Source organism: Alligator mississippiensis, chromosome 8 (genome assembly GCF_030867095.1).
Source record: "Alligator mississippiensis isolate rAllMis1 chromosome 8, rAllMis1, whole genome shotgun sequence".
Classification (NCBI taxonomy): Eukaryota; Metazoa; Chordata; order Crocodylia; family Alligatoridae; genus Alligator; species Alligator mississippiensis.
In genome coordinates this window covers 64,954,512-65,026,131 of record NC_081831.1, presented here as the reverse complement: position 1 = coordinate 65,026,131, position 71,620 = coordinate 64,954,512, and the positions used below count along the sequence as shown (strand labels likewise).

At 46.7% G+C, this 71,620-nt stretch overlaps 1 protein-coding gene across 1 annotated transcript; it reads left to right on the top strand.

Annotated features, from left to right (window-relative positions):
• Positions 1-35,995: 35,995 nt before the first annotated feature.
• LOC102568457 (actin-binding protein WASF3) lies at positions 35,996-60,694 on the top strand. Its single transcript, XM_014607168.3, has 8 exons — positions 35,996-36,150; positions 41,393-41,527; positions 46,209-46,362; positions 48,062-48,179; positions 49,619-49,794; positions 50,690-50,953; positions 53,967-54,358; positions 55,150-60,694. The coding sequence occupies exons 1-8, from the start codon at positions 36,018-36,020 to the stop codon at positions 55,305-55,307; spliced, it is 1,530 nt and encodes a 509-aa protein (XP_014462654.2). The 5' UTR covers positions 35,996-36,017; the 3' UTR covers positions 55,308-60,694.
• The last annotated feature ends 10,926 nt before the right edge of the window (positions 60,695-71,620 follow it).

Sequence of the window (71,620 nt, the reverse complement as noted above, 5' to 3'; positions counted from 1 at the left end):
TCTCAGACGTGTGGGCACTGAGGGCTTTTTGTTCACACCTTCAGGGGTAAAGACTACTTGAAGTAAACAGATCTACAGACTTTCTCAAGAGGTTATCAAACTAATCACCCTTTGCTCTTGCTAGCACAAGAAACCTACAGACCTAGACAAAGCAATGAGAGCATTTGCATCCATTTCCAAGGCATAGCTACCTTATCACTCTTTAGCATTTCTGGGCTTCAGTAATAATCCTCAAAGAATTAAAGCCACTCCCTCTGGAAATCAAAATCCTTTTACCCTCCTACCCAAATACCTTCTAACACAGCTGGGGAGATCCCTAATTTAACACTGTGCCAGATGACTCCTGAGCAGCCTTACCTATTTGGTTGCTTGGTAACCAAGGTGCTTGGTAGGATCAGCTTTTCTGGTTTGGCCATTTCCTTTAGCATAGCCATTGCCTTGCCCATAGATGTATTCAAATCATGGTCCACTCATGGCTACAGGACACACATAATTGTCCATTGATGGCCTGGTCTTCACAAGCAACCAGTGCCTCTGGAAAGAAGTTAACCCCTTGAGCTAAGGTAAGAAGTAGCACAAGATAAACAGAATCATACATAATGCTTCATAAAAATAATCTAGAAAACTCCCCTGTTCACCTTACCAGCATTTAGAGCAATACCCTGCTCCCCTGAATCTCCCAGCATGGCAGGACATAGGATTTATTTAACATTTTGTAAGAGTTACTTGCATGTGTGGGTAAATGATTTGAATAAAATGAAAATAACTCTGCAATCCCTGACCCCATCTGCCAAGAGAAGATTTAAAATAATTTCCTGCATCTGCCGTTGGCCTTCATTTTGCAGTTTGGATTCAGAAGGCATAAGTGCCCACAAACCATTAGGTTTCAGTAAACTCATCTATAGTATATTATACCTATAAATTGTATATGATCAATTGTGTGCTATTTGCATTGTGCAGAAGACTATAATTATCAAGGAATTACATTACTGAGGTCTAATCCCACAAAGCCTATGCCAGCACATATTGCCACAGCTACCATCAGAAGGTTCTTGTGTGAAAGTAAGTGATGGTCTTCATCTTCAAAAGGATTTGCTCACCCATCTGGGCTGCCACGTATGCCTATTTGGAATTTAAGTCAATGGATCACCATAGGAACAGAGGAATTTGTGTGTGGATTATTTTGCAAGAGAAAGGCATAGATGACTAGGCTAAACTCTTGTCAGGCTCTGGATCCTAGATTGTGAGCATCTTCAGGGAGTACCATGTTGTCTTCTGTGTCTTATACAGCTCTGAAAACATGATCAGTGTTAAAATACAACTTCAAATACAAGTCAGAGGTAATAATAATTTAATTCCTATGTATTAGCAACAAAATGAAGTGTCTGGTTCCTCCAACAGGAACTTTGGCAACTTCCTGTAATGTTAATGGGAATTAAGTGTACACACAAGACAAAAGAACACAATTTTAATGCAGGGCAGCTGATTCTAGCTTCCCTAAATCTTAATCTTGCTACATTTACAGCTCACAGAAAATTCCCGAGGAAAAAAATAGAAGCAGGATAAGGTGTGCACACTGTGAAAATAACACCACAATTAGAATAGTAAAGACCTTTCTCTGAGTACTTTTCATGACTAGGTTCCTCTGTTCAATTAGCTAGGATGGTGCTTATCTCCCCTCTTTTGTTTTCTTCCTATTTTGTCAAGGTTTGGGTCTGGCAATAAGCAGATATTAAAAAGGTGGCAGCACGGTGAACCACGTGAACAGATGCATCTGTGTAGAAAACTTCTTCACATGGGACAAAGACAACTCTAAGTAGATCATAATAAGAATAAGATTGGTGCAAGTGGCTCTGGGTGATTTGCAGGCTATGTGGAGACAGAGGAACCACTCTAGTCACAAAGACTGGGATGCCCCAGATGTGCATGTTTTTGATGTGCTCTGTGTGATGAAGATCTGGATCTTTTAGCAGGATGCCACATAAAGAGTCCTGGCCTTTGAAATTAAAAACTCCAGGTGGTCACTCAACCTGCTTGTGATCAGCTGGCTAGAACATATAATCAGAAAAGGACTGGGCTAAAAGAGCCAGTTGTCCATGTGGTAAATAGGAAGAGATTCCAGCTGTTTGACACATCTGCCAGATGAAGGACAACCACAGCATAAAGACCGTGCTCTCCAGCCTGGCAAAGGGCAGTGAGTGAATCAAGAGGCATGTTACGCAAAAAATAGATAAAAATCTAAAGATGTGATGTGCTGAATTGCAAGACAGACCATGATGGAGAGTTAAGAATACAAAGCCTGTCTGACACCTTAGGGTCATTAGACTGCAGGACATAGGGAGGAAGGAAGGGACAGCAATGAGTTATGCTAGTGTGAGAGATCCAGCTATTAGCTTTGTATGATGCCTTGAGACAGCCAGGGGATGAGTCTGATACCATCCAGGGAAAAAGCTCACAGAAGTACATCAATGGTGGGTTACCATCAGCTGGACAGAACAGAATAGATTCCATCAATAGGAGCAGATAATGATGAGCTGATATTTTCATTGGTGTCATTTAAGCCGTAAGGCTGTTACTTCATGCTTTGGTGGCTTAGGGGGAATGACACCATAGTGAACATAGTTTCCTGCTGCTGGAAACTGCACATTCAGTTCATAAACATGGGATCAATATTTTTTTCCTAAAGCCTTTGCTTTATTGACCTCATCATTTCTCTACACAGATGCAGAAATGGAAAAAAAATGCCTGTTGAGAGCTACATTTAGGACTGCTTGAACTGTGATGGGAACACAGATTAACACAATGAATGGATGGATTTGATGCCAAAGGTGGGGCCGAGAGAAGCAGTAGTGATTCTGCTGATAAAGTCTCACTACTTGAGCCTTCGTTACATTGTTAAATGGTACCATCAAGCAGTGGGCTGTGTGATTATCTTGTGTAAGGGCAAGTCTATACTACAAAAGCGTTTATCGCGTAGCATTGATAAATCCCTGGAGTGGAAACACAGCTTGTACCTGCAAAAGGAATTCTTCTGCTGCTCTAGTTAAAATCACCTCCTTAAATGCTGTAACAGCAAAAGGACTGTCTGAACAATAGGGCAGTGGAAAAAGCTGCCCAGGGAAGCTGTAGAAACCCCTTCACTGGAGGTTTCAAGAAAAGGCTGCACATGCATTTCTGTGGAGTGGTATAAAAACAGTGCATCCTGAACCTGTTTGGGAGGTTGGACTAGGTTACTCTTGAGGTACTTTCCAACCTTGAGCCTGTGACTCTACAAAGGTATTGGATATAATATTTTCTATCCTCCTAACCTGCATAGCACTGTGAGGTATGGAGCTGGCCAAGGTAGCATTTTCCTATTGCCCATGAATGGAGCTGTCTGTCTGTCCATCCGGTTTTTCCATGGACACATCTAGGAGCCTGAAAAAAGGGTGTAGAGAGTATGATGTATCATCCATGATAACACAATATATGCATTTTTCCAGGTGAAAAGAAACCTGAAGCTGTACTAATCCTAATATGCTAGGGGCCTAGGGTTTAAGACTGAAGCAACATCAAATATCATTTTAGTGGAGTGATTTAAAAACAGTCAGCAAGACTGTGAAATAGGAGCTGGGTGATCAGGAGCAGAGCACAGAATCGCAGAAGAAAGGCTAGCTCGATGGGTGGAACATCGGACCATTAAATAGGAGAGAGGGTGGGTAACGCCTGTGGCATGAAGAGTGTAGAAGGGGTCTGGTAGATTTTAAGGAGCCACGAGCCCCTGGCTTTAAACTTCGGGCGGAGCAGGAATCAAAGTGGGGCAAGTGCCCCATTCCCTCCTCCAGCCCAGGGCACCTGTGCACTTCACAAACTCCTCTGAAGTGTCACCCCCTGGGCAGCCAGGACCGTGGCCGTACAGAGGGTCCCCGGTGGGCAAGGTCTGTGGTGGAGAGGGCAGAAAGGCCCAGGCAAAACCGGGTCTGCGAGGGGCACCGGGCGCGGTAGGGGCCCGCACAGCAGTGCAAGGAGGAGGGCTGGCTCTTGCACGAGGCAGGTGGGAGGGAGGCTCGCCCTTGCCCTGCTGCCCCAGCGCCCGGGGGCTGCGGCGGGCAGAGGGAGCGGCGGCCGGAGGCGGCAGCCCCGCAGGACTCGGCCGGGAGAAGGGGGCGGGCGCGGGCACATGCGCCGTGCGAGCACTGCGGAGCAGAGGCGAGGCGAAGCTCCCAGGCAAAGGCGCAGCGGCAGCGGCCGCCTCTGCAGCCCGCGCCCGCGCCGCAGCCGGCATGAGCGCTCCGGGCGGCGGCAGCGGCAGCGGCAGCGGCGGGAGCCGCGTCCCTGCAGCCGGCCGGCTCTGAAGGCAGCAGTAAGGCGGCGCGGGGGTGGGTGTCGCGTCGGGCTGTCCCCGGCATGTGCGGGTGCCCGTGCACGGGGGCAGGGAGCCGGGGCTTTGCAAGGACAGGGGCCGGGCGGGCGATCGGGGGCTTGGGCAGCCCCGCCGGTCCCTCCCCGGCCCCAGCGCTGCAGGGCGGGGAGCCCCGAGCTAGTGACCGTAACTTTGCAAGGGGGGGAGGTCGGGCTGGCACCAGGCATCCGCATCCAGCGCCGCAGGGGCAGCTGCGCCCCGAGCTCCCGCAGGCCCGGGGTCTCCCACTTGTAGGAGCTGCCCCTGCCCTGCCCGGCCCCTCCCCTCGGGCCGGGAGGTGCCCGGGGCCTGGCCAGCTGCCAGCGCTCCTAGGCCGGGGATGAAAGACTCCTTTGCTTCCCTGAGGGCATCTCGCTTGGCCCTGCGGCTCTCCCTGGGGGTTGCCAACGTGCCCGTGGAGCAGTGCCGCTTGCCCCCGAGAGCACCTGGGTGTCCACGCGCCAGGATTCGGCCGCTTCCGCTTGGAGGGGATTTCTCTTCTTCCGTGGGGATCGTGGGAGAGTCTTCCCCCCTTGTCATCCCCGCTTCCCGGCAGCTTCTGTAATTTCAGAGATTGTCAGTCAAATTCCTAGCTGCCTTGCACCTAGTTGGCTTGTCTGGGGTGGCTTTGTATCCCTGGTCAGATACAGTCCAATGGGGACAGCTAAGAACCTCATTAGAGCTATAAATAGAACTGCAACTGTGGAATTAATTCATCTCCTAAACCAGATTTGTGCTGTTCGAATGCCTAGCGTGTTGATTACTTGCTGGCTCAGGCTACCTATGCTCCATGTGTTGCATGGGGGATGTTAGTCTCCCTCAGCCACAACACCCGTGTGTTTCCTTTCTCTCTGAAGATCTGTCTACATATATTGCTTTATCAGAGAAGTATTCCCCTGCAGACAACAGTAGCACAGAAAAGTCCTGTAGAAACGCCAGTCCAAGATGACATCTCTGTAAGGAAGGTCGGTTGGTACCATGGATTTCTGCTATCTGAGACGTAGTGAGAGCACTAACAGGAGAGTTTGGTCCTTGGTTGCTTGCCCCTTGACTAAAGAGGTGGAGCCTGCAGAGAGAGTGCAGCATGTGAGCTCAGCTCCAGGTGAAGCGTCTTTTTCTTGGAGCCACGGGCTGCAGATCTGCACTGAAGATGGTGGTCACCAGCCACAGCTCCAGTTTAGGATAGCATTAAAATTGCCTAGATCTCAGGATGCTCAGGTCAATTGAAAAAATGGTCACAGCTGGACAAAGTGTGCATGCCTCTTCAATTGAACAACCATGTATTTGCTTTCCATAGACGGCTTTGGACCCAAGCCTTGAGAAGACCTAGTCCTGGGTGCCCTCCATTCCTTTAGACCAGTGGTTCCCAACCTTTTTTGTACTAGGACCCATTTGTAAACATCGACGGCCAGGCTCGACCCAGTGCCCCTTGCTCCCGACCCGCTGCCCTCAGGCCCCAGCCCCTCAGTGTGCGAGGCGGGGGGTGTGTGGGGCAGGGAGGAAGGGGTGTCGGGCATGGGGAGCCCCAAGCAGCCCCTCACAGGCTGGAACGCTGACAGCCTGCAAGGGAAAAGCCCCAGTTTCCCACGCTTTTCTCCTTTAAAGGAGAATCCATTTTTGAAGTTTGTTTGCAATCCTTTCATATATTCTTGCAGCCCACTTTTGGGTCACGACTGATCAGTTGAGAAATGCTGCTTTAGTTAATGGGAGGTGGGTGTCCTAGGGTATGTCTCTTAACAGGAATCATTTTATCCAAAGAAATGTAACAGTCCCTACTGTTCAATACTTCAGGGGAACATGATGATGTTTCCCTTTGGGAGGCTAACAGCAAGGAAGTTTTTAGAGCATCTAGTGTCACAGAAGAGCATGGTACCCACACTGGCAAATATTTTACCTGGTCAGAAAAAAACGCTACTGTTCAAACATTGCTCCTGGGGTTATCAAAGTACTTTCATATTGTGGAAGAACAGACTAGGTACAGTGACTACATCTGACTGACACATGACTTTATAGAAGGAAAAAAAATCTTATTTTTAAATCAGGAAAATGGGGAAAAACCATCACTATGGTGCTATTCTAGCCAAAAGAAAAGCTTGAAAGGTTTATTAAAAATAACAAATTGGAGTATAATTGGTCTCCAAGACTTGCCTGTTTGTTATTAAGCATTTCTTCAGAACCATCTACATGTCTGCTGCAAGAGGGGTCTGTGAAAAGGTCACAAGATGTTGTTTTTTTTCTACACTTTTTGATTCCATGCTGTAGTCAATATTAAAATGTCAGTGTATTCTGCTCCTAGGGGAAGGTTGTAAAATCACATCAGGAGTGAGGTGGGAAGGAAACAAAAACGGCATGTGATTTAAGGGGTCTGAAGGAAGAGAATGATACGGGTTGGAACTGGAAGGAGATTCTGGATAGTGTGGGTAGCACGGGGAATATCCAGTGTAGGAGGAGTCAAGGAAAGTAGTGGCTGGCAGGAGGCAAAATGTAGAAAGAGGGAAAACTGTCTGGATTAGGTAGCTTTACGTGCTGTGAGCACGACTAAATATCCTGTTTCTAATCATCTCTCTGTTTCCTGGCACTCCCTCAATTTGTTTGTTTCATCCATCGCTTTATCTGTCATTTAACATTTGGATTATAAGCGTGTTGAAGGAGGGCACCATCTTGTGGCAGTGTGTTTACACCTTGCCTGGCTCAGCGGGCCCCGAGCCATGAGCTGAGCCCCCGGCTCTGGCACAATGCAGATGAAGATGATAGTGCTGAGCAGCTGAACTGTGGTTTTAGTAGCACTGTTGCATCATGAAGATTAGATTTTTTTTTTAAAATCAAACGTAGGAAAAAGAATGCCACAATTTTGAAAGCACAAAGAAAATAACAGTGAAATTCAGTCATTGATTATGAAGTAAGCTCTGATACTTTTTATCAGTAAAAGAGCATTTAATGTTGTACTTTATAACAGAAGAATCCTTGGGAGTTTGATTTACAGGAGAGCTGGGCTTTTACAATGACTGAGAGGCTAAAAAGCATTTGCATTTGACATCCCTTTAAGAAATAGACTTTGAGCTAATAGTTTCTATGGCAGATCCTAGTTTTCAAACAAATTTGTGATTTAAAGGCAATTTAGTCAACTGCTTTTCCTAGATCTAGAGCATTTTAGAGTGCAAGAATGAGAGGCATAATGTGATGTGGATTATTAATCAAGCCTTTCAGTAGAGTAACAGGAATATTTTTAGCTGTGATTAAATGTTGCATTGCATTTCACAGGAATATTTTAATTTGGTGAAACCCTCAACTGTTATTGGAATTCAGGATTTTGAGATTTTGTGTAATACATAAATGCAGTACTAGTAGAAGGTTTTAGATGGATCATTCTTGGGGCTGCTGGCTAACTTCCCCAGCTCAAGGTAGGTAAAACATCTGGTAAAACCCAGATCTCTTTCAGGATCTTCTCTCAAGAACAGTGTGTTAATTCAGGTACAAACTCCCAGAGTAACACACCTCTCTGCTTTAGGGATAGCCACAGGAGTCCATCTCCCTCCTGTCACTCCAACAATGCAGCGCTCTCAGCCTTTTTTATAGCCTAACCCCTTTCCAGTTAGCTCTGATAATTGAATGGGCTGGCTGGCTGCAGGCCCTTAAAGTGGCAGATTAGCCTGTTCCAGTTCCCCTGAGACAGAAGTCTTTTCTCTTTCAATAGGCTACAGCCACATAGACCATGGCAATATAAACTTCCTTCACACTTGCCCTGCAGTGGACCTCGTACACGCTCTTAGAGACCCAAACCACAGCTCAGGCTCTGGCTCATTCAGCTCTTGACCTCTCTGCCGGCAGCATTTCAGTGAGGCTCCTGTAGAGCCTTGTGAATGAGACCTATCGAGTCCTTTCATATAGGCCACCATGCAGCTAGTTCATGGCTGTGACTTTTGGTCTCCTTGGATCCAGTAAAGTAAAAGGCTCTGCTTTGTGTTCCTAATTACCTTTGCTTCCAGCCCCACTTCCTTTCACACTTGTGTTTGCCTGAGAAATGTTGACATTTATTTTACAGCCTCAATACACCCGCATTACACGGCATGTAGTGCAGCCTTTTATTGTCTGACACCTGTTCATGAAATGTGCTAATTTTTGTGAGGTCCTTATGGCCTCTCTTGGCTTTTTCTGAAGTGAAGCTAACAGTGATTGTTTCCAAGTATGGAGCCCTTTTAGAGCTGAGGCTGAGGCAAACCCTAAGCTGACAAATTATCACAACTCCATGCAGGGCTGCAAAGCTAGGATGATTCCTGACTATTGAGAATCCATCTTTGTCTTCCTTTAAATAGTGGTGACTCTTGAAGATCAGTAGTGTTTTTGGAAATGGATTTAACTTCTGACCATTGTCATTTCTGTTGTGATAGAAGTTTTACGTGAAGACAGCATTTTTTTGCATGAATGATCATTGTTATGTATATCATCCATGTATTTCAATCATAAATGAAAACCAGTCATTGTAAATGTGGCTCAACAGTCAGACTTGAGTGTTTGGCTTTCCCTTCCTGTGTAAACAGCCCTCGTTTCAGGCCAAGGATGTACTGTACATGACATGAGCTGGTGAACCTCAGTCTAGTTCTTGCAGGGCAGGTATCTCCACTTCACACATAGCTGCCACCACCACTTATGCCAGCTGGTATCCTTAGATGAGAGACCAAAGACTAACCAGGGCATGGGAGCAGAAGCCCTTTCACTTCTTGTCTAGCCAAGATAGAGATATGGCCCCAGAATGTGAGCATCTCACAAACATTAATGTATGTACAGCTTCCCTCAAGACTGCTCTTTGTCCTGTAGCCCCAATCTCGTTCTGCTACGTACTCACAACACTCCCACGAGGCAGGAAAATCCTGTCATCCTTTTATGTTAAAGATAGATCAGCAAAAGAGACTTGCCCAAGACCACGAAGGAAGTTTGTGGTGGAACAAGGGTTGGAACATGAGTCTGGGCTAATCATCTAACCAATGATCCCACCCCTTCCTCCAGCTTCACTGGTGAATGGTGATGGGTCCATTTAGAGCAGAGCTGGAGCACAGAGAAGCTGCCTGCATTGGATGGGTCATTTTGTCAGGACTTAGGGGGGGAAATGACATCTTACGTTGACAGATTAAAAAAAAAAGTACTTCAGTCTTCATTGCTGTAGTCCTGGTGGCATCAGGCTAAAAAAAAGTGGCATCTCAGCTTAATGAGGGCATTTATGTTCTTATTCATACAAGTGAAGCATGTGGTTTATTATGCAAACTGGTTTTAACATTCTCTGACCAACTAATGCATTTAGAGCAATGATTCTCAACCAGGATGCCACAGCACTCTGGGTGCCTTGGTATCTTTACAAGGGTGCCACGCAATATTAGCATTGTTAGGTGCAAACATGATTCACAACATAAACCCATGGATTTCAAATAGGATCCATAGTTGTGGTCTTTCTGAGTTCTTTGCAAAAGAAAACTTATTTTTCTGTAGGTAAACAAAGAGTGAAAACTAAGAGCTGGCATTTTCTAAGGGGTGCCTTGACTCTAAAAAAATTGAGAACCACTGGTTTAGACATAATTCATCCACAGGGCTTTCTACTTGAGCCCAATTCTGAGAGAATTAGCAGACAAAAGTAAATTAGTAACTTAGTTGGATGATGATCAAAAGCAATAATGAGACAGAGAGAGACAGATGGGTCTAACCCAATGTCTGCCTGCATTGTTTCCTGAGTGTTCACTCCTGCAGTTTTTATGCTCTTTATCCCCCCACTGATTGAGTGGACACCATCACTCATAGATTTCATAGACATTAGGGCTGGAAGGGACCTCGGAAGATCATCGAGTCCAGCCCCCTGCCCAAAGGGGAGGAAGTCAGCTGGGGTCATAGGATCCCAGCAAGATAAGCATCATATCAAGTCATCATGGCTAGATTATCCCTTTTTTTGCAGCCTGATCAATGACTAAAACCTAAGATAGGATGCTGAATCTGGAGCTTGAACCATCTGCTCCTTTGAGGAAGGAACTTTGGTGAGGAAAACTCACATTGCCTGATCCTGCCATAACCATATTCCTTGGAGGACTTATGCCTAGGGTATTTTGACCCATCACCATTCACCAGTGAAGCTGTAAATCATGGGTGTGCATTTTAAAATGAAAAATCTTTTGGGTGCATCACATATTGGTTGAAAAGAAGGATGTACTTGGTTTCCTGACAGGACTGATTCAGTGAGCTAGAATTCTCAACAGTTAGTAGTTGGTTAAAATTGCATGAGGTGCTTGCTGGATAGTCCCCTTACTGGTTTTGTCTGCTCTCTTCTACCACTTGTGAAATAGCAGTTCATAGTGTCACCGGGTACCCCCAATTTTTTTTTTTTTGAGATTGCCCGCAGATTAGGGTGTCTTCCCAGCTCTTTCCTGCCATGCCATGACATTAATTGTTATACAGAGTGCAGGAGGCTGCCCTGGTCTTATTATAATGACCACCCAGATTGTGGTCCTGGCCTTATGGGCCAATTGCATGGCTCCATACCGACCCTACACCATGCTCCATGCCTCCCACATGGCATCCGTACAGATATTTTACCATTATTTTACCATCCATACAGATATTTTACCACTTGTAGATGCAGCCCTTCTGTCGGCTGACGGATTGGAAGGCCCTTCCCAACCCCTGGCCTTAGACCTCTCTGTACAGCCCCTTCCTGGGCTACCAGACCCCTTGGTCTTCCTGTGGTTGCCAGACCCCTCGGTCTCTCCTCCAGCTCCTCTGGGCCCTCAGACCTCTCGGTCTTGCACAACTATTCCCTGGGCTATCAGGCCCCCGGTCTCCCTCCTGGCCCCTCTCCAGGCTGCCAGCCCCTTCTGGTCCCTTGTCCTGGACCCTTTTAGTTCTCCACCTTCCCAGCCACTCTCCAGATCCTTGGATCCATCTGGTCTTGCACTCTGTTCCCTGCCCCTTGCTGGGCTGCTGGACCCTTCCAGTCCCACTACAGACCTCAGACCCTTGGACCTGTCTGGTCCTGCACTCTATTCCCCAGTTGCTCACTGGGCTGCTGGAGCCATGTGGTCCTGGCCCCTTGCTGGGCTGCTGGAGCCAGGAAAGGGCCAGGGAAGACCAGGGCACAAGTGTTTTTCTGTCAGGGTGTGCTCCCCTAGCCTTCCCCTACCATGGGGTAACCCACAAGGCAGTGGCAGCTGAGGCTTTCCAGCACTCTATCCTCACCTTTCCCTGCAGTGGCCCATGCGTGGCATTTCATGGAGGCTGCCTTGCCACAGGTAGGCCCACCATGCTAGCCAGCCCTAGTTGGGTGCAGTTCCAGATCTTACCCAGAACTGGTCTTTAGGCCTACCTCATGTTGCTTGTCCCTCTCTGGCCTCCCCCTAGATGTCTTATGTTCCTCCTGGGCTGCTAACCACTGGGCCCCCTGGCCCTGGATTCAATCTCTGGCTCCCAGGTCAAGTCTTGGACCCCTTTCCTTGATCCCTCATTATCAGATGGCCTAGCACCAGCCATCATCATGCAAGGCTATATGCCCCTTGATCCATTTCTCTCATTTATGGCCACACAAGGACCATTGGCCTCTCCTAGGCCCCGGCCCTGCCTCAGGCCAGTTGAGAACTCCAGGCTCTCCTGGCTCTGGCAGTCTCTCCTGTGGTCTTTCACCCTTCAGTCCCAGTTGAGATTCTCAGGGTCAGTCCTCTGGCTGTCAGCCCTCTCAAGCCCCTCCATAGGTCTTTCTTGCAGCCCCTTCCTTCTCTGGGGCTCAGGCCCCCACACTGTGGCCCACTCTTTGGATTCACCCAGACCCTTCTGGGGTTCATATGGCCTCTAAATAGGTCCCTGTGCTCACTCTCTCTCTCTGCCTGGGTTTATACCCTGTGTAAACCCAGCCCTCCTCCAATCAGGTGACTCCCTTGCTCAGGCCTAGCCTCACCTGCTGGCCTCTTGAGCCAGCTGACTCTGCAATTAGCTCTGACCCCCACCTGCTGGTGGCTCAGCAGGCTGCCTTACCTCTTCAAGTGGCATGTCCTGCCACACACAGGTCTTGTCTTCTTTCCAGCAGTCTCTTCCTCAGCTCTGTACAGCACAGTTTAGGGTCTCAAGAAAGGCTGGACAGGTTAACGGTAGCTCTTTTATTAAAAATGGTGGTGGGATAGTCCTGGATGGAAAGAGTGGCTGTATTGCTGTATATTCAGTGCTAAACCAGACAGCCAGTGCGGGGCAATGAGGGAAGAGACTAAGGGGGGGAATTAAAAGATTTTGTTTGTTTTAAACAGTGACAAAATAGAGGCAGCTTTGGGTTCTTAAAATCATAGTGTTGAAAAAGACCTCCAGGGTCATGTAGTCCAACCCCCACCCTAAAATCAGGACATGCTATTCACAAGCAACTGATGGGGGGTGGGGGGGTGGCACATGCTGCCCCCCCCCCTGCCCCGAGATTGGCTCCCGACTCAGCACTGCTCAGGACAGGGCAGGTTTTTGCAGTGCGGGCTGGCAGCATGTTGGGGGGGCACTAAGCCATGGCACAGAAGTATAGGAGTAGATATGGAGCTTTTGGCCCCCTCAGACTCAGGAGGCACCAGTCACCCCGATGCTATTAATTCCTAAACCACCTCAGACAAATGCTTTATCCTGCATTTGCACCCAGTACTTCTGTGGATGCAGCCCAACTTTTTCTTTTTTTCACTGCACCACACTGCTGACTCATTCTGAATCTGGGATCTACCAACGCCCCAGATCCTTTTCAACAATACTGAAGTCCAGCCAGTTATCTCCCACTGTCAGTGCATTTGGGGTTTCTTCCCCACATGTAGCACCTTACATTTATCTTTGTTGAATTCCTTTCTGTTGTCCAGGGCCCAGTTCCCCAATCTGTCTAGATCCTTCTGTATTCTACCCCTAGTTTCTGCCAGTGCTTGCAGCCCCTCTCAGCTTTGTGTCATCGGCAAGCTTGTGCAGGAAGCTCTCTATTCCTGCATCCAAATCATTCGTAGCAATGTTAAACATCACTGGGCCCAGAACAGATCCCTGTGAAACCCTGCTTGAAACCTTCTGCCTGACATCAATCCATATGTGGTTACTCTTTGCATCAGGTATTTTAAGTAGTGTCTCATCTCTCCTTAATGCAGAGGGGTCATTTATCCGGGTCCAGCAGTCTGTACCTGGGTTTAGTTTCTCAGCTGCTCCTCCTGTCACAGCAAAATCTTTAATGTTTTACTTGCCCTGGAGATCCTTTTGTATCCCACTCTCTAGCACATCTCCTTCCCTTGTGAATGCCTGGAGACTCACCCCCTTCCAGCTTGTAGAATTCCCCTTTGATTCTCATCTCCATCTCTCGTCCTCTTCCTGACTCCTGCTTCTGCCTTTATGCTCCTTTAAATATTTAAAGCCTTTCTTGTGTTTTGCTTTCATGTACAGCTTAAGAGCCTAATCCTATAACCCTTTCTCACCCCAGTACTCCTTTTGACATCAGGGGAAAGCACATATAAAGGGGGCTGCTTCTTTGAATATGGGCTGTAAAACCAGGCCCTCAGCCCCCTTTTTTGTTTTTTAACCCTTTTTTGCAAATCCTTCCATCCTTCTCCTTCCCTGGATTATAGATATTCAATACCCTGCTTTAATTTTCTTGAACTGCTCTGGCTTCTGGCAGGAGTCCAGGACTCTTCCTTTTAGCAGTACTCTCATACTCTCATTCCTGGCAGCATGTCTGATATCCTGGGTTTGGAAGTACTTTGATGGTCTAGCTTCTGGTAGCATCTCTGAAACTCTAAGTGGCTAATTATCCAGGGCTGCTACAATAATAGCTAAGTGTGGGCAAATTGATGGGAATAAAATGAGGGCTGACCTCAAGCCTTGGCACAAACCTTGTATGCCTCTCCTTGCTATGTGCGCAGCCCCGTGTTGCATAGGTTTGGGTAAGATAGCTTTGGGGGGTTGTCATAAACTTCTGAATCTTTCTGAGGTTTCCTGCCAGGGCTGTTGTGATTGATGCCTGGTCACTAGATTTGTCCCAAAGTAGAGCACCTGTGCTTATATTCCATGTATGGCCTTACCCCAAGTTTAGCATTTCCCTTTCTAGCTTGATGCTTTTACTGAATTAGAAAGCAACTGTGTAGCAGGTCCACACTTACCCTGCCCATCTGGTTTGCTCTGTTTAATTAACTCCATTAACATTTTCCTTTACTTGCACTTTGGCTGCCTCTTAAGCTGGGTTTATAAATGCAGTCATTTAGACTCCCACACTTGGCTGCTGTAGTGCATTAGCACATTAGTAATTTTCTTCTGGAGACCTGGGTTCAAACTCAGCATAGGATACAGCTCAGATTTTTTCTGAGCATTTCACTACCATTATGCAGTTCAGCAGCACGTGTTGCATGTGTCCACCTGCTTAAGTCCATGTGAATTCAGTAGGAGGTTCTGATGGTCAGGACTGAGGGGTATTATGGACTAAGAAATTTTACATTAGCTCATGCTATATACATTATCTAGTGCTTCTGTTGGATAGTAGATTCTTTCTCATTTCCTTTGGAGGTAGAGGTACATTTTACTAACTGCCTTCCCAAAACATCTCCACACAAGTCCATAGTGGTTAACTCCACAGCCAGCACTTCTCTTCAAGGGCAGATGAGTCAGTCATAATAAATACAGCCAGACTATCACAGAGAGGCATAAATCTTTGTTCAATTTGATGGCCTCAGTGCTAACTTGCCAGCAGCCTCTGGGCTGCACCTAAGTAAAATGGCTTGAGTTACTATGGCCTGTCTTGAATGGGGATGTTGGATGAGAATGCAGGTGTGGAGCCCTTGTAGGATGCAATTCCTGGGATGCAATGCTTTTATGTAGTTTTTGTGTTAAAGGTAGAGCACAGCCCATAGGGACCTCCACAGCAGTCCCAGGAGAGTGTCCCACTCTGCATCCTTGGCTACCCCTGCTTTAGGTGAACATGATTTCCACTTTGATATTTGTGGGAAGACTCTAACAAAGCTCTGACATGGCAGCACAGGAACAGAGGTGAGACGGTAGGGGATCAAAATTTAGCACAGGGAGCAGATCATTAGCTGGTATAAACTGTCATCACTCCACTGAAGTCAGTGGAGAAGACTTAATCCCATGGGTGACAAAGATGTAGCTGGGCAGGGGGAAGGAGCATGTAGCTACAGTGAAAATGGGCTGATCATGGCAGGCTAAGGTGAAAGGACACACATGCAGGCTGGTATCTGAAAAGGAGCAGGTTCTTTATCTGCCATTAATCAGAAATATCTCCTGTTGGCCTTCAAGCAGAGGTGCCCGTGGCTCCAGTTTTCACAAGTGGCCTCCGATTTTGGATGCCTCAGTTTCTTGGTACTCAATATAAGACATCTTGGACTTAAGCAGTCCTGACCGCCCACAACTGCCATGGAAGTCTAAGGGCCTTTTGGATAATTTGGCACCTCTGAAAGCCAAAGCCTAAAATGTCTCGTCTTTCACCAGGATCATAGAGGTGGACTGAATCATGGGTTCCTGTTAGCCTTAGCTTCCATTGCATACTTCCTACATAGTTGCCCTGGGCTGTTTTCATTGTTCCTTTGAACTTACATGAATAAGGACTTGCGAAATCACTTCTCAAAAGTTTTAGGATTGAAAAAAAAGTCCAGTTAACTTTCCCTCCCTCGTATTCAATATGTTTGCTTTTTTTTTTTTTTTTTTTCCCCTCTGGTCAAGCTTTGAAACATAGGTGCAGAAATGCAGACTGGCCTCCCTCGAGGTACCTCTGTCTTGACCTTCACAAGAAAGCCTGTACCCCCGAGATCCCCAGGCCAATTTGGGAATCTTGAAATGGCTCAGATGAGCTTTGGATGCCTGCATTTGTTAGCTGAACTTCTCCCTCTGAGGCTCTTAGTCTTGGGGACTTCAAACAAGGGGTTGTCACAGAGTAGGGCCCAGTACCAGTGTAAGCCCAGATACAGATCTCTCTGGTGGGGAATGTGACAGGAGCTGAGACTGTGACAGTGGAAAAGTGGAGGAGCTACCGCGAGCTGGTCCAGCCGAGGTGCTGTGCTGAGTCAGCCTCTGCCTGCAGGCCTCTGAGTGACCTCCCTGAGAGCTGCTGGCGCAGGGTGAAGTCATTTAGTGCACACCCCTCCACCGCAGCTTCAGGGGCTCAGGCCCAGGGCACAGGTGTGCTCTATCACCGGCAGCCACGTGCCTGCAGGGTAGAGGCGGTAGGCAGCAGCAACCATCATTCCAGGCCAAAACCACCTGCAAGGAATTAGCTTTCCTTTTAAACACTGCCATGTTCAGGGGGAGACGGAGAGCAGCTTTCAGAAGCCCTGAATGAGGGGGCTGGTGCGTCTGTGTACATGAACAGATATTTCAGAGAATAATTAACTGTGATGGCTGAACACAAAGCTCTTTTTATCAGTCCTCTCCAAATGTACCAAGAAGCAACCTTTAAAAAGGCCATCTGCATATGTCCCTGGGTGCAGCATGTATGAGGTAAAATGGAGGCAGTTTGAGAGCAGATGCAGCGGTCCTTTGTAAATTAGTAAGTGCAGGGCTCCATCCAAGTCGTGTGTGTGAGCAATTCCTTCCTGTAACATCTATCCTATACCCCTGCGTGCTTGAGCCTCTGCCTGCCTCTCTGTGACCCCTCCTGCTCTTTAGTTTGAGAGGCTCCTGGACCCCCCAGGCACCGGCGACAGTGAGTTCGAAACAGTTGTCCAGGAGCAGGAAAATGGGGCAAATAGGCTTTGTGCCACAGCCCAGTCAGATGGCGGTGTGGCTAGCATGATGCTCTGGTAGGGTCTGGGCTTCTGCTCCAGGGCTCAGTGGGATTCCTTATGCTTAAGGCTGCCAGAAATGAATAAGGTCAAGGAATGGCACTCAGCATTTCAGTGGCCCTTCACAACCATCCTGAATGGAAGAGACCCTAAGGGAGTCTCTTTGATGAACTTTGTGAGCCAGTGTCCCAGAAGCAGCCATGCTACTCACACTCACTCTGTTCCCAAGTTGAATCTAGCCCACAGTGGTAGCCAGGACAGTGATCCCTCTTTCAGTGTTGTACTAGGGTGAGGTGACCAGGTCAGTTGTTCTGGGTGCCAACTTGGGGGTGGGCAGAAAAAATGGCTGCAGCTGCATGATTATACCAGCAACAGCGGCAATACCTGGAAATCAATGCTCCCCCCAGTTACCTGGCCACACTGCTAAGCCCTCTTCTGTCGTGTTGCTGCACATACTTGTTTTCTAAACCCTGCAACTTGCTCTGCACAGTTTTAACAGGCAGGAGGAGAGAAGGTGGTTGTTGGTCCTCCAGCAGCCTACACCCACTGCATGCCAGTGTCATGTAGCTACCATGATCCTTCCCGAGGGAGGAGTAGCTAGTGTCCTCTAAGGTGATCATCTCCAGGGTAGCGTGAAGTTCATGCTCTTTACTACCTCACTCCTTTGCATATAAAATCTGAATCATGGTGACCATCACTCTGGCTCCGTAGAAGTGGATGCGAGTCTCACTTGAGTTCCTCTGGGCGGCTCAGAACGCTGGCTGGTTGGGAAGGCTTGGTAGGGTCTTCCGAGTGAGGCATGAGGTGCTCTTTCCTCTTCACCATTGACCTGAGGCTGAATCTGAGCTCATCCAGACCTTACCAGTACACAGCACTTCTCAGGATTTTGCAGCCCAGGAAAACATTGAAGTTCATGTAACCCTGGGCAGCTACATGAGAAAGCATGGCTGAAATATAGTGCACTCTCCTATGCAAATGCCAAGCCCTCTGTTAGATTTAGCAAGCACAGTGAATTGGACTGAGCAAACCAATTCATCTCCCGGAACAGAAACAGCTTGGGGATGTCAGTGCAGCTGACACAGCTGAGATGCCAAGGATGCTTGACCACTGTGTTAGGGAAGCTGAAATGGGCTACCGGCAAAAGCAGCTATGCGCTGCTGTGAAGCAGATGGTTTCCAGTCAGCATCAAGACCAAAGACTTTCTTGGTGCTGTGATGGCTCAGTGAGGGCTGTCAAGGTTGTATTTATTCAAAGATTTTCCCACCATAGTCAGTTTTCAGAGTTATTGATTAATTCAAATGATCGGAAAGGACAGAGACAGCTGGTGAGGTACAGTGTTGGGCGCTGCGCTTGTGTGAAAAGGGGCTGGAGGGGCAAAATCCTGACCTAGTAATTCAGTATTCACTCAGACAAACATCCACTGAATTCAGAAGACGTAATTCTCTTTGCACACTCATTCTATACCAGGGCTGTTCCACTAGTTTCCTTGGCGTTATTCCTGATCTGTTCTGGTGTGAGTGAGAGGAACAGTAGAACTTAAAAGCCAGTGGCTTTTAACCTATGTAAATGAAATCAGAAACTGGCACACCATGTCCCTCAGAGACTGACAAAGGGCTCATCTCCATCATTTCCAGCCCATGGGCACTGACATGACACGTGCCACCTACTCACTTCTGCTCCAGATACACAGAATCCCAGGACTGAGGTAGTGTAGCTACCTGAAAATGGCTCTGCCTGTCTGTTAATGACAATGTCAGAGACCGAGAGCCTATGAGCCGTGCATGAGCAGGTCCTGGAGAATGCTCTGAGGCAGCTAATTTCCTCATTTTCAGAATTTAACGCACGCTGCAGGATCAAGTTGGGGAGGCCTGCTTACCCATGGTCGTCCCCAGTGCAGAACAGAGACAGCGTAGACAGGCCCATGAGCAGAATTAGTTTCGAAGTTACCCCCTGTCATTTTAGCTCCAGGTACTGGGAAGCTTAGGGCACTGGTAATGGGATAAAGAGGCTTTGACCTCTAGCTCATTATCTAAACCCAGTCCCAAAATCAGCAGCAACTAAATGTTGTACTCATCTGTTTTCTACTTATTGACTTATGTGAAAGGAGTAAATGGGTTACTAACAGTTCCTAGCAGAAAGAAGTCCAAATCACAAAAAACCATGATAGTAATTCCCTCTAGCTGGCCCCCTTGTTGACAATGCCCTTATATAAAGAGGAAGGACTGAATGGACCACAGAGACCTTTTAGACCCAAAGTGAGGTCAACTTAGGGATGTGCTTCCAAGGCTGCCAGTGAAAGCATGGTGGAGGCAAGTATTAGAAGTGAGGTAAACAAAGTATGATTCTGGTGATGCCCACTGTCCAAAGGAAATTCAACAGACTCAGATAAAAACTATCCCATGAGCCAAGCATCCTAAAGTTTGAACATGTCAGTGTAGATAAACAGGTCAGTAGGGGGAAGCCCAGGTAAAAACTCATTAATAACTTAATAGGCTTATAGAGACGAAATTTCTTCTTGGGATGGAACGCTTTATAAAGAACACTGTCTTACAGTACCAGGCAGCCCGAGGTCAGAAGTGCTATGCATGATCTGCAGCCTCCATCTGTGAATGCAGAGGTGCAAAATCAGAGCTTGAGATGTACTGTTCTACCCAGGCACAAAATCCTGCCATCCAAGGTACTCTTCTTATGTGAAATGTGCAGCACATAAAGGCAGCAAAACATAAGAGAGTCACTGAGGACACATGATGGTCTGGACCCAAGACTGGGGCAAGTAAATTTGAAGTGGGCAGGGAAGCCAGAACCTCTGATCTCTGGGAAGTTGCCACCCCTATCTTTTTAAATACTGATCTGTTGATACATTGAGTCTTTGCTACAGTATTTGTTCTTCAACTTTTCTACCACTGGTGCCACTACTGAAACTAGTAGTATTTGATGCATGATATTGTCTTGATCCTGGCCAGAGTAGGGTTAGATAGTGGCAGAAGGGTTATAGTCTCGTCTGTGCTAACTCCCACTGATGCTAATTCTGGTGGAGCTGCAGTGATGGATAATATAAAGAAAAATAATTTAATAGGTTCTGAGAATGAATGAATGAATGAATTCCCTTCTCAACTTGTATTCCTACCATTATTTTCTCATAGGTGTGGACCTGTGTTCAGGACACGTTTCATAGTTTCATAGTAGCTAGGGTCAGGAGAGACCTGAACAGATCATCTAGCCTGACCCCCTGCCACAGGCAGGAATGAATGCTGGGTTCACAAGACCCCAGACACGTGATCATCCAACCTCCTCTTGAATTTGGCCAAGGTAGAGGCAAGGACCACTTCCCTGGGAAGTTGGTTCCAGATTTTGGCCACCCTAACTGTAAAATATTGCCTTCTGATCTCTAACCTAAACCTGTTCTCCAGCAGCTTATTACCATTGTTCCTTGTCACCCCAGGTGGTGCTGGGGAGAAAAGGGCTCTACCTATTTGCTGCTGATCTCCCCTGATGAGTTTGTAGGCAGCCACCAGGTCCCCCCTCAACCTCCTCTTGCTGAGGCTCAACAGGTTCAGGTCCCTCAGTCTCTCCTCGTAGGGCCTGTCCTGCTGCCCTCTCACCAGGTGGGTGGCCCTCCTCTGAACCCTCTCCAGGCTGGCCACATCCCTTTTGAAGTGCGGCACCCAGTACTGGATGCAGTACTCCAACTGCGGCCTGACCAAAGTCATACAGAGGGGGAGTATCACCTCTCTGGACTGGCTTGTTATGCATCTTTGGATGCATGACAAGGTATGGCTGGCCTTGCTGGCTGTGATCTGGCATTGGCGGCCCATGTTCATATTGGAGTTAATAATGACTGTGTAGGCATCAATGCCACAATCACTTAATTTATTGGGAAGGATGGGGTGAGAGACAGTGTCAAAGGCCTTCTTAAAGTCTAGAAAGACTACATCCACGGCGACACCATCATCCAAGTGTTGAGTTGCAACCCTTAGAAATGCATGCTTTCCACACTGGCAGTCAGTCCAATGCTTCAGAGGAGGCACATACAGAATTGCAGCATCCAGAGAAGTCACTGAGTATCCCTGAGAAATTGGCGGGTGGGTTTACTGCAGTGCTGGGCTCTAACGGGAAAATGGGGAGCTGCCTGCGATAACTGGATTCTGGAGGCAACTTGCTACAGTTGCCTGCATCTCCTAATGTGCTCTCAGATGAAGCAGAAATAAAGCCCTAGACCCTCGAGTGCTGGCATGTTTCCTAATCTTAAATCACAAATTAGTCTGAAAGGAGCCCGAAGGGAGGACTGTGCCATCCTTTTCTCCCTTCCGATGGAGTGGGAAGCTAAATGGTTGTGACTGGTAATATACTGCTGCCTGCTACTGGGGAGAGGTTATCAGGGGCTGCTTTTCTCACTGCATCTCTTTCTCCTTTCAAAGGGAAAATGTATGTCAGCTGAGCAGCCTTCCCATCTGCTGCTGCCTGAATCTCTGCAGCAGGACACGCATTTTAAAAGGGTGGATCTTGTAGCACCAAACAGTCAGTTGTGGATCAACAGTGGATCCCACTGAAGGTCTGATATTCATCCTGTTCGATTAGTCCCTGTCTTACGCAGCAACAAGTCATTGCTTAGAATACTGCGGGTGGCCCCCAGCACAGAAGGTGCAAACAAAACAGGGGCTCAGGATGCCGTGCTGGATCTGGTAAATTAGGACAGCCCTGGTGGCTGCTCTAAATTACCTTCACCTCATATAGTAACCCAGGATGCCCTGCAGACCAGAATAACCAGAGTGCAAAGTACTCTGATTACAACCCCTTTCACCCAACCCTCCTTCTGACATGCCCTATTCTGGCTGTTTTAGGATGAACCTGGAATAAGGAGTACTCTGAGACATTGCCTTAAATGCCCGAATTTAGTGCAGCAGCTTCTGGTGTTGACTAATTGCTCTTGCACAATGTGTAATACAATTGCAGACCTGCTAATGAGATTCTGAAGGTAAACAGGCCATTAGGTTAATTTGCAGGGGAAAAAAAGTGTACAGGAACAGGCAGTTGCTGGAAAGGCAGGTGTGAGCTCACTCCGCAGAGCTGGAATCCACCCTGCAGCCACCTCTGGCTGACAGCCATACAGAGATCTCTGGCAGAGGTCGAGACCCATGGAGCAGTTGTGTACTGGGGCAGATCCTCTGCAGAGGCAGAGAGATGCAGCTCTGCTGACTGACAGAATTGCATTGATTGGCATCAGGAGAGGGTTTGCATCTGGCTGGCCCAGGTGTAAATGAAGTGGGGTGTTTGGGGGAGTGGGGCAGGTAAGGATTTGGTTTACAGAAATGAGGTTAGATGGTTTTCTCAGTTTCAGCCTCCACGCAGTGTTATCCAGGCTTGGGGCCTGAGGAACATTTGCTCAGTGCTGAGGCGAGCGTGTTCAGTCCTGGAGGCAGTTGCGCTTCGTTTCTCCCTTTGCTATCTCACATGTCAGTTCCTCTACTCACTATTGCCTTTCCAACCTCCCCTTTCCCCCATCCCTACCTCCGTCCACTCCACATGGCCCCCTGTTCCCCTTCCTCAGTCAGCCACCCAGGCAGTGGTCCCCATTCTGCTTCAGATAAAGCAGGGCAGTGGTGAGGTGAATGAGGACTTGCCCAACAGAACAAGGGCTGTTCCCTGGCTGGTGTTCAACTATTTGTTCCTGCCATGCCAGGACTTGGACAGATGGGAAGAGCAGGTCAACAGGGTCTCCTCCGGTTGTGAGAAGCAGAGGGAGAGATATATGCTCCCATTAGCTGGGAGACTTGGCATAGGCCTGCACGGGCCTCCACATATTGAGCAAAGGGAGACCTGTTCTGGTGTCTATAGTGCCCACACCAGGGCTAAGGTCAGTGGTGCTTGTATCTTGTGATATTTTAAAGAGAGAGTGATTCCAGCTGGTTATAACATCAGGGGATTAAACACAGATTTTTTTTTCAGTAGTGTCTCACATAAGTTGCTCTATGCACTTTGTATCAATTAACTGGTCATGAAATGGGTCTTATTTCATTCATTTACAGATATACAAACTGAGGTACAGAAGGGTTGCTGGCTAGCTCCAGGCTGCGTGGTGGTCTGGAGCAGTGAAGTTGGTGAGCGAACCCAGAAGTCCTTTTCACAGTGCCTTGGGACATGTTTTCCTCTATATCTAACTTCTCAAACTTGATGAGACCTGATGATTTCAAAACAGCCTTCAACTGGACTCTCCCTGTTCTCTGATCAGTGTTATGTTCCCAGAGGATGGCCCTGGAGCAGTGCTACTGGCCCAGTACCAGTACCAATCCCCATCAGCTTCACATGGTACCAGTAGCAGGCTTCCTATCACTTGATCTTCATTTGATAGATTTAAAAACATAGGGGGAAAAAACCCACCTACTGTTGAAAAGTTGAGGCTCTGAGATTGGTTCCTGGGGGAGTTTCCCCTCTAATTAGAGTGCACTTCTGATAGGGATTCTTGTGTATGAAAAATGCTTGCTAAAGGGGAAGGGCCTTATCAGAAGGCAGACTGCCAAAAAACAAGTGATTTGTAAGGATGGTTAGAGATGATCAATAGCAGGAAGGCATTATACATATATTCCAACAACCAGCCTAGACCGGCCTAGCAGGTTGTTAGGAATTAATGAAATTACATCATGCACAAAGACAGAGCTGATGTCTGAGGCCAATTTAGTGTGTTTCTGAAGAGGGACTGCATGAAATAGGACTGCCTTACTCAGTGGTGGATCCAGAGGCGGTGCAGTGGCATGACCGCATCCTTTTTTGGATTTCATCATGGGAGCCTTGGGGTATATTTTTAAGTCCCTAAAGCTGGTGAACATGCCCTGCCCCTACCCCTCCATGCTCATGTCCCTTCTTTTCCCCCTCCCCTCCCCGCCCCAGCTGGCTGCTGCTGTTTTCCCCGCTGTCCTGGGGGTGGGAGAAGCTCCAGAGTTGCTTCTGTCCACCCCAGCCAGGCTGCATGGGGGCTGAGCTCAGCTGGGGATAGAGAAAACAGCAATAGGTGTGGGTATAATTTCCCCCTCCCCCAGGAGCAAGAAAGCAGGAGTAGCAGGTTAGGGGAGAGGAAGGGGAAGAGAAGGGATATGCCTCTCAGCATGAAGGGGAAAGGAAAAGCATTTTCACCCTCTTTAAAAAGTCCCCAGAGACTCCCACAGTACTGGCACTGGTTGTGGGGAGAGTAGGCTTGGAGTAGTGGGGTGCAGGTGGGAAATCTTGGATCCACCCCTGGCCTTACTGAATGGGTGTGCTGTTAGGTCTGCTCTCAGACCCAGAGAAATCTATTAAAAACTATGGGACTGGTGTTTATAAGGAAGAATTCTACCTGCAAAATCCTTACAGCTGCTGCTAAGTTGTGGATAAACTTGCAGTAATGGCATGCACAAATGTGAGGTGCATCTGTGTAATCATGTGTAATCTACCCCTACTCAATTTAGCCCTCTGTCCTGTTTTACTGGCTGGGTCACATCACTCCTATAGTCCCTTAACTAGTGAAAGTGGGTCTTCTAGCACACACAGACAGTAGACACTAAAGGCTTTGGATTCAGAAATTCCAGGGTTTGATCTCTGCTGCCAGTTATGTATGCAGGGCTGTTGTGTTACCAATGCATTTATGTTCATTAGTATGGTATGACATGCAAGGGATATTAATGCTGCATATAAGATAGACCTGATTTGATGGGGATTAGAAAGTGACTTCCCTTTGGGGATTAGTTCATGATTTGTATATTATGGGAATTTTTGACCTTTTGTGGTATTGTGTGAAGCATCTGGTACTGGTCACTATTGGAGAAGGGTTACTAGAGCAGATGATCCATCACTTTAGCAGTTGTCTACTCCTGGTACCTGAGTGCATGCTTATGGAAATCTACTCCAGTCCTTACGGATAGTGTCCAGCTTACTTTTCAATGTGAGGAAAAGCACACCGGCCAAACTCTTATTTTTAAATGAGCAGAAGCATATCTAACTTTGTGAGGTTCCTATAAAATGGATACACAGAACCTTCCTGGAGAAAGGGTTTCTACTGTGTAGCTGCTTTTCTACTAGAGACTCCACTGCTTCCAGCAATGGGCATAAGGAACACACTGCTGGAGGGAGACTGGTAGATTTGAATACAGAAGTGAGCCCTGCATTAGTGGCTGGCCACTGCTTATCCCTGCATCTCAAACAATCCCGAGCTGTTGCAAGCTGAAAGTCAGCCTTTGTATAGCTTGCAAAGAAAAAGCGGTTCCCTGAGACAATAGATTCGTAGTTTCAGAGAGAAATGTGTATGATCGGCCATAGATTTTACACAGTCGCCCCTGTACTGAGCCAAATAATTCATATTTGATTAAAACATATCTTCCATAAAAATGTCTGGTATTCACTGGAAGACACCAAGAGATAGGAGGAACCACCTGTGTAGGTAGCTTGTTCCAGTGGTTATTTAGCTTCACTGTTTGTGCCCATCTGGACCTGGAGAATCCAGTGGTTAATGCTAGACCTTACACCTCCCAAATGAGGCCTGAAAGAGAAGATAATACTTTCTCCTCCTTTCCAAGTTATGCTTCCACTTCCTGTGGCTTTAGCACCTGCCTTTGAAGCACTCCATCCTAAGCAGGGGAAGAGGAAATATGTGAACAGCTGCCTTATGTGAGAGCAGAGAGAACACATGCAATGACTTACTCCACTTGTCCATTCTGATGTTCCAGTCATTGCCCTGAATACAGTCCCTATTCAGTAGTTGCAGCCTGCTCCCTTTTTCCTAGATGTACAGCTTCCTAGATGTAAAAACACATTTTTGTTTGAACCATCCCAGACTATGCAGTCACCCACCTCACTTGCTGCTGCTTCTCCCATGCCTGAACTCATCATTGTTTACCAGTTGTTCCCTCTGACCCTGAACTGATTAGCAGGGATCTTGGTTTTCCTGTTTAAAAATCTTAAATTCTCTGATTAAAAATGCAATTTCTCTGATTAAAAGTCCCAACATCCATGTTTAAAACGAAACGCCACTATATATATATATATATATATATATATAGGTACCAACTGAACACGTTTTACAATTTTAAAGCAATTTGAAAGCCTGCCAGTGCCTCAGTCACTACAATAAAATAAATTCTAAATACCTATAAATTTTGGTATTTGATTTTGGATTTTTTATCATGGAGAATCAGAGCTCCCTATGCTCCCTTTGCTCACCTTGATGCAGGTCCAGGCCTCTCCCAAGTCACAGCCCCTCAGCCCTGCTGGTGCCCCTCACTCTCTACCCACAGCCCCCTGGCCCTGCTGGTGCCCCTCACTTCCTACCCACAGACCCCCCCACTTCCCCAGCCCTGCTGGAGGGGGCCCCCAGCTGCCAGGGGTATGGGACCAGGGCCCCAGGTCCACAGGCCCCTGCAGCAGTGCCCAAGCCCTGGCTGTCTCCCGCGGGAGACAGAGACTGCTGCAACAGAGCGGAGCACAGGGCCCGGCTCCACTCCCTGGGGAGCAACAGAGTGGGGCCCATGGGAGTGGGGGCGGGGGTGGGCTGCCTGCTGCAGGCTCCCTGTCCTGCTGCTCTCCCTCTGGGGCCTCCGTGGCCCAGTGGGTGGGACCCGGCTTGGCAGGGCAGAGCGATGCTGGGCAGGGAAGCTTGTTGCTGTTGCTGGGAGCTCTGCACCGCCCTGGCAAAGCGCCCCTTGCCCATCTGGCAGAAGCGAGGGACACACCTGTGCCACCACCCCTGCTGCTGCTGGGTGCCAGGGCGGCGCAGGGATTGCAGTGGCAAGGAGCTTCTCTGCCCCACTGCCATGCTACACCGGGTGCTGCCCACTGGGCTGCATAAGCCTGTGGGGGGGGAAGCCAGCAGGGCAGGGAGCCCAAGCTTGTCCTGGGCAGCCCACCCCTGCACAGATCTGGGAACCATGTGCCCCCCATGCCCTACCCCCAGGAGTGCACACAGCAGCAGGGAGCCAGCCCTACCCTCCTGTCCCCCAGAAAAACTGCCTGCAGCTTTGTCCTGCTCCCTGCTCAGGCCCTTTGGCAGCACATGGCCCTGGGCCCCAAGCCCCACAGCAGCCCCAGCCCTGCCCAACTCAATCCTTCCCTCTGTCCCTATGGGGACCTCAGTTCTCCCACCCACCCCGCTGGCTCTGCTTCCTGCCCCCCACTGCAGACTTACCTGCAGGAGCTGTTCTCCAGGCTGCCTGGTGGCCATGTGCCTTGTCTCCTACTCCCCCCAGCCCCTTCCAGGCTGCAACTCTGTCAGCCTGCAGACAGCTCTTTGCAAAAGTGGAAAATCCACGTTTCTCTGTTAAAATGAAAAGTCCATGTTTTTCTCGGTTAAAAGGGAAAATCCACATTTATTTTCTGTTTTCCCCACGGGAAATAGAAAACCCAGATCCCTGCTGATTAGCTGTGGGCCAGGGGTTGCTATTCATGGCAAAATCATTAAGCTAGGAGGCTCCACATAAGTGGCACATGGCTGGGCTCCACCCTCTGCCATGAGAGTTGCCCAGTGCCAGCCTCACTAGCATTTTCTTTCTCTTGTTTTTGTAACAAGGGAAAGCTGTGCTTTGGGGTGACCCATTTTGGCAAGATGATGTCCTACCAAATGGCCATGATCCGCAGGCTGTTGAAGACAATATGAATCTTTCCACTGACTTGTATTTGTTTTGGATGAAGCCCAGTGGGCCTTTATCGGCAGTCATCCTTTTATAAAGCCTGCATTCCTTTTCATTCATTCTCTTGGAGTGCTCACAGCCTGTGTCAGCAGGACAGAAGCCCAGGCCAATGGCACAGGATCACAGCTAGTTTGCAGATGCTAAGAATGGTTCTTTGTTTCCATCTTTAAATTGTTCAGCTCAAGTACCTCGTTAAATGCTCAGCACCCTCTCAGCAGCCCCCTGCTTTCCTGTCCTGTGCTGGCCACTGGTCCTGCTGGATTTCAGAGCAAGCTGGATTGTGGGACTGTGTGAACCCTGGGGAACTATACAGCACATGGAGAATTTTGAATCCGGCCAAAGCTGGCACTAAGCTGTTGCTATCTAAGCAGCCTTTGGTGGCTTATGTGAGATGAAACGTCAGGGCTCAGTTCATCTCCTAGAGGGCTCCTTCTAGGCTAGACCACAACCAGCTACCATGTGTCTGCACAAGGGGTTAAATACTTTAAATGGAAGAAATTCATCTTTTCCTCAGGCTAGTCTATAGCATGGGGCTGCTGCCATAAAAGCTTTGCTAGCAGAGTTGTCAGGGCTTCCTGGTGGAGATGCAGCTCAGAGCAGAAGAGGGGGATGACTGAGTGATTAGTTTGTATTGGGGATCCCTACCCTCAGCTCCAGTACTACAAAATCTCTTGCACAGGAAAGTGGCCCTCTTGGATTAGGGTCCTAATCCTGCTCACCATTCAGTTTGAGATCCAGTATTGTGACATTCATGCTTAGGACTTTCTGCTCACAATCCTGCTTTATAGTCTCCATTTATAGTTTGCCACAGCCCCTGTATTAGTGTGTGTGTGCACTACCCAAAAGGAAAGGACTACAAGCATCTAAACCAGATGGATGCTTGGAAGTGGGTTGTGTTCTGACAAAGGCTCACTCACAAATCAGCATGCAGCAAAAGGCCTCCATGAAAATGATGCGTGATGGAAATATATTTCCTTTAAAATTTAACTCTTTGAGGGAAACCTTTTGAAGATACTTGGAGCCACAGGTTATGATGCATTGATCTGGAGGAGAGCAGGAGGGAGGAAGAAAGGTGTGTTGCAGCTGCTATGATGTAAATTAGTGGTTCTTGTTCATACTTTCTTGTGAGATTGTCTCAGCATGGATTTTGGAAGTCCTAGTGAGGCTTGATATGAATTGAAGTTTTTGGTGAAAGTTTAGGTAAGTTCTTAGTTGATATGAGCAAGTTGGTTTCTCATAAGTGTCTGAATTATTCAACCCCTTGGGTCAAATTAATCCTTGATATATCTACATTAACTTCCAGGGTGAACTTGTCCCATTGACATAATCTTGGAAAGTGGCTAACACTGTGGCCACTGATATTTCAGTGGGAATGGCAGGGGTCTCACCTACTGGGGGGCAATCCCTTGGTAAAGCTGAAGTTTTCCAAGATAGGGCATGAGAACATAAAGGTACATATTTTTATATCACCTTCCATCTTGGAGGAATCCCAATGCACTTTGAAAATTGTGTGGACTGCCCAGGGATCAGTCTATGGCCCTGTGAAATGCAGCCGCCTCTGTGGTGGAATATAACAATAGTGCATAGCCCTCTCTAGGCCTGAGGCTTTCTCAAGCTTGGCTTCTGATCCGGAGTCAGAAACTTTACCCTTGCAGAAGTACCTAGAGAAACTTTCAGGGCTAGACATACTGGGGGAGGGATAGAAGTGGAGGCACCATACAGTGACTTCATTATCCATGTGTCATTTCTTGTTTTGGGGTCTCAGTTGAGTGCCACTCAGAGAAGCTCAGAAGCACTCTGTGTAGGAGCCTTCTTGATTTGCCACCCCCTAATCCTTATTGGGGTATCTCAGGGTCTCTCCAAAGCTTTCTCAAAACCCTTCCAGATCTTTCCCAGTCTTCAGGAAGCCTCTGGTCCCTCTTGAACAGTGCCCAGAGAGCCTCTGACTCTTGGATTCACCTCCCCGATCAGGTGAATTCAGGGGGTGTGTGGGATGCATGCACCCCCCAGATTTGTGTGCGGGGTGGGGGCAGGGGCAGGCTGCCCTCTGCAGGCTCAGGACCCGGTGCAGCAGAGCAAGGCGGGGAAGTTCAGTGCCTCCACTGCAAGCCCCATGCTGCCCAGGCGAGGCATCCCTTGCCCACCTGGCAGAAGTGGGAACAGTGGCGCAGAGTTGTGCCCCCCTGCTGCCAGGTGGGCAAGGCTTGCTGTGTCAGGTCTGCACAGAGCTCCTAGGGCTGGCACAAGACTCTCTGCCCGATCCCACTCTGCCCTGTTGTGCTGGGTCCCGTCCACTGGGCCACGGAGGACCCAGGGGAGGGCAGCAGGGCGGGAAGCCCGAGCCCAAAGCAGGCAGCCCTCCTTCCCTACCCCCCCCAATGGACTCTGCTTTGGCCTTGCTGCCCATGGGGAAGAGGGAGCTGGGCTCCATGCTCTACTCTGCTGCAGCAGCTGCTGCCTCCAACAAGCAGCAGTCAGGGCTTGGGCGCTGCTGCGGGGTGTGGGGCAGGGATCTGCAGACATAGGCCGTGTAGCCCTGGCAGCTGGGGGCCCCCTCCGGCAGGGCTGGGGAGGGTGGGGGGCTGTGGGTGGGGGGTGAGGGGCACCAGCAGGGTCCAGGGGGCTGTGGGTGAGGAGTGAGGGGCAATGGCAGGGGCAGGGCACTGGCATGTCATAGCTGCTCAGTGCCACAAAGCGGGGGGGGGAAGGGTACAGCTGCAGGTGGACCCATGTCCTGGTGAGCAAAGGGAGCAGGGAGAGCTCTGATTTTCCATGATCAAAAATCCAAAATCAAATGCCAACATTTATAGGTACTTAAAATTAATTTTATTATAATGATTGAGGCACTGGTAGGCTTCCAACTTGCTTTAAAATTGTAAATATGTCAATAAAACATTGTGCTCAACTGATACCTATATATATTAGTGGTGTTTCATTTTAATCATGGATTTTGGGGTTTTGAATTGGAGACTTTGTGGTGTTTTATTAGAGAAGTTGTGACTTTTAAACAGAGAAAACCAGGATCCCTGATGATAAAGCTTTTCTACATGGAGAGTCCCTGCTCCTTCCATTTGGAGCTGCCTCCTTCTCACTCTCTCAAGAAGGCTCCTTCCACTGCTACTTCCCAAGCCCTTCTGTTTTCCCTTGCCCTCTGCAGGGGTTATTCCCCCCTCTTCTGGGGGCAGGCTTTCTACCCAAGGCAGGATTTCTATTCCCCATTGTCCGAGTCTTAAAGGGCACTTCTCTTTTCCCTCTAATGGCCTGTGAAAGTGTGCTTCACGTCCTATTGCATAGGGCTGTCCCACCAACTTCATACTAAGTGACCACTCTGATATTGTACATTTTCACTACATCTGAAAAAATAATAATGGCTAATCCTAGAGGTCTTTTGTTCAGACCCAAGTCCCAACTCAGGCAAAATTCCCATTGACTTGAGTCTCTAGAAAAAGCTTAATAAGGCTGTTAGGATTTGGCCTAATGATAACATGCTTGATGTCTTACCTCATCATCACAATGCTACGCACATGAACTCATTAACAAAGCATAGACGAGGTTAAATAAACCTGGCAGCAACCTTCTCTTTGTGAAGCTATGTTAATTTTCCATGAATTAGAGAATGTATAGCCAAGTCTGGACTGGTATTTCAGTCACCGTAGTGACTTCTGGCTACATTTGTATACATAATCTATTACATACACAAATATTCAAGTGAATATTTTATTGCAGAGAGTCCAAAGATTTCCTTTTCCAACACAGTCAGTGAGGAGGTAGAGCTGTGCTAATGCTTAATACAAATGCAAGATAGAGGCTCTGGGAATGTGGCTGTATGACTTAGCATAAGGAGCTCATGCCTGGTTTATTACTGCAACCAAGCTACAGATATGCTGTGATATGCTAGGTTTCCAAAGGGTTGTGGCTGGGGAGACTTCTCGCCCTGCTCTTAACACATCGTGTGAATGCACATTTGCAGAGGCTGTTATCCAAATTCATCTCCTTTTCTGGGCTTTGCTTTTATTTTTATTCTGAGTAACACAGCTTTAAGGCAGAACTATATTTATACACACATAAATCTAGATACTAATGTCTTTTTCTGAGCTGGGCTTTCTTTAGTGTTTCTCCTTGCAGTCTGTCCAGCTCCTCAGTATGTCTGAGAGAGAGAGAGGGGCTCAACTGTCTACATGCCTGAGTAGAAAGTAATGAGACTCACCTATTCTGGCCTTCGCAGTGAATCAGCAGAATAGCCGTGTAGCTCTCACAAAATCCAAAAGTCTGACAATTTGCACTGTCAGATCTGCAAGGTGGTTTCCCACCCCAGGATTTTTTTCTATTTTCAGACCAAAGAGCCCTATTTGGCTCTTAATAAAGTACAGTATTAATTATTTAGGAACAGCTTTGTGGTGCAGTGTAGCAGCATCCACTGAAATCAGTTTGCATTTGAAAACTATGTAACAGTTGGCACTGTTTGCGCAAAGGTTGAGTTGTAAAGTATGACTCTGGAACTGGCAGAAAAATTGACCATTTGGTATTAATAGGAAACTATTTTCCTTTTAACACTGAAGGACCAAAAACACTTGAACTTCGCAGTTTTCTGGCTTTTGACCTGGTCAGAATTCCTGGTACTCACTGGTAGTGTTGTGCTACTCACCCTGACATATTAACAGTTGAGTTTGTAAGCTGTTTTTCCTTCATTGCAAAACTATAACTGGATTTTGTTAACAACATGGGTGTCCCCACGGGAAGTCTTGGGATGCAAATCAGGAGGCTTAGCTTCATTGACAACAGTGGTGTAGCTGAGGGGAGAATTTGAATCATATGTTGCAAGCTAGCTCAGATTACTTGGTACCTGTCAGGACCAACTTTAATTGCAAACAATGTAAAAATTGTTTGGACCTGTGCACAGGCTCCCACTTCACAGGCTGGCTGGATCCTATTAGTGGGGTTGGTGGAAATTGCTTTTTCCCTCAGCTCACAACCCTGCATGGCAAGGAGAGATAATTCATTGTTCAGCTCCTTTTGGCTTGGTTTCAGAGAAAGAATTAACTCGTAACTGAATCTGCCTGTCCGGCAACTTTGGGCTCCACAAATCTTAAGCTCAGCTGGGCCAATTATATATCTTCATGTACAAAACAATATATTATTTTAAAATGGAGTTTAACACACGTGCGCACGCATGCATGCACGCGCGCGCGCGCGCACACACACACACACACACACACACACACAAAGAGAATATTTGTAGATCTAAGCTCTTTCCTCCCACCATTAATCTCCTGTGCAGTACAAGTCATGCAAAAGCAGAAGAGATTTCTTTATGATGATGCTTGGAGCACATCTTGAACATGCTTACCAATGTAAAGCAAAAAGATGATCTTTTGATTGCTGGAATTCTTTCTTGCTCTCAAAGCATAGCGGATGGCTAGCTTTGCAGTAAGCTTGGTTGAAATCACTTGAATGATGTATTTGTACTCAAGCCTGTATCAGCCAAGATTTGGGAGATCATTGAAAAATGGTGGAATCAAGAATCCTTGTGCCCTGGAGTAACAAAAGGGTGACTTTTGGAGGTGAAAGAGGAGTTCATTTTTGATAGCCTATTAAACTCTCAATTCTTGACTGAGTCTAGCCAGCAAGGGATCTAGATTTTGTCAGCAGCTATAGCTGCTTTTAGCTCTCTGGACGCCTCTACTGGGAAAAAAACCTGAGACTAGACTTGTTTCACATACACCACAGGACTCTTGTGGAAGAGTGTTAGATCATCACCAATTTTAAGCTGGATTTGACCCAGTGACCTCAAGGTGAGAGTCACCATAGCACAGCAGCAGTCCCTTGAGCTCTATGGCATCATTTTATTTAATAAATGCTGATTTCCTTGTTGTCCCTGACCTTGCGTGGAAGGTAACCCATAGCTGTGCACACGTCAAGAAGAACTTTTACATTGGAATGACCACAGGCCTGTGAGTTACTGCTAATGCCGCATCCTCTGAGTTCTGGACTGTGCTGCAAAAGACATGCCTACAAGCTCCCTGCTCCACTGACTTTCTCCAGGATGCCTGTAAATGCTGGGCTCTCAGTCTCCCTTTTCCTGAAGAAAAAGTGATGAAACAGTCAACAGAAAACTTACTTAAAAAAAAAAAAATACTCCCTCCCAAAAAATCATGAAACTAAAGAAAACTAAATGCCACTCTTCCAGTATTTTGCTTTTTGTGAGCTGTTTGTTTGCCTCCATACTGTCCCTTCAGGGACTGATTCTCCTCTCCTGGTAGGTTTACAGCAGTGTAAATCCATGGGCTATAGTGTAGTGAAGCCTGATATAAACTGTTGTGAATGAGCTCAGGATTGGGCCCTGAGGTTGTAAGCTGCTGAACACAGGGCCCTTGTTACCTGACTGTGAAGTAATTAATGTGCTGGCATGTAGTTAAATAATATACAGTAATGTACTTTTTAGCTTATGATAAATGTCCTTTCCTTCTGCTTAAATATTCCCATGCATATCTGCTTAGACACTTTGCTAATTTTTGCCACAATCACTAGCTCATTTGTTCCTTATGCTAATGATGTAGCTTTGCCCTTATTAAGGTATTGGCTTCTCCAGCCTTTCCATCTACAAATCTGTCCCGCATTGTTTCAGCTTGTTCATCGTAACCAGTTCCTGTCCTGTCCAGATTCTCAGGACAGGAACTTTGTATGTTACAGTCAGGAAGGGGAGGTATGAGGCCATGGGAAACGAGCTTGTTAAGGTTTACTTAACATTGGGATCACCCAGCATTTCACTGAACCCATCAGAAAATTAAACGCCCCTTGATTCTTCTGCAGTCCCTTGGTTCCCTGCCAGTGTGTGATGATAACAGTTAATAGAGTGTGCTCATTGCTCCGGGCTATCACTGAACTGGCAGACTGTGTGAGCAGGATTTATGCGCTGCTTTCCATTCTAAGCAGCTGGGCTCTTGTAACGGATGGACAATAACCCAGTTCAGATGAGGAAAAAGCTAAGGGGGGAGCATTTGGATCCGAAACACATGCAAAACAATTGGAAATAGCCAACGCACAAAAATGCCTTTGAAGGCTTGATGTGCTGGTGGAGGGCAGGGTGGATGCAGACAACTCACATTGGTGGATTGTGGCACGCTTGTTAAAAGTGAAAACCAAAGAGATTTCCACCCAGCTGGAAATAACAGAATTATGCCCGATGGTTGGTTTCACTGTGGGTCAAATAAGGCTTTTCAGGAGACGAGGATACGAGCTGGACAGCTCAAGGGTTGGGTGAGGGCATGTGGAGCTTTACAGTCCTAGGGCTCTGCTTAGAATTCAGTTCGGGGAAGGTCAGTGTCAGGGTGCAGTTACCGTTTGATGATGGTTTGGTTTCCATATGGGTGATGTCCTCAGCAAGACTGAATGGGCTCCTCAGTAGTGTCTCACCAGGCAGGCTGAATACTGAATGGGCCACAGCCTCATGAGGAATCTCTGCCTTCTGGAGATGTCCTGAGCCAGAGCGGAGGCCTGCTGGGAGGACTGGGTGGAGAAGGGTTTGCCCTGTGGCTGTTGGCGCTGAACCCTATTCTTGGAGAGTGAAGTGTGGTTTCTAGGGCTGTCAGTCCGGTGTCTTTTGTTAGTGCTAAATTCACTTAAAATGAATTACGCTTCTATTGTTAAAGCTTGTGGCTTTAAACATTCAAAGTCATAAGCAGCTAGAAAGAAACCTTCCCCTTCAGTTGTGCACGGGCTCCTTCTGTGGGAATGCGGTCCAGCCACCCACCTTCCTCTCTGAGTGCGTGGACGTGTATGGACCGATGCTGTGGAAACGGAGCCTAGTCAGAGAGTTGTGTGTTCGCGTGCTCTCGTCTTGCACACATGCTTAGTTCCGTGAGCTGCAAAACCGCATTGTCTGGGCAGTTCCCAGAGGCATGGCGGCTCCTGCACGTCAGCTGCCATTCATTTACATGCCCACGGCCTTCAGACTGTTACAGCGCATGAAGTGAGAGCATGACAGATCCACAGGAGGAAGGGAAACAGAGCTCCCTGCACAGCGGAGCTCAACCAGGCTCAACTGCTGCTTCAGCAGCCAAATGGCAGAGGCCTATTTTGAGAGCTGTGCTGGAGGCAGGTTGAACAGAGACGTCTGTTCCCTGCGATGAAAGGGCAGCTGCTAGGAGGATTCCTTCGATGGCAGAGGGTTCCAGACAAGCTGACTTCTCCCCTCTTTCTGCTTCTTTGCAGGGAAAGCTGTGACAATTCCCCGGAAACATGCCGCTGGTGAAGAGAAACATCGAGCCTCGTCACCTGTGCCGCGGGGCGCTTCCCGATGGGGTGACCAGTGAGCTGGAATGTGTAACCAACAGCACCCTGGCTGCCATCATCAAGCAGCTGGGAAGCCTCAGTAAGTTGCAGATGGTAGAGCATGTCTGCTTCCTCGGAGGGAGACATAGTCAGAGCCAGGGTTTGTTCATTGTCCTCCAGATAATCAGTTCTGGACTTCACAGGGCAGGATGTCAGCTGGTCTCAGTGGAGCTGCCCGGACTTGCGCCAGCTGGGAATCTGGCCCACTGATTTTCAATTCCTGTGGAAGGCAGTGGAAAGGCTTCGGTCCACTTCAGCAGGAGTTGGATATGGCCCTGAGGGGCAAAGTGATCATCGTATTTTATTTTCATTACCAATATTTTGAGGATTATAAAGAATCGCAGGCTTTGTAAAGAACTTTACAGTAAATGCTACCAATAATTTGGCTAAAACAATGACAAGGAAAAAAAAAGACCTCTATCCATTTGAAGGCCCAGGCAGCACTGTTTTAAGATACTCTGGCACTGCTTCCTTTCATGGCTGCCTGGCTCATTTGTATAGGAAATTTTAGATCTCTTAGCTTAAATGTTTGAGGTATTCCCTGGTCCGGAATCAGGAAATAATCAATTTTAGTAGGATAAAGTGTTGCTCCTTTTCTAACGGGCCTTGTAGAACAGTCCTAGAAACAACTGCCTCCCCCCTCAATCAGTGCTTAACTTGAACTTTTTAGATAACAACTAGTAAAAGCAGAAAGATTTTTGTAATTAAGGAAATCATGCTTAAAAGAAACATAACAGCAGGAAGAAGGGTTCCTTTTTCTGCTATTGAGCCATGGACGTACATTTGACTATTTAAAAACAAACCTCCAATCTAGAAATGGGGGAACTGAGTGAGTTTGTTTCATTGGGCAAGCTGGGTGAAGTGCAAACCCAAAATGAACAGCCTTGATGAAGTGTGCCTGTGATATTTAAAAACCTTTTGATTGGGACAAGCTACAGCCTGTCTGAGCAATGTAGATACGTTTGTGTGTGATGTCTCTGAGCTCCTTCTTTAAAAATGATGCTTTTTTCTCCTTTGTGAAAGGTCAGATTTTTAGTGGTCCAGATAATGTTACAAAATGTAAATACTTAGTAGGTAATGAGCACAGTTCTTTTCCTCAAAGCCTTTTAACCAGACTTCTTCCTTTTTGAATTCCTGGGGAAGTTCCCCTCTACTTCTAGTGCCATTCATAATCTTACATTTTTCTTTCAGCCAAAGGATGAAACAACACAAAGAGCTCAGGAAAATGGCATAGGCAATGCAACTGATACTGGGCAGCCCTGACCACGATCCTGTTAAAGTCAGCCGTAAAGCTTCCATTGACTTTAATGAGGGCCAGAGCAGGCCCAATGAATAGCACTAACCTGAAGCAAAAGACTACAGGCTAAATTTTGCTTCAGTTCTGCTGCTGAAATCAATGGTGTCAGCTTGGCTTTGTGCTGGTGGAACTGGGAGAAGAGGTTTTCATGGCACAAGTATTGTATAAACAAAGAAAATGAAAAATATTTGAAATCTTACAGATCTGTGCTGCATTTGTGAGTTTTGTTTAGATGCAGCTCCAATATGCAGTGTGTGGGGACAGTTCAGAGCAGGATGCTTATTAGTCAATCCCAAGGAGTTTTTATGCTGGCAAACACTGAATTTGACTGCTTGGTCAGTTCTCCATGCGTGCTTGAATCTGGTAGGGAATGCCGAGCTAAGGCTCAACAAACACAGTGCTGCTAACGGCCTCTTTCTTTACCCAATCCTTCCTTAGCATTCATCAGATGTGTAACTGTGAAGCTTTGTGTCCTAGGCAAAACTCTGCTGGAAAGGGGTGCCAAGTGCCTGAGACTGATGTGGGTGGATGTATGGGGGTGAGTTTTACCTGCCCGGGGGACTCAGGCTGCTTGTGCTGAGTTGTTGCTGCTGCTGCTACAGCAGCAGTATGGCATCCCTGTACTTGGCTGCCGTTACTGCAGTGGTGCAGACTTCCCCGGGGGCTGCTGTTTTGATGCCCCTCTCTGACTTGATGCCGAGGGCTGGTGCTCCATTCACCCATTTCTGGTAGCCTTTCAATGACAGAAAAGCAGTCCCTCTGGAAGTTATCGGGCAGTCTTCAACCAAACAAACAATTTTCCTATGTCCAAGCAGTGTGTCAGCTTCCCCTCGCCCACCTTACAGAAGTGTTTGCTGCTGAGATTCAAGAAAAAAATTTACAAATCCTTATGTGCAGCAGCACCTTTTGTGACTGACCCAAATCCAGACTTTTACATGTGCTATGCATCCTGGATTGTCTTTCCTTTCCTCTGTACTTTGCTAAGATTCGACAGTGAAACCAGCTTCCTTAGTCGCATTACCCTGGCTTCTTGTGAGCTTCCCGTCCTGGGTTTCAGATGTAGGGAAATGCACTTCTCTGTGGAGTGTCCAGTACCACAGAATAGCTGAGTGTAGTCATTTCATAGGCACATAGAGCCTACTGTGAATAGAAACGTTGCCAGGATTAATTTTTTTCTACTATTAAAACTTAAATCATGGGATCTACACCAAGTAGGAAGGGCCCCTTTTTTATCTACAAGGCAGGACTTGAAAATATCGACTGAAGCACTAGGTGTATTTTTGCTTCAGTAATGACTGTAAATGAATAATGCATTGTTTTATCTAAGAGTAACTTACATGATTACCATTTTCTCACTGTTCAGATTTATAATATTTTTTCACAGCTATTTTGATTATGTCTGGTCCAGTAGTGCCAGAAGCCACAGCCAAGATCAGGACTCTGATGTGCCAGGCACTGTACATAGAAGTACCAAGAGTCAGTCTGTGCCCCAGAAAGCTTAGACTTTCTAAATATATAAGAAGGGAAAAAATGGGTGAAGAGAGATCTAGAGAGATGTGGTGACCTGCTCAGGATTTCCTGGAGCTGGGAATAAAATCTAGGTCTCTGGACTTCCAGTCTAATGACCTGAATGCTAGATCTTGCTGCCTTCCTGTAGAGCCCATTACAAGACACTAAACAATTTAGGGGATTAGTGATGGACTTCTGGAACCAATTATTTCCAGGATCACAATGTGAATTTGGCCCAGATGGGCACTCATATTGTTATTCTATGGTAGTTAATCACTACTACCCTCTGCAAAATTAATTTTGAGGGGACTTTCCAGTTCTTGGTGGGGATCTAGCTTCTACAAGGCACTAACTCCTCCCACATCCTCAACCCCTTTAAGTTCAGCACAGAGGCTAAGGAGAAAATAGGATGTGGACAATGAACTTGCCTCTCATCTACTTTCTCTGGGGCAAGCCTACACTGTGGCTACCCAGGCTTATTTTACATGTAATTACTCCATATACAGAAGCCTGAGTACTCCTGGGCTCTCAACCTCATTTCTTTCATTAGCATTAAATTCACTTGTATATAAAAAAATGCAATGCATGTTTTCTGAGCCCTTCAGAGCCCAACAGTTGATAGTAATGAACCACATGTGGGGGAATGTGGTGGGAAGCCAACACAGTATGTTCCTTAGCTACATGGTCTTTTTGTTACAGTGTTTTATTGTGAGATTAGTGTATTGTAGCTGCTCTAGGCAAAGACATGTGACCAGCAAAGCATCCAGTTCTCTCTGCAAATATGAACTGGCATTACACACACACACACACACACACACACACACACACACACACACACGGCTCATCAGAAATAATGGAAATGAAAAATAATCCCAAAGCTACATTAAGCTTGGTTGAATTGATTGTATCAGACAGAAAGCAGCAGAGCACAGGATCTGCTGTTCATAAACAATGTCCATTTACATTTTAAGTTCCTTGATGTAAAACCACAAGGGGCTTTTGCTCCTTGAAATTGAAGCAAACAGCTCATAACTGTCATTTTAAAGGCACTGGGTTTAAAGCTGAAGAAAAAAGTGAGAGGGGGAGATCTAATTAAGTGTATTGTGCTCAATATGATTCTCACCTGCAGGTGTCAGTAGTGCTCTGAAAAGCATTATGTGAGTGACTCGGACCTTTCCCACAGTAAAAGATGAACATAGACATGTGATGAACTGTGAAATAAGATAAGCAGCCTTAATTTAGGGTCTTTCAGCCTAAATGTGTAGTGGGCATTTTCCTCTTTGCAGTTGACTCAAGCTTAGCGTAATTTTTTTGTACGTTCAAGGCTGAATTCTTTCAGGGCACTTGAATTGAGATGGATGATATTACAGAGAACAATACAGCTCTCAGCAGCACAAGAGATCCCTAGCAAAGCAATTAAACTGAACACACGCACACACGCGCGTGCGTGCACGCACACTCACACATACACAGATTGACACTTGGATTGGCTACACCAGCTCAATTTATATCCCCTCTGTTGGACACAGGCAGTGTTGTTCAGTGGGACTGGGACTACACATGCCTTGGTTTTATTCTTATTCCTAGCTCTCCCATTGATCTGCTGTGACCTTGGTCAATCACATCCTGTGCCACTTCCTTCTTGTTTTGGCCACGGCCACCTGATTCACTCTGGGTTGTACACAACAACTTGCTGTTGATTTTGATTATAATGCAACCAGTTCATGGGCACACAAGATGGGTTGGTTTTGGTGGTAGTCATTCTGGCCCCTGAGAACTTCATGGCAATATTAGACAAGAGAATCAGGTTCTTTGGGCTTTAAAAGAAGAGTTCTCCTTCAAGCCCAATGAGAACATGTCATTAGCAAGCAGCAGTACTCAGTATAAGGCACATATTTTGCTTCTGTTCAGGAGAGGGTACTGGTATACACACATGCACATACCTACACCCACACACCAGTCAGCTTATAAAAAAGAAACACTTCCTGTACGCTGTATGTAACTTATACAAATTATATATGAAAATGACAGGGGCAATGTTGAGTAAATAAGAGGAAATCTTTTCCATTGCACATATTCCCCTCTTTCATTAGCACTTGCTTTGGCCATTGAAAGAGAACACTTTGGGGCACGCTCAAAATACAGAAGGATTCTTGCAAGCAGGAAGACCATGTAATGGCTGAGTGTCTTCATTCCCTCTGTTCAATGTCTCCCAGGTTCTCGGCAGGAATGCACTGCGCATACTGAGGGGTGGTGTAATGCAAATTGGAGGCTCTTGGGAAAGAATGGCAGGGGATGCAGACAGTATCGTAGGAAACAAATGGGAAGGCCAGGCTTGTATTGGGCTAAGCTTGTCTTTTGTCTAGATGTTCATGTAGGAAAGTCCTTACATTTATCTCTGTTTTCCTTTACAACTAAATCAGTTAGTTCTCTGTTGAGCTATGTGGACACCCCCCATTCTCTTTTGTTTTCTAAGGCAGACATGCTGAAGACATATTTGGAGAACTGTTCAATGAAGCCAATAGTTTCTACATGCGGATGAACTCCCTGCAGGAGAGGGTGGATCTGCTGGTGATCAAGGTCACTCAGTTGGACTCCACTGTGGAGGAAGGTAAGATGGAGCTGGTCAGTAGGAGCTGCCTCTGTTCATCTCTTCTAGTGTGGCTGTGGGATCTAGTAGTTGGTAGAAATTTCAATCTTGGCCCTGTCCTTCCTCTCTATTTCTGTTAGGAGAGCAGCTCATGGAGAGTCAATCCAAAGAAAGAGAGGTTATTAAACTCTTGCCATAGTGGCTGTTTAAACAGAAATGTATTCTTATTGCTGCTAAGGCTGTGATGGCCACAGCCAAATAAGTTTATAGCTGGGGAGGCAATAAGTAAGGAAGTTCATCATTTCAACACCGAACAAAACATGCCATTCTGTAAGGAACACAGTGTGTGTGTGGAAATTTTAAAAGGGCATTTTAAGAGCAAAATATACAGACCTGACTCCTGATTCTACTCCGGATATGTGAAGGAGCTAGATGAAAGCACAGGAGAAAGGTGTTCTCTGGCACGTATTCAGCCACCAACATGGAGGCAATTAGGAACAGCCATTGAATTCCCCTAGTCCAGGGGTTTTCAACCTTTTTTAACAAGTGTACCTCTTTGGTCTCAAAGTTTCAGCTCATGTAGCCCTTTATATTTTTTATTGTTTTTAAAGGGTGGGGGGCAGATCGAGGCCCCGTGGTGAGGGAGGAAGTGGGGCTGGGGCAGGCGCTGCATAGGCAAAGGGAGAAAAAATGTTTTGGGTGACACCCACCCCCCAGCAGGTAAGTTTGTGGGGGAAGGAGCAGGGGAGGGGAAAGAGCCGTGGGCAGCAGGGGGGAGAGAGAGGGGGCAGATTGAGACCTCCACAGTGAGGGAGGGAGCAGGGCACAGGCAGGAGTGGGGCCCTGGCCAGGCTGGGTGATGGGACAAGTGGAGACCTGGGGGTGTTTCACTCACCCTAGCCCCTGGAGCCCTGCTCACCCCAGCCCCTCCTCCTGCCCTGCTCCCTCCCTCACCACAGGGGCCTCAATCTGCCCCTCCCCATACGGTGGTGAGGGAGGGTGTGGGACTGGAGCTCAAGACCCCCACAGTGCAGGAGGGAGTGGGGCAGGGGCAAATCATTCATCCCTACCCCTGCCCCACTCCCTCCTGCACTGTGGGGGTTGTCCCACAACCTGAACTGGTCGGGGCCCCATTCACCGGGAATGGTGCCCCAGACAGGCCAGGTCATGGGACAGTCGGGGCCCAGGGCATGGTGTGGGAGCCTGGCAAGGGGGCACATGCCCCCCCTGGGCTCCCCGGTGGTGCACACAGTGGTGAGAGCCACCCACCCGCATCCCTGGATGAGCTGGTAGTGGCACTGGGAGCAGGGCTATGGGAGGGTCTGCAACCACCCCAAAATTCACCGTAGCCCCCCAACCTCCTCCTAGTGCAGCCCAGCCCAACACCCCCACCAGGAACACCCCAGAACTGCTCTGGCCCTAGCCTGCAGCGGCCCACAGCCTGCCCTGCACTGCATGCTGATCCAGGGGCACATACTCCCCATGCCCTCCTGGGGGCATGCAGAGCAGCAGTGCTGGGAGGGGAGGGTGAACGGGGGTGGGGCTCGCACTTGGCTGCCACTGCCCTGCTTGGCCGCATGCCATGCCACTTTCTCCTGTCTGGTTGCGGCTCCAAGGGTTGCTGACTGGCCTCGTGCCCGTCCAGTCGCATGCAGCTAGGGGTGGGCACAAAACATGCTCCCCCTCCCTGCCCAACCCTCCCCCCCCGCCATTCAGACCTTCACAGCTCTGCTGCAGGGGGTAGTGGCCAATCAGGACAGTGAGCTGAGGTCGGGGGCAGAGAGGTGCCATGGTGTGCTGTGTGGGGCCGGCGGCACCCAGTGCATCCCTGCCCCGGATAAGAGGCGAACGCACCGGGGCACGGTCCATCCCTGCCCTCCTGTCTGTCCTTGTGCACCCTGTACAACATTTCTAAGTACCCCTGGGGGTACATGTATCCCTGGTTGACAATCCCGGCCCTAGTCCACCTAGCCCAGCATCCTGTTACCAGCAGTAGAGGAAGGTGCAAAAGTTCCTATGCAAATCAGTTAAGCAGTATTTAGCTGACAGGGAAAATCTCTCTCTCCCCGCTCCTCCCATCTTCTTAGTTAAAAGTTGTCCCTAAAGCTTTTATATCCTTTCCAAAACTCTGTTGTTTTAAGCCCTTGCTCTTTTAACCCTGAGTAATATAAGTCACATCCACAGGAGCTATTCTTAGCTGATGGAACAGCCTCTTGGGGCTATTGTAGCCAAGCAGAAATTAGAACAGCCCTGAGAATAAGAGGTTGATTGCAAAAGTGATCAAGATCATGGCAAGGTGGAGCGGGGAAAGGAGGTGGTATATTCTCTAGCCTGCTGAAATTACTTGGGTGCAAAGAATAACTCCCAAGCATTTTGCTGCCTGAACTTCAGAAAACAATAACTCAAGACTAATACCACATCCTAAATGGTGAATGCTGAATTCAGCTTGCTAGAAGCCATTCTTATGGCCTGTGTTTTTCTCTTTGTTGTGTGTTATTTAAGCTGATCTTTCCTGTGCTGTACTGCTTCAGAGGCAGCACCTTGGGATGTCACAGTTGCTATGGTTATTTATTTCACTAAATTCCTGAAATGCAGGTAACTTGTCAGCACTCCTCACAGGTCCTGTCTCTTAGCTGAGAGTGCAGTGAGTCACTTTTCACTTGGGATCACAGAAAATACTCACCTGGACAAGGAGAACTGGACAGTCTGTCAGTACCTCTGAATGATAACTGAAGAGAAGATCAAAACAGTCCTTTCAGGCTACATCTCCACCTCCTGTGGCCTCAGTGGTTGCTTTTGTAGCCTCCCTTGCTGAATATGTGATGAGAAAATACTGCAGGCAAACGTGTGAACAGTTGTCTTGCTTAGGAGTAGAGAGAACACATGCAGTGGCTTGGTAAGCTTGTTGCATAAGATTGGCCTGGGAGAAAAGCATAGGATGGGGTGAGCTGAAAACCTCTTCTGGATAAATCAGGGAGATGGACACACAGTTATAGTAGACCACACTTCAAACGCCCTTATGGAGGTGAGAGATGTGAGGACCCTGTGCTGTGGAAGAAACAGGCAAGTCACTGCCAAGTGGGTCACACGTAGGGCACTGTAATACCTAGAGTGCTCTCATGTTGGAATGTGGGGGTAAAACTTGTACACGTGACCCCACTGCTGTCTCCCACAAGTCTCCTCCCTGTGACTTACAGAGCAAAATCACTCTGTTTACACTCAGTCACCAGGAGGGGCATTTTCTAAGTTCCACTGCTGTGTGCAAAGAGGACTTACCTAGGAGCTGGGAGCTGCCTCTGTACATGGCGTGTGCGGTTAAGGGAGTACAGCACACTGCTGCAGAGGGGTACAGTCTGTCTCTCCTTGGCCATTTAGCCTTTGTAATGTGCAGTGGGTCCAGACAGCTTATGCTAACAGGGAATTACTTTTTGTGCTTGCCTGAAGCAATTCTATAGCTCTCACTGGACGCATCTACACGAGGCATTTATTTGCAGAGTTGATTAATTAGCTCCACAGTAAAACATCACTGTCTATGCATGTGGTGCTATTAGAATGGAGTAAACTGATTAACTCCACCACAGGATAGTACTGCCAGGCACAAGTACTGGTTTATGGCAGTGTAAGGGTAGACACAGATGGGACTGGCTAGGGCACATGGGTGCTACAGTGCAAGGCTGCTTACTGGCTAGCCCTGCACTGGAGGTCCTCATGCCCTAGCCAGCCCCTCCACAGCCTGCTGAGCCAGGTCAGAGCAGCCCCAGGCTGACCCCCAGGGTCTCCTGCCAGCTGGGGCTGTGCAGCCTTGGCTTAACATGCTGCGGTCCCGGGTGCATGTGTAAACGCTGTGCTTAGGAGCACTAAACTCTGGTGTGAACTGTGCCAGAATTTATTCAGCCACATTAATTTCATGTGCCTACTGTGACCCAAGACTCAAGGATTAAGACGTCCACTTCCCTTCAAAAGAAGGAAGACAGACCTCCTAGCAGGGCTGTCACCATATGTGACTATGCATGAGCTCCGATCTGTTCCCTTTGCTCAGCCCACTGCTATTTTCCACTCGGTGGGAGCTCCTTCAGCACAACTTACAGGCGAGTTGGCATGTCAGCCTGGCAGAGACAAAGCTTTTGATGGCTCAAGCTGCTGTGGTGGAGGCTTGATTCCCTCTCCCTACCCTACAGTTCTGCCTCTTGTGCCTACACACAGGAGAGGCAGAGGCAAAGGTTGATGAGAAAGGGTAAAAGAGACTGTGAGCAAGTGTGGAGGATTTCAGGAATTCTTCCCAAGGGCTTTGTTTTCAGAGTGAAGCAGTAGAGAGGTAGAAATGGTGATGCTCTGGGCACCATTAGCATCCAGTGAGCTGGTGTGTTTTTCTGTGCACATACATGAGCTAATACCATTAAATCTGGTTAACATTTTGAATGGCTTTGATTTAAGATAGGTGTGTAACTCAAGTGCTGGGCACAGGCTGAGAACATCAGCTGGGCAATGTAGGTGCTGAGCACAGACCACAGAGCAGTGCCCAAATGCTAAAGGTTGAGTGTAAAGGATAGGATGCATTGCAATGGCTGGGTGCCAGGAGCAAAGGCCAGCCTCAGAGCATGGATACTGAGCAAATGGTGTAAGCTTCATGGTAAGAACACAAAGGGCAGTAGTCCCTAACTCTGTTCCTTGGTTCCTTAAAGTTTCCTTCTTGTACTTACAGTTTCGCTGCAGGACATCAACATGAGGAAGGCATTCAAGAGCTCGACTGTGCAGAACCAGCAGGTGGTCTCTCGGAACTCCATCCCCAACCCAGTGATGGAAATGTACCAGCGCTGTGACAAGCCTCCACCACTGAATATCCTCACCCCATACAGGTACAGCATGGGCCCAAGCAAGGCTTTTCATGTACACTATGACTCTAGCTCATGCGACAAGCTGTTCGGTGTAGACCAGACAATTGCCATCCTCATTTGGAAGAGGTTCTCCTTTAAAATGTGAAGGACCCAGGTTTGTTTTGCCTCATACTGGTTATAACCGAGTATTACTTCATTGCCTTCACTGCTGTTTATCTTGATTTACACCAGCATAAGCAAGATCAGAACCAAGCTGGATACTCTATTCCTGCCATAGGTGACATGTAGGAGGGAATGGGGGGGAGCATGTGCCCCCCGGAGACTGGCCACTGCCAAAGCCGCCACCAGCTTCTGCACGCACTTACCGCTCGCTGCCCCTTCCCCTGGCTCACTGCCACTGACACCACTGCTGGCGTCTACAGGTGGTCCCTGTTCGCTGCTGCCAACACCACCACTGGTGTCTGTGGGTGGTTCCTACTTGCCACTCACCAAGGCCCCCCCCGCCAACGCCACCGCCAGCATCTGTCCCCACTCACCACCAATGCTGCCGCCTAGTGGTGCCCATGCAGTCTTGGGAGCCACCAGTTGTTCATGATTCCTGCTACTCTACTGGGTTTCTTCTGGCGACAGCCCACTGGTGATCTTGTTCTGAGCCACTGTGATTGAGAAACCCTGAGGTCACAGTCACCAGTGAGAGTTATTGGGTGATTACAAGTAAATATCAATTTGCTGTTTGGTGGGTGCACAAGAAATGATGCCCTCTGTGGTGCCTAAGTCCACTGAGGCACCTAACAGATGAAACAGGACAGGGGTGGGCAAAATGGTGGATCTGACTGGTGGCCGGACTCTATTTCTCAGCAGCCCCTGCCTGTGTCATTGCAGCCAGTTTCCAAGGAGACCCCAGCAGTGGTGGGGTTGTGACAGTGCGGGGCCAGGATTTCCAAGGAGACCAGCCTCAGCAATGCTGGCAGGACACACAGCTGGGTGGGGAGTTGCTCCAGGGCCAGGTCTGGGACTTGCAGTGGTGATGGTGTGCAGTGTGTGGGCAGCGGATCTCAGTTCTGCCCCAGCTCCGGACCGTGCTGTCACTGCTGCAGTATCCCAGCCATGAAGCAGCTTCCTTGTTCCCAATCCACCCTGCAGGCCAGACTTTGCCTGCCCCTGGAATAGGGTTCGGCCTCACAAGTTTGCTTAATGCAAATAATAGTCTGTACTTGCAGAATGTGCTTTATTCAGTGGTAGACATGAGATAGCATCATTGATCTAAGTTAGAGCAGAAACTCTAAACTTCCCTTGTGTCCCTGGGGAGCAGCAGTAATATCTGAGGCCTTCTCCAAAAAGCTAAAGGGTTTCCTCTTGGGGTCTTCATCAGCCTGTGTATCAGCCATGCCTTAATAAACTACCTGACTTTAAAGCCTACAGATTTGTGACTGCATCCCATAAGCAAAATCTTCATTGTAGTGGAAGGGGATTGAAGGAAGAAGTGAGTGGGGAGGAGGATGGTGAAGGGGATAGGAAGAGAGAAGGGAATAGGCCAATGCAGAGGGGTCTTGTCTCCATTCCCTCATACCCATTGGAGTTATTTTCCCAAGCACTGAGCACATTCATGTATCATTAGTTATACCATTAAATTGGTGAGAATGTTTGATCCCATTGCTAAGAAATTCCTCTCTCTCTCTCTCTCTCTCTCTCTCTCTCTCTCTCTCTCTCATAATTTCAGAGATGACAAGAAGGACGGCCTCAAATTCTACACTGACCCTTCATATTTCTTCAACTTATGGAAGGAGAAGATGCTGCAGGCAACTGAAGATAAGAGAAAGGAGAAACGCAGGCAAAAGGTAAAGGCAACAGAGAAAGCTCCCAGTCAGGCTGTGATGAGGCCTGGGATCAAGTCTGGAATTAGTTCAAATTCTAACACTATGTGGTTCTAGTTTCTTTTTCCATCTCCTTTCTGTCTCTGGTGCAGGGACAGTATCTCTTTCTGTCATTTGCAAGGTGCCTCTTACCTTTTATCTTCTCCAGTCATAATCTCATGTTTTGACAGTGCTGCTTAGAAAGGGGACTCTTGTGGGGGAGACATATTATTGTCTCAGCCAGTGCTTGCATTTGTGGCTTCTGTGGCATTCACAGCCCCAGCCAGACCAAGAGGCTTGGGGCTTTCATATCCCTTTCTATGTGCTAGTCAGCAACTGCAAGGCTTTTACATTCAGGAAACATATAGGTCTCCTACTCCCTAGACTGTAATACATGAACCTCATGAGAGCCATTTGTGATGATGCGCCTCTTTGGTGATTTATATCACACTGTGATCTCAGTCTAACTTTTTATGGTTTAAAAATCATTCAACCTTAGTTGAAGCCTGCTGAATGCTTTGCTTCTCTTTAGTTGGCCCCTGAGAGCAGAGACACAAAGAAAATCAGGGTTTCAGCTGTAGTGAACAGATCCCTTTCCACTTACACCATTGCCCTTATGATGTGGACAAGTACTCTGCACAGTAAGAGAATAGGTATAAAGCCTGTTTCTCTACTTCACCACTCCTCTCTCACAATTGGATGTTGCTGCCTCCTCTCTTATCCGATTTGTTTTGGTTAATGGCAGATACAAAAGCACTCTAAGTAGGGCTGGATTAATTAAGTCTAAAGGCTTGGCTAGGTCAAGTAGTAAAGGTTTACTCATAAGAGTTTCTTATCCACCCTAAAGCTGTTATCTGCAGCAAGTCGGAGTAGACCTGAATTTCTAGGTTCAGTTTTCTGGCTTGTCAGTACTGTGGTTCAGGCTTCCAAATCTGTGGGTAGGTTGGACCTGTTATCCCACAGAAGACCTCTAGGATTTATGAGGACCAAAGTTCTCACAGGTGATGGTACCAGTAGATTACACATATGCTATACCAGATATTGCTCACAGTTTTCCTTTCAACTGTATGTGCACTGGGCTGGTCCAAGCTCAGCCTTGTGACTGAGTGATTGGCATCTAGGTCAGATCAGCTTTGGATGGGCTGGGACATGGATACATGAATAGACAGCAGGACTCATGGATCAGGAAAGGATCAGGAACTTAGAAAGAATAGCAAAAGCTACTAAAGGACTACATCATGGTGATGGGGAACCATGATCTAGAATAATGTGAATTTCAGCATTGTTCAATATCGTCGTTACCCTCATCCACATAGTCTAAACTCCTTGTGTGTCATCCAGCTCAGGCATACACAGCACTATATACAGCTGTTAGGCAATCACCCTACAGACCTGTTAAAAGAAAGGTGTTTGTTTGCTTCTAGGAGCAGCGGTTAGTAGAAGATTCCACTCGGGAGGTCAAGAAAGTGAGAAAAGCCCGTAACCGGCGTCTGGAGTGGAACATGATGGCATATGATAAAGAATTCCGACCCGATAACAGGTTCTCACCATCCCCATATCACATGGCCTCATCGGAAGGATCACTGTCCCCAGATAATAGGCAGGTTTTATGTATTATACATTTAGCCCATTGTTTTTTTCTTTGCTTTTTTCACTCTTTCTTTTCCTTTTCAGTTTTCTGAGTATATTGATTGCTCATGACAGTGAAGGACTCTTAGTGCTGGCTAGGAAGCAGGTTTAGGGAAGGCAGGCATTGTGCCAACAACGCCCCCAGCCCACTGCACCTCTACCGTAACGTACACTGCCACCTGCTGGTTTGGACCTGAGCCTGACAAATCATGTCTCATGTGACATGGGTTTTGTGACCTCCTTGTGGACAGGCAATAATATGAGACATTTCCATTTGGGACCTAAACTAAATCTGCAGAGGTGTCAGGCTGGTTCATTACCCTGCAGAACTCTTACTGTCTCCCTAGTCTGCTTGTACTGCCCCAATACTGCCTTGTATGTTTGTACAGCAAAAGCTCTGTTATCCGGCATCCCCCAGGAATGGGGAATGCTGGTTAATCAAATATGCCGGTTAAAAACTCAAATGTGCACTGTCTGGTGTACTCCCTGGTGTCAGTGTGCCAGGGGACAGGGAGGGGGCCCCTGCACAGGCTGCTTTGCCCTGCACAGGCTGCTGTGCTCCTGGCTGTGGGCTGAAGAAGTGAAGGAGAAGAACTCGGCTCACAGCTGAAAGCAGAAGTGGGACTTCCGGTTTCACTTCTACCGTGTCCTCCAGATGCCGGTTAGTGGAGCTTTCTGGTTGATAAAGTGCTGGATAACACAGCTTTTGCTGTACTTTGTGGCAACACCTCCCATCTCCCTGTGTTGATGCCTTGAGCCCAAATGCCAGTAGGTTCCATCATAATCCCCTTGACCTCTCCCAACTTCACTTTCCATTCCTGCTCTCCATCCAGGAATACAACCTTTGATATTTTTGTGTGCAACAGATCTTATGCATCAGATGCAGCTGATCACTCATACCCTGCCAGCCCTAACCACCCTGCACAACAGATACTAGCTCCAGCGTCGCATCTGTCAACAGACAACAAAGAGGTCATTCTAGTGGCCAACCAGGCCCAGGAACATGTATACAGACCTTCGGCAGCGGGAAGTCGGCAGAACAGTCTCAACCGTGTCCAGCAGCCCCATGTGCCACAACCTCCAGAGACTATACTGAATGGACCAAGACCTCAGATAGTCAAAGAGTATGGGTATGGAATTCAACCTTCTGTCCTTCATTATGAGACCTGTTTTTCTCCTTTTAAAATGAGTGTAGTGCTTTGAAAAGGTGACATCAATTGCCCTGGAAAGGGAGGCCCTCTATCTATGACAAGCATAAGCTAGGCAGCAATTGTCACATAGGCTAGCCCTCTGGCAGTCCCCTCAGCCTTCTTGAGGGGAGACACAGTAATTCAGCCTCCAGTGCCCATTCATTCCTTTAGCCCTCTTGTCAGGAGGTTGAAGAACACCAGTTATGGCTGTCTGTGAGGGTGGTTTATGTGAAGTCAACACATGTCTAAAAAGAACAGTACTGGAAAAAATACCATCTCCTTTCACCACAGTGCTCAGTTAGTGAGAATTTTGGCCTGGTTCAAGACTGGTCTGAATTCTGATTAGTAGTCCACAACTGAGATGTTCTCTGCCTTATTCCCAGTCCCCTGACCCATCCAGCCCTCTCCCAGCAGTTAGCATCATCCAAATAGAGGATAGCCTTTATCATTACCCAAACAAAAAACTGATGCTAAAACAGTCATGCACAGGTTCAAGTTCCAATCTCAGTCACTTCTCTGTACTATTGTTGTAACAAGGGCCTGCCCCAGGAGCAGCCATGAAGCCCCCTGGTGGCTGCTTAGCCTCTGTTCCACCTTGTTCTTGAGGCCACCTCCCCTTTTGTTCATCTGCCATGCCTTAATGTGAATATACATTTAGAAACGAGCCCAGGGATCCCTGAGCAAGAGCTCATCCATTCACAAGCTATGGTCTAATTGCTCATCCCTTAAGGGCTAATTTTGTGGCCCCATCATCTCCCCTTCTAGCCATGCCCAAGCCTTGCATATATTACCAATCAATCAATTCAGTGGCTTCTCTAGCCCTGTCTCTGCCCCCCTCTGGATGCTGGGCACTCTCTAGCCCCATCTCTGCCCCTGTCTGCACATTGGGCTCTCTCTAGCAACATATCCATTTCTCTGTATTCCCTACTTGCAGGCTTTGGCCTTGATTCCAGGCATGTTACCTGCTCAGCCCTGTTCCCAGACTCTGGCCCTGCTCCTGGGCCTGCTGGGCCCTCCCATCTCCCCCACTAGTCCTAACCCCCAAACCACGGGTGCTCTCCAGGCAAGTCCACACTATTGTACTTACCTGTCCTGCTCCTGGGCTCAAGGTATCCCTGGTGTAAGTTAGGGGCTCCTCTGGTGGCCTCCTGCTCAGGAGCAATTTCTCCCATGACCTCCAGGACCAGACTGCCTGCTGCAGCTCAGGCCCTGGGCTTATATATTCTCTAAACCTGCCCCCCTTCCATTCCTCTTCCCTTGAGTGCCACCTAAGCCCTGTCTGCAGACTTTCTCCTCTTAAAGTAACAGGAGCTCCCTATTACAACCATACAGCTGAGTGCAAAGGTATGTTTGAGAGCAGAATTCAGATCAAGATGGTTGTTGTCCACTCGGAGATGGGAGCATGGCCTGAAAGCTGTTCAGAACCTTGGACAGCTTTCTGTTAGCATTTGCGTAGGAGACACCTGGCCTGTTCTGCAAGCCTTTGCCTTCCTGTTTCTCTGTGCACTTCAGCCTCCTATGGAAGAGCTTACCCCAGAGGCAAAATATAGAGCAAAACACAGGATTAAAAATAATTCATCATATTCATTTGAAATATGGCCATAGTCCTCCAAATGGCCCATTTGGGCTTCAAGTACCATTGTGTGTATATCTGGCCAGTTTCCCCTTCAAGTAAAACTATTTCAGCCTTCAGAGCTCTATAGGCAAAGTTTTCTGTACCAAATCAGTAGTATCATTTACATTGACACAGTGCTTCTCTTAGTCCAGCATCACTTTGGACATTGAGGAGGCTTGATGCCAGATGCTTTAGGGAAAGGTATAAACTCATCTGATCTTAAAAATTAATCTAATGGCACAATCCTATAGAATGGGAAGGAAATGTATTCCTCCCTTGAGATGCCAAATAAACCCTGAAGTGTGAGGACTGGTGGCTGTTGTAACTCTCACCTTGCTGGTATAATGGCAAATGCTGTTTCTGGCAAGATGCAGTGAGATGACTTGCTTTTTGAATGAATGTATAGGGCCTCATTGCAACACTATTACCCAGCCCTTTGAAACTGCACAGGCCAAAAGACATTTTTCAAATAACAGCTAGGTGATATTTTTTCTTTTTGGTGCAGCATTCAGAGTATGAGGCTGTGAGCCCTTGTCACAGCAATTGCTTCTCAGGAACACGATGGATTCAGCCAGAACTCTGTGTTCCCTTGACTTTTTCTATGTTTAAATCATCAGACATCGAATGTGTTTCCAGCATTAGCTTTTCAAAGGGGAATATGAAAATCAGGTGTCTCTTGACCAGAAGAAATGAAACCTTCCAAGAATATTGAATCTGCTTTGATTAGAGTCTCAGTTCCCATCAGGTTCTATTAGCTTCCATACTCTAGTTTGTATTATCCAGTTTTTGCTTCTCTGTCTACTCTTCCTCTTCACTCCCCACATATATCCCACACACATTTTAAATACTCAGTGAGTGACACACCAGTGCAAGATGCTTTTGTACTGCTTACACCTCCCTTTTCTGACCTATCTCCATGGCCTTGACACTTCCTTAGCAGTTACACTTGCTTGACCCAGGTCTGGATTTCGGCCCAGTATATCCACCTGCAAAGGCCACGTTCCGTGTAGTTTGTATGTGTGTGCGTCTTTCAGGACACAGATAAGATAAATAGATACGAATCACTTTAAAGGCAGCCACCTCTGCAATAAACAGGGCAGCTGGTTCATAGCTGCACCAAGCAATAGTTCAGATCAGAAAGCAGAGACAAATGCCCATGTTGGCTGGAGCCCAAACTGAGTTGGGATCTGGCTGGGATGGTTTTAAGGTAGGTGGCAGTGAGTGGAGTGTCCTTGGTTTTCTCTCTCCTCTGAAAGGTTATTGACGCATAGGATCTGTTTCAGTGAGAATGATTCCACTATTGCTATTGATTTGCTTTCTGTTCTTTAATTGTTGCAGCCAACAGCAGATGCCCATGGCAGAATACTTCGTGCCTCCTGCTCCTCCGCCCCCACCCCCTGTGATACCTTCTGCTCAAACTGCCTTCGACAGCCCCATCTCAGCACCCCCTGCTCTGGCTACCAGTGCCACAGCTTCCATGGCTCACTCGTCCTATGCACCTTCCCCACCTCCGGCTCCGCCCTGCCCATATTCTGCTTCTCCTCCTCAGACTGGCCCCATGGGCCCCCCTGTTGCCCCTCCCCCTCCTCCACCTGGCCCCCCAACAGTCACTGCTTCACCAGCTCACTCAGCATCACCCCCCACCGTTACGGTTGAGCCTCGGAAACCTCAGATCCCTCTGATACCAATGAGCGATGCCAGGAGCGACCTGCTTGCTGCGATTCGTAGGGGTGAGTTACATCCCTGGACATCAGCACTGGCCTTACAGGAGCGAGTGTGAGTGGGGCAGCAAGTTCTGCTGAGACTGCAAGAGAAGTGCAGAAGAATGGGGGGCAACTGCAGAGAGAGACCTGCACTCCAGAGGCCTGGTCCAAAGCCCATTTAAGTCCAGGGAAGGTCCTCTACTGGACAGAGGTGAAGCAGATTTTGTTGGTGACAGGGCTGGTTAAGAAAAACAAAATCCAATACATGGCTTCAAATGTGATAGAGGAATTATTTAGGGTAGCAGGAGTAGGAGACAGAGGGTGAAAAAGAGCAAAAAGACTATTTAATTTGTATTTCAGAAAAAAAAATATATACTCACACTGAAGTGTTTAGCCTTTCAGAATAACTGGTAGAAGTCCCATCACATGGGGACCCTGACATTGGACCCTATAGAGAACTTGAAAATATCTAGTAAGGATCAAATTTACATTAGCTACCTTGAGGATCCTAGTGGATAGTATGGGCACACATACTCTAATAGGTCTTTTCCGTCTCCACTTTCTACAGAGCCACAGGCTGAATAATAGTAAGGGAGACAGGCAGTGGCTTTGGAGTCCTGGTAGCACCTTGGTGTGTGTTTGTGTGTGCTTGTGCTATGAGGCGTCCTTCACTGAAGGCACTGTGTTTTCATCTCTGGAGATCTCTGGTTCAATCCACTGTTTCAGCCAATATGGCAGCCATCAAGCACACTCATAGGTCAACTGGTAGCAAGCTGGTTTTGCTGACCTTAATGGTTTTTGATCTTTCTTTAATGTAGGCATTCAACTCCGAAAAGTCCAGGAACAGTGGGAGCAGGAGGCAAAGAAGGAACCAGTTGGCAATGATGTGGCTACCATCCTCTCCCGCAGGATCGCGGTGGAGTACAGTGAATCCGACGATGACTCAGAATTGGACGATAATGAGTGGTCAGATTGAGAAAGCTGGAATGCAGTGTTGGACTGTCTCTCTCCCACTTCCTATGTGCCACTTTTCTGCAAGCAGGTGTGTATTAGTGGGCTTCCCCAAAAGTAAATACTGAAAGCCATCAGCAGTTATGGTAGTGTGACTTGCTTTTATGCTCTGTTGCATTGTTTAAAGAAATTACAGTATCATCACCATTGGTGAGTGCATTGGGGGAATGCACTTTAGAAGGAGGATAACCAAAATTTGCCCATAATAGCACCAGGAGTAAACACAATACTTCAGTCTTTAATAATGCTGAAAAACACCACTGGGCCAAGATCAATGGAGTTACTCTAGATTTATACAGGTGTGACAGAGATCAGAAGCTAACCCCAGATGTGCATTTTTAGAGAAGAAATTGCACAGGCAGCACTGCTTATTCAGCTAGATGTTAATTGTGTAATGAAAAACTCCTGGAAAAAAATCACGTTCCCTTAGAAAACCCAATCACATGGTTATAGATGTCTAGAGACCACTGTTCACTTGTTTGTGTTTTGCTCAGAGCTTTGAAATTCTGGGACTATGGGCCTCATGACCAGGGACAATCTGTGTTCATTGCTCTGCTAATTACTGACAGGAAGTGTTTGTTTTTGTCATTCACTTTGCTTTGCAACAGTCACAAAGGAGAGTTCAGTGCCATATCCCACTGTCACTTTTAAAAGCACTTCATGAGTAGGCTGAGATGTTTATGGTGTGCTTAAATTTCCATCTTGACACTCAGGTTCCCTGGAGAAAAGTGTGAAGGGGAAGTTCAGTATATACCATAGAACCAGCTGTCCTTTTGCAGCCAATAAAGAAACAACACTCTTGTTACTGCTTTGAATGGTGTAAGGCATATTGCAGGTGCAAAAGAGTGAGCAATTTAATTTAAGTTGTCTAGAGAAGATTCTAATGGCCCTGAAATGAATGGCTATTTGAACTGTTTTAATTTGTTATTTGCAATGAAACTCACTGAGCAAACTGGTGCTCTTAAGCCACCTGTTTGAAATACACAGTGAGCAAAATTTGTCCTTTTGGGTTGATTTTGTTTTTCACTCTCTAGCACTAGAGGATATGCCTGCATGATGTGAGGTTAACTCAGGCTTACTACAGAAGGAAAGGGTTAATAAGGGCCCAGTTCTTCCACTCCAGTGATGGAGTACAGCTAACCTCATGATAACAAGTAAAACTTGGCAAAATAGGGTCCTGGGTTATAATGCTGAAAATAGCACTTTGGTTTAATTAAAATAGAAAGCAGCTTATTGAAGTATTTGTGTGCAGATATTAAGGGAGAAGACATTGGAAGCCAACAGGATCCTGCATGAAATACTGAAAATTGCAGCCAGTCACAACTCTAGGAGAATGTGAAATGCATTCTGCTGCATAGAAAACAAGCTAGTGGCAATCTAGATTCTGATTGCAGTATGTGGCCATATAAGGCCCATGTACTGTAGGGGACCTAAGCTCATCAGTGAGAACTCCAGTCTCACTTCCCTTGACTGCAGTCCCATCTCCCATCTGACTTTAGAGTCCTGGATGGTAGAGGAAGTTGAACTCTCTTTCTGATGAGAATCTTGCACTTGGGTCCACCTCCTGGCTTTTAGTCCATGACAAATGGAGGATACAGACAGGTAAGAGTCAGCCACAGTGTTAGTGCTCCATTCTCTGGAGGTAGAGAGACTAGGTGAGAGATGGAGAGGGTGTGGTTGGAGTCCACAAGTGTCATTGCACACAGAGCACCATTTAGCTAGTGCAAAAACTCACCCTCAGTAACTTGGTAATGTCAGTGCTGAGCTGTACTCCAGGTATTCAGCTGTTTTCCTCCCAGAGAGGAACTTGTTCTTGTTGCAGACTGTATTCATTATGTCTCAATCACAGCCAACCTCTGGCAATTGGTGGTTCTCATAACTAACAGCTCCTTTGCTAAAAGTTATGTGTTCTTCAGGACCTTGATTCTCCTGCTATTTGCTCATAAGCAGTAACAACTATTTTCAAGGAGGCCATTACTTGCTTTGTCTAATGAAATTATAGCCTGTCCCATGGGTTTAACCATATCCAACTGCTCCCATCCCAGTACCTCCTTTAGACCATTAAGGATTGGTTTGTGGCTCTGTGAGATCTAGGCATGCCACATTCTCTTCCTTCTTCAGCAAATGTGTGAATCAGTCTGTGGGACTGAGTATTTGGTAGTGCTGTGTGGTCTAAATGAATTTTTTCATGTGACTGTGTTGGGGAAAAGAGCTCAAGAAATAGTGCTAGTGCACAGGACTGCTTGTAATATATTGTACAGAAGTTTGTGGGTTGGCACATCCATTTCTGGGAGTGGCAAATGGTACCTTTGAAGGGGGTCCCGATGGGTTGAAGCACAGTAAGCTACTATGTGAATGACCTCTTGAGGCACAGTAAGCTACTATGTGAATGACTCTCCAGTTCTAACCATGTATCTTAAACTAAATCTGAAAGGCTTCTGCGGTAAGGGGTGGAGGGTGGAGTTTCCTCTTCTCAAGCAAATCTCTGTTTGACTTTCATCAGACTGTGCGTCTGAGTGAGAGTTGTACATCACATCCTTGTATTTTATCTTTGAACCTCATGTCATGATAGTGTTACTGATATGATTATTCCTCAAACACCTGCTCCTGCTTTGCTCATTAAAACCTGGTCTAAAGTCCAATGAGACTGGACTGCTACTAACACAACATGTTATGGCTGAAGTGTGGTCAACACTTATGTTCTTATGTGAGGGTCCCAGGAACATAGGATGAACCACACTAGGTAGGATCCCAGGTCTTTCAAGTGCAATATCTGGTCTTCAGCAGCAGCCAGAACAGAAAATAGTGATAGCTATAGGTGATAGAAAATCCCCATAATGCAGTTAGCTGGTTTTTATGGAAACAAGGGAGAGGAATAAGGAAATTCCCTATATGAACTGAATAGCAATAGTTCCTGATACAGATGACATCCCAGCCAAGAAGGACAAGGAAAACAAGACAAGCACCCAGTAAAATGCAGCACACCCTCCCAACAGCATTGACCCAGAAGAGAACAGCTCACATGCAAAGCCTTTGGAGGAGGGAATGTTTAGCTGATTTGGAAGGAGCAGCAGAGCTGAACTGGGGATTCATGGTTTGCAGTGGTTACTAGAGGCGTTTGCTCTGGACACCACCCTCACTCTGCCACTGTCCCCCTGAGCAGTGGGAGAGACAGAGACAGCAAACCGCTGAATAAATTAGTAGTCAAAACCTGATGTCTTTGCTCAAGCAGAGGAATGCTGAAAGTGATGGAGATATTTTCCTCAGTGAGGTGGACAGGACTTGACCTTATGACAAGATAAGAAAAGGCCTTGTTGGTTGAAAGTAACATTTAAACAATCACATATAAGTATTTATTGTATAGTGTTGTTAATATATGTGTGGTTTTGATATGATACATACATGAAAAGAAATACCAGATAAAAGGTTTTTATTTGTAAAATGAAAATATATATGTATATAATATAGAGAGATAGAGAGGGGAATAATGAAGACATGTATTAATTGCCTTTATCTTTTATATTCATTCTATATTTATTTCATTTGGGCCACAGGGCTGTGATTAAGCAGTGATGAGGTGGGGAAACAAACCCTGAGCATTTCCCCCTGTCAGTATGGGTAGAGGCAAGGAGACAGACAGGCATTTGGGCAGGAGGGCTAAACCGCTCCTTGCTATGTTTGACTGGCCAGTAGGAATGGGACGGACTGATGAGGGACTTCCCTTTCTAACTCTTTGCAAGGACTGGGCATGATGCCTGCCCTACCGTAGCGGGTTTCTAAGATTGGAGCAATCTTACGAAGAGTGGCCAGCTGGACTTTGCAAGGTGTGTGGTGCAGAGCTGTAGGCACAGTGCCTCAGAGCAGTGATTCTCAGCCAGGCTGCTGGGGCACCCTGGGGTGCTGCGAGGTCCTTGAAGAGTGCTGCAGAAAGTATGAGGAGATCGGTAGATAAGGGCAGGCTCTGGCTCTCCCTGCCTGGTTGCTCCCCACCCCCACTGCTAGGCCTGTCTGCAAGAAGGTAAGCACTGTAATAAATAAGTTAGCTTTTTAAATGGGTGTCAATCAGTTCACAAAAGTTATGGGGGGGCCTTGAGTCTAGTGCAGAGTGCCTTGAGTCTAAAAAGGTTGAGAACCACTGCCTTAGAGAATGGCCTACAGAGACCAGTGCTACATACTGGGCCAGGGGCTTAACACTGCAGAACCTGATTCTGCTCCTCTTACACTAGTTTTGTACCTGGCTAATGCCATTACCTTCATGCCCCCAAATTACACTTGTTTTTCTGACACCATAATCAGGCCCACAGACTTGCCCAGAGATTGTCCACTCGGTGACAGATCCTGCCTGTTTTATTCAGGCTAATACCAGTGAAGGTCATGGAAGTTGCTTACTAGGACTTATTAGGCCCAAGCTAGCCCAGCTAGACCAGGGCAGGATTGTTCCCTGTAGTATATATCCTAGCACAGAGATGTGTAGTGATTTTAGTTTGCGGGGTGGCATTAGCCAACTTCCTGAAATTGCCTCTTGGTTGTTATGCAATATCCTTAGGAGCACTTAGGGCAAGGTGTTCATCTGAGATATTTAAAAAAATGATATATAGTAAGTGTGTGTGTGTGTGTGTGTGTGTGTGTGTTGTTTGCAGAGATACAGTGCAACATCAAACCCTCTCTGTTCATGAGAGCCACAGGAGCCCAGTGGACTGGCTTTTGCTTCCATATTTATTTCCATTCCGGTACTATAGGTTCCCCTCTTCTCTCTCATAAATTCCACCTGATTCTTAGCACTTGCTGATGGCCTTTTACTGCAGCTCTGTTTAGAACAGTTCCTCCCCCTTGTAAATGAGCTTATTTTATACAAAAACGTTCCAAAGGCAAAGCAGGAGGAATCATGACTCAGGCGTCTCATCCATCCGTGTAGAAGACATGATGGGCCAGATCCCCAGCTGGTGGGAACTGGCTTAGCTCTGTAAAGCTACACTGCTTTGTGTCATCTAAAAATCTAGCCATCTAGAGTACATTTTCTATGGGCCAAATCCTATGAAGGGAGGGGGGATCATTTGCCATTGACTTGCGGGGCTCAGCACCTTACATAATCAAGAACATTGCATATTTTTAGGCAGTATTAAGGCAGACAAGGTTCCTTGGGTGAATTTGATATCTTTTATTAGACCAACCCAAATAGTTGGAGAATAGTTATTAAGCAAGCTTTTGGGTTCAAAAACCCTTCGTCAGGCTAAGGACGTTTCAGCAGTTGGTGTGTGCTCTTTCTGGATGGAATGAAAAGTAAAGAAGCCAGAGGCTGGGCTGGGGAGTCAGTTGCCAGGCAGATTATTGAACCCTAATAACTATTGCCTAATAACTATTCTCCAACTATTTGGGTTGGTCTAATAAAAGATATCAAATTCACCCAAGGAACCTTGTCTGCCTATGTCCTTAGACCAACACAGCTACAACCTACACCTAGGCAGTATTAACACACTTTTGTTCCAAATTCTGTTAGGTATTAAATAGGTAGAAGACCACATCCTTCATTAGGATGTATCAGTGTAGCTCCAATGAAGTCAATGGTGTTATGGTAATTCAGCTGAAAACCTAGTTCATAAGCTTAGTGTTAAATATTGTGTGTATATATGCTTATTTCCATACACACTACCACAAGTAGGCCAGGCTATATTATACAACCTGAAACATCTAAATCCCAATGTGGCACAATATAAAATTGAATATTTAAATATTTTATCTAGTTTGGTAGCCATTAAAGATACAATCCAGGTCACAGCTGATTAAGTTTCTACTCTCTGTCAAGTACATCAGAAGCAAGCTGAGCAAAATCTACCGTACATTGAGATATAATGTTTCATGTTAAAATATAGCCAGATAGTTTAGTGCCAACACACAGTCGCACAGTGCCAAACGTTTAACAGACCAGATCTATCTGTTGAGAGCTCTTGTTTCTATTTTATCAGTCCTGTCATGCCTGCCAATCTAAGGACATAGATTAAAAATTAAAAATAAAAGATTCCTAACAGGAGAAGCTGTATGTGGTATATTTACCATGTGAGATATACTGAAGTCAGTTAAACACACTGTTTGAAACCTGCTTATGGGGCATTATTTGTAGTTTCTGCTCCATGAAGCTCACTGAGGACCTCTCTCTGCAGATCTGAGTTACATGGGAAGTGATCCCATACACTGCAGCTACCATACAGGAGGTCTGGTGCCTGTGGCTCATCATGATATTGTAGTCTGGGACAGGTCCTGCTGGTCAGTGAAAGTACAGTGGAGTTTGGGTACAAGGATTGTACCCAATCTTTCTCCTTTTTTTAGTGGCAACTGAATCAGGCTTGTGATACTTGTGGCAACTGGATCTCCTCACTGGATTGGTGACCTGAAAGAAAAGGGATTGTTTATTTTCAAACCTACCACTGAAGACTTTCAAAACCCTGCTGTGATGCAGTGAACTGGGGAGAAGGAAGCATTGCATCATACAGGTTCTCCTGCTTCTGAAGATGTCCCATCCTGTGAAGGTGACGTTCTGGTGATTAACCATAATATGTACTTTGGATTCTCCCAAGAGCCCTCCAGAAACCCTTTTACCTTTAGATCTCTTTTAAGATGCCTGACAGACTTGTTCTAGTCGAGAAACACCTCCCCATAGGTCAGGCCTAGGAGTGTTTCCATGTGGGCACAATGTGCTAGCAATTCCTCAGGGAGTACTTCATGTTATGGGGGCCACATGTGGTACAATCATGGCAGTCCTTACTCAGGCTGTGTTTCCACTGAAGCCACGAAGCCCTGTGTCTGAATCTGGGCTTCAGAAACAGGCCTGTCTTAATTTAGGTTTTAGTGATGAATGTCCTGTAACAACACAAGGAGGACAGAATCATAGATTTTCAAGGGGAAGGACTCATGGGGCTATTCCCTGGTTATTTGTCCATCACTGGTGGCCTGTTCTCCATTTATCCTGTGACCTGATGTGACCAAATCTTCTGATCCAAGAAAGGACCCTCTCAGAAGGAGGGTGGCTGAGCATTGGTACAGGCCACTCCGAGAGCTTGTGGAGTCGCTATCATGGAAGTTCATAGGAGTAGGTTAGACAAACACTTGACTGGGATGGTTTAGTCAGGGATGATCCTACCTGGAGCAGGGGGTTGGACTAGATGACTTCTGGACGTCCCTCCCAGCACTACTATTCTATGATTCCAATATTCTGAATACAGTGGGATGGGACTGAGCCGAGTGTGCAGGAGGGTATGTAGACGACTCATCTGAGAGCAATGAGTGCACATGTCTGACAGAGCAAAGCTGTCTGCAGCAAAAGGCCCATGAAGGGGCACTTTTAGGCATAGCCAGTAGATTCATAGACCAAACAGTGCCTTGTGTGGGTGCTAGAGTAACCACGGAGGCTGCCCTGTGAGTGGCAGTGGCGACCACTGGCACTCGAGTCCTGGAAGAGGCAGTCCAACCTGCCTGAAACTCGCCTATGCAAAGTTGTCAGCCTCTGTGCATGGATGGGGGGTTTGTCCCATGTCACAAGCTGTGTAATTGGAAAAAGCAGTAATCCTGTTTATTCTTGTTTAGGTATACAGCATTGTAGGTCAGCATGGCACTTTACAGACAAAAATTAAAAGGCAAGGCCTCTATCCTGAGGAGCTTGCAGTTTACAGCAAAGAGCATATAACCTGCACTGCACTTTAGAAGACATCTGTTGTCAATCGTTCCATACTCATGAATTTGCCCTCAGATGAGGTGCTATCTGTGGTGTCATTAATTATCTCGCCACTACGTTGTGATTTCTCTGTAGTGTCTGAGTAAAGACAGAGCACAAATGATACATGCTACTAGTGACTGACTGAAGGGTTTAAAGTGAGGTTGGCAGGTTAAACTGATCATCATCTCACAAAGTGATAGGATTGTTACTAGGAAGTGAAATACTGGTCTTCTTAAAATTGACATCCATTCTTCCAGATGTTCCTTCATTTTATTTGTCCTTCTTACTGTGGACTGAGTGAGACAGCCATGCTTCTGACCTAGCATGAAGGAAACAGGTCAGTGTTTTTGCTCATGAGTCTTCCATGGTAGAACTGGCTTGATACCAATGATGTCATCATTCTCAATGGCTTGCTACATGATGATGTGTAAAGGTAGAGAGGTGGAGTGATTGATGGCTCTTTAGTGGCTTGGCAGGGTTTTCTTCCAAATCCTAGTGGGCAGATGTCCATTTCACAAGCATGATCACAAATGGCACTGATTGCTAGATGCATTGTTGGGACCCTCAGCTGTGCAACAAGAAAGCAGTCATCTGTGGAGATGAACAGACCTGTCATCCCTCAGAGGGGTCTATCTAAAAAATGAGTGTTGCAGTGCATGGCTAGTAAGGTGGGGGAGGAGGTTATGCTATCCCTACTTTGTGTACTTTGTTTCCAGAGCTGTCAGTCCAGCACTTTACAGTAGCACTAAAAAGGCCCTCCAAAATAAAAAGTGGATATCCCTAACTTCTTTGTTTTTTGGTATCAGTTCATAAAGGGATCCTAGCTGAGTGAGAAGAACCTTACTTGGTGGTGGTAACATTTAAATTTGGTCTATGTTCTGCCATATGTATAATATGGGGTATAGAGCACAGTGACATAGTAAATAATGCATGCATTTTTAATGGTAATGTTGATGCTGACAGCATAGCTAAGATTAAAGTTATGGAAGAAGTAAAAGGTTTATAACACAGGCTAACAGACGGTGCATTATTTTCTTTCTATCCTCATATTCTCTGCTAGAAATAACAGATTAGGTATAACATGCTAGCCTAGGCTTATAGACTGATGTTTTTCTTACAAATAGCATGAATGGACAAAATGGACAAAGTCTAGTCTAGAGTAAATCCTTGGAGATTCCTTAAACTTTTAGAGATGCTTACAAGCTAAATAAGCTGAGATACAATTTGATCTTCCTAAATCAGGTCTTGCTGTGGTGTGGGAAGCTCTGGCTTCATCTCCATGAGACAGGGATAAGAGGCAGATGTGTTATGGGATGGGTGGGAGGGTGACCTATCACTCCGTGGAATGCATGGATAAAACCTGCCCAGGCAAATGGCATGCACTGGACTAAAATATCCCCAAGAAGGGAAGATGAACAAACTGTTATCAGCTAGTACAAAGCTATGAAGGCGTTAACTGCTATGGAAGTTGCTAATTGTTAGTGGATCAGAGATTTACTTTCCCATCCTGTGAACTTTTCCTTCAAATAGACATAATCTCATGGAAACATTCCCAACCAGCCCTCCAGAATTAGGACTCTTATTTCCTTGTAGTAATTATAGTTGTATGAGAAAGGAGCAGAAGGACAGAACTAAGGAAGAAAGATTGAAATAAACTAGTCTGGTGCTTGGTTATGTCTCTGCCATTTGCATCTCTTCTGCTTAGTTTCCCTTGCTGGGCATGTGACTTTCTGTGTATTAGGTCTAAATCTCCTTTTGTTGCTTCCAGCTGGCTCTACAATCTGGTTCTCTCATTTACTTTGCACCCCTTTTCTGATTTTGATGTAAGTAGTAAACACACAAGAAATGAAGGTACAGTAAAGACTGAGACAGGCTGACATGAAACAATGGCCACTAAGCAGACATGTATGAAGGTTTGTATGATTTGTTTGTAAAATTTTATCAGTGAACCCTTTTTCTTGAGAATTTTCATGCAGCGTGGTCACTCTATTAGGGGATCTGATAGGGGAAAGTCAGTATAACACCAAAACAAGTTTAAAAAGAGTTCTGGATGGGGCTCCAGATACTGATAAATGCTTCTGCTTGAAGCCTAAGAAGTGTTTCAGTAGTGAGATGAAGGCACTTCTGTGGACCTTTCAGAAATTCATCATTGACCATCAGTGGTCATCATACCAGAGTTTGAAAACCACTGTATTAAGGCCAACCTTGTAAAAAACAGGCACTGATTTTGGATGGCTGGGTTCCCACTGCTTACAGCTGAAGTTGAAAGTCTACAGCACTTATGAAAATCAAGGCCAATACTCTTCTGAAGTTCACCACCCAAAAATAGGAGCACTCATAAATCAGTGGCCACATTTGACAACTGGGCTATAGGGATGGAAGAACTGGGGGAGTTGAGCAGATATCACAAGAAATTGTGATTCAGGAAAGAAATCTGTCCACAGACATGGTAGGAAATGCTATATTTCTAAAGGCCTGGTTTTGGGTGAGCCTAAGTTACTAAACAATGATGTTTTAGTTTGCAATCCATGTTGTAGATGCCTGATAACTGCACTAGCTAAACTAGACACAAAGGGAGACACTTGATATGCAAAACTGGTTATCAGAGAACTGGACAAAACAAAGCTGGCCAAGACTAAGCCTAATGAAGTTGCCATGAGGGAAGACTGAGGGCATTGTAATTTCTTTTGTGGAATGTGACCTAATGGTTCCAGCATAGATGACTGGGAATCATTATTCCTGATTTCTATTTGTGGCTCTGCCACTGACTGATTCAATACTGTATAATCTTAGGCAATTCATTTAACTGCTGCATGCCTAAGTATACCTATCTGGAAGATGGGTATAATGCTTACCTGCCTGGAAGAGGTGATCTGAGGGATAATCAGTCATTCCAAGGTGCTCTGAGATTCTCGGATGAAAGGTGCTATACAAAGTCCAAGTTCTGAAGCCAAGTTCACACTGCATTATGAAACTCTCCTCTTTGCCCTTGCAAACTGAGGCAGGCTGAAGCCTTTATGTGGCCTACGTATTTTTCTTGGTTCTATCCCCTATGCTATAGGTGTGTTCTTATAGTTGTGTGATAGCATTTCACGAGCATTTTAGCTCTGTGCATTTTTCTGCTGGTTAAAACAATGAGATGGAAATTAATCATATTTTAAAAGTGCTTTTTAAAGGTAGAAACATAATCTTTGCTTACCACCAAGATTTTCAGAGGTGTTGTGCTAGTGCTGCTTCAAGAGAGGCTGGGATCTGGGTGAATGAATGCCAGAGACGGGTTGAGAAGTGGTGGTATTCTCTCAAGCTCTTGTACCTTCCCAGAGGCATAACAAGCAACTCTGCAGAGAGAGGAATTTTGCCTACATCCTGCAGTGAGATCCATGCAACCGAGCCCTGGGGAAGCCCAGCTGGAGTCAGGTGGAAGTCCTCACAGGTACATATGGATGTATGGCAGGGTTAGAGCCACTGTGAGGAACCGTCCACAGAGAAGGAAGCAGGTGACTATTGACATTGTGGGATCAAAAGCGTCCACGTTCCTCAGGCAAAGCTTCCATCCATTCACTGTCTGATGACAGGATCTGACTTGTGGTGCCTGTCAGCAGAGAGGTCCCTGTAATTTGTGACAGACCTTTTTATCTGAGCTGCATATGACTGTTGTCCTTTCCTTGGTGCATATTAACAGTCCAAGTAACAAAAACATCTGTTATCGCAGCACATCAGTGAGAGAGAGCAGTGCTACTGCAGTGCCAGGGACTCACTGTATGCTCAGCCAGCCTGAACTGTTTTTATTGCTCCTTAGAAAAGGACAGGAGTCTTGGTAGCCTTTCCTACACACTGGTCATTCTTGATTCAGGAGCTGGCCACGTGAATACCGACTGGGAGATGGCAACAGTATTCTGGCCCTGGTGTGTGTGTGTGTGTGTGTGTGTGTGAGTGAGAGTGAATCCTGTGAATTTAGAGAAGTAAACAATGTGCAATTTTCAAGGCAATACTTGCAAATGATGTCTGACACTTTCTCCACCTAGAGTGAAACCCACAACAAGCTGCCCACGTGCTCAACACCTTCATAAAAGGCAGCAAAATTCCTGGGTAGCAGAGAAGATATGGAATATAACTTTGAAACCTCTTTTCTTATTGCATTTACATTCTGATGCCTTTTCCCTCCCTTTGAGAATTTCACCACTAGCAGAAGAGGGAAATACCTCCTTAGGACCCATGCTCTGCTTCCACACAGTAAAGTCTCTCCTGTGCTGAAGCCCAGCACAAAGCTCCCATGCACCATTTATGGCCTACTCAGGTCTCAGATTAGGGTTTCAGTGGGTTTTGGTGATGCAATATGACATGTGTCATCCCTCTGCACAGAGGCAGAACCCAGCCTCTCTTGTTTGCTCTTCTAGGATGGGGGTGCATCCTCATTAGTCTCATTGCTTCCTCTTGTTAAATTTAGTAGCAGGCCAGGGGGTTGTGCTGGGGAGTGCATCTTTGGCAGAAAGCTTCAGTGTCTCTGAGGAGACTATTGTGGCAGTCACTGATTTTTTTTCAAGTTATTTTTAAGCTCAGCATTTCATTCTGGCCAGATTGTCCCAAATAGAACTTCTTTTAATAATACCTTTCCTGAAATGTCTTTTCTAGGACTGTTTTTTTTTTTTCCAAGTTGGATGGTTCCCCAAGTTTCTCCATTTTAAGCAGTTTGATGTGCCCAGGGAAATTCTAGAATGAAATATTCCCATGGCGCTAGTCTGAATTGCTTATGAAACATTTTTTTCCTACGGTTTTCCTAGTAATGAAAAGGCTTCACTATGTTATATATATAGTTTCTAGAAATCTTGTTTCATGTTATTTTTGTAGAAAGAAGCTGGAAGTGCTGCTTTATCAGAATTCACTTTTTATACAAGTGCCTTTTATGAAAATCTCCATTCCAGTTCCCAGAGACACAGAGTTTGAGATGCAAAATCTTTCTGTGGCGCAGAAAGCAGCACATGCGTGCCTGGTGTTGTAACTTTCTCAGCTCATGTGCCTGGGACAGTGGGGCTGTTCAAGTAGCCTGGGGATGCTTCTAAGCAGGGGGATCCTCAAAGTCAGTGTAGAGGAAAGTTTACAGCTTGTAGCCCCCTACAGAACTGCTTTTGGCTGTGAGCAATTTCAGAGCCCCCTCCTGCTACTATTGAGGCAAATGGTATGTGGCAATTGTGTATAGCTCCCAGGTTCTGGGCCCTTGTTACCTACCTTGATTTCAGCTTGTTTGCTGGAGACATTTCATTCTTTTTGCCTTGCCCTGTGTCCATCTCCTGCCAGACGCATTAATATGGGTGACTACAGAAGCAAACAGCTGTTAGCTGGGGATCTGCTGTGGCTGTGAAGAGCATCCCTTGCGATGAAGGTGTGTGCTGTATTCTGAGTAGGGTGCTATGTGGCTGAGGAGAGTTGGAGAGCTGCATGTGGCTCTTGAGCTGTTTTGCCCCTTAACCTAGATAGCATTAACCCAGTTTAATGATGTCCCCAGATGGGTTGTCTGCAAGCATGGAACATGGGGACCTCTGTATCTAACAGCCTAAATCTTTACTGCCTGAGCAACAGGAACAAATCTAGTAGCTCAATGGCACTACAAGACTCACAAGCCTTTGTACGTGGTTCAGCCACTAGCAGGACAAAGCCATACTCTGACCACTTGGGTTATATCAGAGCACATCAAGCTTTGTTCCTGTATAGGAAAGAGGATGTTGTTATTTTCAGTGGTGGTTTTTCTATACTGAGTCCAGCAAAGGAGTCTCTAGGAGAAGCATGTCTACGCAACACTACAGCTAGTGGAGAAAACTTTACCTTGCAAAGCAGCACTCCCATAAGGGCTTGGCTACATTATAGAGCTGCTGCGCCTATAGCCACCCTGACCTAACTATGTCTGCAGAACCCTGTAGTAGAGATGGCTGATGCTGGCAGAAGGTGTTTTTGCTGGCATAGTTACACCCCAAATACAAGCCAAGATGATGCAAGGCTTCTTGTCAGCCTAGAAGTGTCTAGACAGGGGCATTGTCAGCATAGTGGTGTTGGCCGGGGAGTATAGGGGCAAAACTTTGCAGTGTGACCTGTACTGTGGCTGCAGCCAATACAAGGCAAGCCCTTGACATTCTCAATACCAGAACAAATTGCATGGGACACTGGAACCACTGGATCAGCCACATCTGTAGATGTACACAATTGTGCGTTCCATGCTGCCTGCCCCTGTGGCCACATTATGGGCCTCTGTGACACCTTTGCTCTTGGAGCCTTGTGACTTTGTATTTCTCCAAGCAGTATTTTAGGAGAGCAAGAGCGGGAGCTGCCGCCTTGCGCCACGTGACCGTTGTGTAAGTGGGCACTGGTTTTCTAGGCACTGGACGAGCCCAAGTTTGATCTGTGACATTCAGTTGAAAATCTGGAGTTCTACACAAGACATGAAGATCCCACACTGAACCTGCAAATCCACTCCAGATTGGAACCATGCACGGGGAGTGGCACACACAATGTTACTCATATGCAGACTGGGCTTCATTGCAACAAAGTCAGTGTCAAAAGGGAACTGCAAAAATGTTGTTAAATGAGCAAGTGAACAGCCTATTGCCACAACTTGCCCATTTAGTAATGCACAGAATGTGGGGCACAATACATGGCTGGTGCTGCCTGTGTGCTGGCCCCATCATTCCCAAGCACAGATAATCCACTGGGATGTATGTTCCCCGGCACTTAAGAACACTGCTGTCATGTGCCCTGATGAGAAAGCGGGGGTGGTAGTGTGAGACTGGATCTTGCTCCTCTTGCATTCATAAGTAATTCTGTTGGCTTCAATGGGCCTCAAGCATGACTCAGGTGAGTAAGGTGAAGCAGGAGGAGATCTTTATGTTCCTCTGCTATAAGGGACAGTCTCACAATGTGACACTGCACAATGGAGCTGCAATTGCAGCCAGGGCTGCTAGCACCGCTCTAACCCAATAATGTTAAATGAGAATAATCAGCTCCTCAGGACTGGGACTGTTCTTTATTCTCATGGTGAAACACCACACACATGCCTCTGGCACTGTATATATGTGTTAATAATTCATAAAGACCTGGCGGTTGCAGATAGAACCATGAACTCAACCTGTGACAGTAAACCATGTGAAAATCATCTGCTTCCTTTATCCACCAAGTGGTCAGCTCTTCCCCTCTCAGGGTTGATGGCACCTCAGGTACCCCAAGCAGAGGACCTCATGTCAGCAGGGGTCAGAGGGGAACTCTGGCTCACAGCAGGGCAGGGAGAGCGGCCTGGAAGGGCAGGTACTTGTATTAAAATGCGTGTGTTTGGGATCTGAATTAGTGTGATAAGCTGTGGATTTTAAAAGATTTTTCATCTTTTCTATTTCTCTCCAAAGCTTTGCAGGTCCCCTTTAAGAAACAGTTTAATTCCCAGAGCTGAGTTTAATCCCGCTGATAGTGTTCGATCCTGGGGTCTTCCTCACTTGATTCTTATTCAGTTTGGACATGAACAAAATTTCTTGTGTTCTCAAAAGGAGTTTGCCCTGTGAAAGGGTTGAGCAAGTAATGGAGCAATGATTTGGTCCTTAGTTACAGATCAGGAACTGATCTCCCCATCAGTTACTAGTCTGGTGCTCTGACTGGTCACTACCTGTGATCCTCTCACCCAGTCTGGCTCTCCACCTTCCACCTGTCCTGAGACGAGAGGACTGAGGGCATGTCCAGGCCTTTGGACTCTGAAGTAGAATTCAGTAATGCCCTTTAAAGGGAAATTGTCTCTGGAAGCTGGACAGTACAGAGAGGGTCAAGACAACATTGCACTGCCCTAGCTGGAGCTGAAGACCTCAGCCTGCCTGGGGAATGGGAGCACTGCTTTCTCCTATCCCCTGCAAGAGACTGGCTCCTCTGGCAGCATGGAGGGGGTAAGGAGCCTAACAGCATGCAGGAAATAGGGGAGCACCAGGCTAGCCATTGTGGTGTGTGCAAAGGAAGGGGAGGTGTCTGGGTCTTTCTCACTTGCTGTACATGGGCCTGTCATAGTTTGTCCTTCAGCTTTGACAGAGGTGAGAGTTTCAGCTCTGCTGACTGAAGTGTCATTGTAGATCTGCCAAATGAGGCTTTTCACTTGTGTCCTCAAGAGAGGCTCTTAGTATGGTATCAGTGAGAGAAAGAACAGTGGGGCAGGGAATCTGTGACATAGTGCATGCGAGCCTGTGACCCTACACTGGTTCTGTAGATATTGGGTGAAGCGGCACTCCAAAAATATAGAGCAGAAAAAGAGCCAGCAAAATGACACTGCACTCTAAGTTTTGTTTTCTTACATTTCGGTATTATTATTTAAAGTGAATTTCCATTTGGTAAAATTGATTGGCCAGTCAGACAGATGTCTCCACCTTGTGAGTTTGCACACCCCTGAAATACTACTTGATTCGTAGTTGACATGACTGTATAGTTGACATGAAAAGCCACTGTCTAATGGGGTCTTTTAACCATGTGCACTTAGTCAATAGATCAGTGTATGTTGCTGCTTGTATCTATCTACTGTTCACAGTTGCTAAACGTAAACCAGTGTATTTTTCCCA

Bases quoted from the DNA above. Each gene is read 5' to 3' on its own strand.
- LOC102568457 (XM_014607168.3), top strand. From the start codon at position 36,018: ATGCCGCTGGTGAAGAGAAACATCGAGCCTCGTCACCTGTGCCGCGGG. The intron at 36,151-41,392 runs GTAAGTTGCAGA...TTGTTTTCTAAG, and splicing joins CAAGCAGCTGGGAAGCCTCA to GCAGACATGCTGAAGACATA. The intron at 48,180-49,618 runs GTAAAGGCAACA...GTTTGCTTCTAG, and splicing joins AGGAGAAACGCAGGCAAAAG to GAGCAGCGGTTAGTAGAAGA.